We start from the raw sequence: 72089 nt of genomic DNA, 5'->3' as shown, positions 1-72089 counted from the left end.
ACGTCAATCTCGAAACCTTAATGACTGAAGATCTGCAAAGAGGAGTGGGACAAAATCCCTCTTGAGATGTGTGCAAACCTGGAGGCCAACTACAAGAAATGTCTGACCTCTGTGATTGCCAACAAGGTTTTGCCACCAAGTACTAAGTTATGTTTTGCAGAGGGGTTGAATATTTATTTCACTAATTAAAATGCAAATCAATTTATAATATGCGTTTTTCTGGATTTTTTTGTTGTTATTCTGTCTCTCACTGTTCAAATAAACCTACCATTAAAATTGTAGACTGATAATTTCTTTGTCAGTGGGCAAACGTACAAAATCAGCAGTGGATCAAATATTTTTTTCCCTCACTGTACATGTTTAACTAACCCCAAACATAAACAGTGGAGAGAACAAGTATTTGATACACTGCTGATTTTGCAGGTTTTCCCAATTTTTATCATAGGTACTCTTCAACTGTGAGAGGCGGAATAAAAAAAATCCAGAAAATCACATTGTATGATTTTTAAGTAATTAATTTGCATTTTTTTGCAATTACAGAGATCATACGTTTCCTGTAGTTTTTGACCAGGTTTGCACACACTGCAGCAGGGATTTTGGCCCACTCCTCCATACAGACCTTCTCCAGATCCTTCAGGTTTCGGGGCTGTCGCTGGGCAATATGGACTTTCAGCTCCCTCCAAAGATTTTCTATTGGGTTCAGGTCTCATTAGACTGGCTAGGCCACTCCAGGGCCTTGAGATGCTTCTTACGGAGCCACTCCTTAGTTGCCCTGGCTGTGTGTTTCAGGTCGTTGTCATGCTGGAAGACCCGGCCACGACCCATCTTCAATGCTCTTACTGAGGGAAGGAGGTTGTTGGCCAAGATCTTGCGATACTTTCATCCTCCCCTCAATACGGTGCAGACGTCCTGTCCCCTTTGCAGAAAAGCATCCCAAGAATGATGTTTCCACCTCCATGCTTCACGGTTGGGATGGTGTTCTTGGGGTTGTACTCATCCTTCTTCTTCCTCCAAACACGTCGTGAGTGGAGTTTAGACCAAAAAGCTCTATTTTTGGTCAGACCACATGACCTTCTCCCATTCCTCCTCTGGATCATCCAGATGGTCATTGGCAAACTTCAGACGAGCCTGGACATGCGCTGGCTTGAGCAGGGGGACCTTGCATGCGCTGCAGGATTTTAATCCATGACGGCGTAGTGTGTTACTAATAGTTTTCTTTGAGACTGTGGTCCCAGCTCTCTTCATGTCATTGACCAGGTCCTGCCATGTAGTTCTGGGCAGATCGCTCCCCTTCCTCATGATCATTGATGCCCCACGAGGTGAGATCTTGCATGGAGCCCCAGGCCGAGGGAGATTGACCGTCGTCTTGAAATTCTTCCATTTTCTAATAATTGCGCCAACAGTTGTTGCCTTCTCACCAAGTTGCTTGCCTATTGTCCTGTAGCCCATCCCAGCCTTGTGCAGGTCTACAATTTTATCCCTGATGTCCCTACACAGCTCTCTCGTCTTGGCCATTATGGAGAGGTTGGAGTCTGTTTGACTGAGTGTGTGGAAAGGTGTCTTGGAGAATTGATAATTTATGTACCATTTCTAAAGAAAACATGAATGTGCAGGCAAAACACGTCTTATGAGAATCACATTCAACTGTAGGTCATAACAGAATGGCACAATCATAATACAAAAAATGCAACAAAGAAAAAGATTAACTGACCCCTGTTCAAAAGTCTGCACACCCTTAGTTCTTAATGCTGTGTAATTGCCCCCTGCATCAATGATGCAGTCTTTTGCAATAGTTGTCTATGAGGCCCCGAATTCTTGCAGGTGGTATAGCTGCCCATTCATCTTGTCAAAATGCCTCCAGGTCATGCAAAGTCTTTGTAGTGGAGATGCTTGCATGAACCGCATGTTTGAGATCTCCCCAGAATGGCGTGATGATATTAAGGTCATGAGACTGTGATGGCCACTCCAGAAACTTCACATTTTTCTGCTGTAACCACTGGCCTTGTGCTTAGTGTCATTGTCGTGCTGGAAAGTCCAAGAGCATCCCATGTACAGATTTCATGCAGAAGAAAGCCAATTGTCTTCCAGTATTTTCTGATCACATGCTGCATTCAGTTTTGGCTACCTGATTTTGTCTTGGTATCAAGAGATCCCCGAATTCCCACTTCTTAATAAGTGATTGAACAGTACTTCCTGGCATTTGCAAGGCTTTTGATATCTTTTTATATCCTTTTCCATCTTTATAAAGTTCCATTACCTTGTCACGCAGGTCTTTTGACAGTTATTTTCTACTCCCCATGGCTCAGTAGTTAGCGTGCTCAGTCCATCCAGGTGAGAGCAAACAAACTCATTGAAAAGCACGTGGGAAAATGTGTTATGGTCTGATGAAACTAAGGTTGAACTTTTTGGCCATAATTCCAAAAGGTCTGTTTGGCACAAAAACAACACTGCACATCACTCAAAGAACACCATACCCATAGTGAAGCATGGGGGTGGCAGCATCATGCTTTGGGGCTGTTGTTCTTCAGCTGGAACCGGGGCCTTAGTCAGGGTGGAGGGAATTATGAACAGTTCCAAATACCAGGCAATTTTGGCACAAAACCTTCAGGGGTCCGTTAGAAAGCTGAAGATTAAGAGGAATTTCTCATTTGAGCATGACAACGACCCAAAGCACACATCCAAATCCACAAAAGCATGGCTTCACCAGAAGCAGATTAACATTTTGGAATGGCCCAGCCAGAGCCCAGACCTGAATCCAATTGAACATCTGTGGGGTGATCTGAAGTGGGCTGTGCACAGGAGATGTCCTCACAATCTGACAGATTTGGAGTGTTTTTGCAAAGAAGAGTGGGCAAATATTGCCACGTCAAGATGTGCCATGCTAATAGACTCCTAACCAAAAAGACTGAGTGCTGTAATAAAATCAAAAGGTGCTTCAACAAAGTATTAGTTTAAGGGTGTGCACATTTATGCAACTAGGTTATTGTGAGTTTTTTATTTTTCCCCCTCAAAGATTTCAGTTTGTTTTTCAATTGAATTGTTCACGTTATAGGTCACATTAAAGGTGGAAAAAGTTCTTACATGATTTATCTTTGTCTCATTCTTTTACATCACAAGAACCTGGCATTTTAACAGGGGTGTGTAGACTTTTTATATCAACTGTATGTATATGTATGTACATACAGTACATATATATATATATATATATATGCATTGTAACATATTTAGAAGGAAGGCATTATGAAGCATTTAATAAGCCAAACATATTGTGAAGCGGGACCAGTTGGGTTCAGACACCTATTAAATACACCCCTTTCAGTTACTTAAATAGATATTTCATTTGATCAGTTGTCTCATTGAGATCTTTGTTCATCCAGCACTTCACAGAGGTCTGCTAGTATCTCAACCATATAGAAATAATCCTTCCCTAGGTAAATAAAATATGTATGTAAAAAGGCTGTTATGGTTATGGCAGAAGTTCCCATTTATACCACAGAGTATTCCTGTTCAGTGATACGGTCTTCTTTCTAAACTAGGCATAACTAATGCAAATTTAATTGTTTTCTAGCCTCAGTATTCCAACAGTCACTTGTAGCCTGTAGTCCTGGAGGAATTTGTTCCACGTATGAGATTACATGTTTTGGTGAAGATGTCCCCAATTCCCTAGAGACTTAGTTTTAGAAAAATTGTGGTATTGGAGGATGGCCCAAGATCGTTTTTCCGCATCATTTCACTCTACTCTCAGGCTGCGTTCTGCTCTGAGGCTAAGCAGCATGCTAGTGGAGGAAGAAGGGACATTACTGGAGTGGCCCTGCTCCATAAACAGAGAGAACCCCCCCTTCTCTCCCTTTCAAACAAATACAAAAAACCTGGTCATAAATAAAAGATGCAGACCTAGAACACGAAAGACCAGAAACAGCTGTAAAAACCGGGTTATGCCCCCCAGCCTAAGGCCATTGCTGTAGTTCATGCTGTAGGTGTGTATTCTTGTGCTGTAGGTGTGTATTCTTGTTTTCACAATGAGCTGTGAGTGAACAACAACTTATGATGTAATTCTTCAGAATATATTAATTCAAATTATAAGTATGCTTCTTTATTTTTTGCATGCATCGTTACGGTTAGAATCAAGAGGCTGTCATTTTGCATTGTTGCTGAAAGGGCATTTTACCAAGTACTTTGTAGAGGAATATATAGTGTACATAGAAGGTAAAACATGCAGTGGATACATGCTCATGGTGTTTGACCTACAGTGTCAAGGCTGCCATCTTATAAAACATCAGCAGCAGTACTGCTGCCCACTGCGAGTCTTTGTGAAAGTAGCTTTATTTTCTTTCAGCCACAGTATTGTTTTCACTCTGCATGCTAATGTGCTGGAGCAGATATTATTGATCACTTTAAAAGCTTTTAAAAAAACGTATTTTCCTCAGCTCTTCCAAATCTTGTTAGCGGATCATTTGTGCAAGCACTATACATCATAAACCGATTCTCATATCTCCAAACTGCTTGAAATACATCAGCATTTTTCAAAAAATTCTATATACAGTACAGTTAAGAAACATCAATGGACCTCCAACACACACCATATGACACTATTATCCCTAAGCAAATCACCACTACCATACTATATAGCAACATACAACTCACTATGAACAATGCAATGAACTATTATCATACTAAAACAACTGTTATGCAAACCCTGCACAAAATCTTCTATATTTACAGTACTAAACGTACAGGTATGGGTAGCCCTTGAGTTTTAGCTGAGTGAATATCATGCTCATGTGTACAGGGGGAATGCAATAAGTGGAGATAGATTTACTCCCTTCACAGCTTGTTCCTCCCAGAAAGGTTTTTACCCTAATGCCCAGCCATCCACACAATGGCCCCTCTGTTTAATACAATTAATAGCCATTAGTGTTATTCCAGTTTTGTTTTCACCTGAGAAACTTTGTACAAATAAAACTGCTCACGGGTAACTAACAGCCTTGAGTGGATATTGTTTTATGTTTCTAGCTGTAAGAATAGTACCTCAGCACACAATTATATAACAGGCAGTAGCACCCAAATTAATGATCTGTTTGATGATCTGCCACATTGTTATTTTCTAAAGAGAAAAAGAATGCCTCAGATTTGTGGAAGACATCGAAACATGACCACATATCATAGCCTATTATCATATTTATTTGTGGTTGAGATAAACTATACAGTGTGAAATGCAGATTTGAAGCATGCACAGCTATTTCATTTATGGGGGTGTGCTGTATTCATTAAAATAACATTGAAATATGACAGATACGAGTGCTATGGCCAGGTGATGAAGACAGAACAATAGTTATAGCACACATAAAAGATACAGCCTTAGCAACCTACCTCCCCAGAGACAGATTAGTGTTGACCGATGATCACACATCACTACTGTTTCATCTTCTTGATTAAAAATGTATTGAACTCACCTGTTTTGTGAGCTTGACATGCTGTTTGAGAAACTGAGCATAGCTATAAAATCCACATGAAAAGATATCAGAAACATCATCTATGTAATCCTATGGAAAAGAACCAATAGTCCATAAAAACAGTATTCAAATTTGCAGGCTATTTTTAAAGGTTGTTTTTAATAAGCATTCATGCATCTTAAACTTACTCATTAATAGCTATGTCAATGCCAAATTCACCAAAGACTAATCTCCCCAAAAAATTCGTATTAAATCTTATCGTATAGCAATTATTACACAGTTAAATGTAGAACAAACCAACATTTGGTGAGTCTTTGCCAAAATCAAACTTATATTCTGGTAATTATAAAACAGTATGTCCAGAAGTAGACATAAACCTATACTTCTTAGTGAAACTTCCTTTTGCTCTCTGAAAAGACTAAGGAACCAACCACTGATGAATTTTACAACATTAAATCCAATTGACATGTATTGAAATACACACCCTGCAATAACATGAGTCCCTTTATCAAATTGTATTTTAAGTGATAACATAGTTCTGGTCAATTTCACAGTTTTATATTTCTGACAATAACATAGACAGGCATCTGTGGAGAGCATGGGCTTTGTGATGTGGCTCTGAGCCTTGCATTTGATATAACGGGTAAAAGAAATAAGAACACAGACATTTGTAGGTTTCAAACCCCTGATCTAAAGGAACTGTCTAAACATGATTATGATGGCATAGTTATTTCCTAATAAATATTTTGTGCCTATAGCAATGTCATTACATTGTAGTGACATATATTGACATATAGAAATGTCTAAATAAAATGTTCAATCAATCAAATGTATTTATAAAGCCATTTTTTCATCAGCAGATGTCACAAAGTGCTTTTACAAAACACCTGGCCTTAAACCACAAGGAGCAAACAACAGTAGTTTTGAATTTCAGTGGCTAGGAAAAACTCCCTAAGAATGCCAATATGTAGGAAGAAACCTAGAGAGGACCCAAGGTCAGAGGGGTGACCAGTCCTCTTCTGGCTGTGCCAGGTGAACATATTAAGATTACAGTTGTAATAATTGTAAGACCTTAGGACTGAGACACTGTGGCCCTATCTGGGGGAGGCTATTTAAGCCTCTACACTGACATTTGAACAAACCATGATAAGGCAGTGTCACAGTCAAGTAGGCTTTTTAGTAACGAAAGCAATCTAAAATAATATGTCAAAGTCTGAACATGAGACTCCTGCATTAAACTTTCTTCTTGATTCTGAGTGGTTGGTCAACCCTCAAGAACACATTGTGAAATGTGCGGCTTTAGGGAATTATAGTTTCATTAGGCAAATACATAATTTAGTGTGGAAATAGAATGACACATTCCTTTTGTTGAGCAGAAGTTTAATGAAATAAAGACAATTAAAATCAAACTAATAAAATATATAACTCCAAAATATTTGATTACTGTAAAGTAAAAAAATAATTATTATTATGTGATATGCCCTGCAGTAAATTGCAGTCACATAAATTGTCAATGTCAGGCAAAAGGAAGGTAATGCCTGAGGGAGGAAAGGTGTGTGATAAGGAAGGAGTTGAAAAGACAGTAGACAAAATGTCCCTCCTTGCCTCACAATGTGTGAAAAACAGAAATCACTGGAGGCAACATAACTAACCCCACAAGTAATTGTATGCCTTTTCTTGATGATGCATTTAATGTAGGGGTGTGCCGAGTACTCGGACAAAGTAAGTAGTGTTACGGATATGATTTGCCTGCTATGATTATGATTTGATTACTTAATATCATTATCATTAAGGATAGTTCCTGAAATCCAGACAATCTCATGTCACGCACGTTGCTGTATGCTGACCCCTCAATTGTCTGATTCTGTTATCAGAAGACTCGGGCGGGGTGTTCGTTGAACAGAGGGTGGGACGAGCATACTAAATGTTATAATTTTTTTTATATTAACAATGTGTGAGTAAGTGAAAGAACATCAGATATACACTAATTAGTGGCTTCACTAGCAGTTAAAACATTTAAAGCGAACTTCCGGATTTTCCAATCGTAGGTACATCCGATTATGAGTATCAACCATCAACAGACTCGGTTATGGAGTAGGATGAGATTGGCGCACCGTTAATTTTAATGTACGACAAATATATGAATTTCTAAAAAACATAATATAAAAAATCCTCAAAGAGCAATAGGCGCATAAAATGCATAATATTTTTTGAAATATGTTCAAAATTGCAATATAAAGTAGGCAAAATTCCATGTAAGTTTGTTTTGTTGGAAAGAAAGATGAAAAGAGTACATGGAGTTTAGTACACTACAGTCAGCCAGACGAACGGCCTTCAGGCAAATAATGTTTATTTTTTAGGCAAAAGAGTCACCTGAGATGCTGTACTGTACCAGAATTTCTAATTAAACTATTTAGCAGATCAGCAGCACAACATGCCTATATGAAAAATAATGTCTGAGGCATAATAAAAATTAGGGCTGTGAAAGTAAACGTGTTAACATGTGCGATTAGTTAAAACTACTTAACGCCGTTATTTTTTTGTTGTTGTTGCCATTAACAAATTTTTCTTGTTAGAGACTCAGAATAATCCATATTTATCCTTTGACTGGGGTGGAATCTGTCACTTGCTGATTTGTGGCAATGTACGGCTAACTTCACTGACACTTGCGTTGGAGTTGTCAGGAACGCTTCCCATGAACTTTCTTTAATACAACGATGGAGAGTAGCATAGGCATTCCTGTTGTGGATGGTGTTTACTCGCCACCTTCCTAACAGCACGTTAGTACTCGTATATTAGAACACACTCTGCGCTGTTCCATGTTATTGGAAAATACATTATACAGTAAAAGAACAGCCATGCCTCCCCTCTCACCCTTTTCTGAAACTTGTCCGGAGACAATATGTGTGCGCGAATCCATCTGTTGACCTTACTGTAGCATATGGTAAGTTATGCTTATTTTATGTTGTTGCTAGCTTAAGCTAAGCATTACAAGTTGTTGTCAGTTGCATTTCTAACTAAAATATATTAACCTATAAAAGCGGAATCAAAAACTTTCTTGCTATGCACAAATAAATTACAGATCTCTCCTGTTCAATATTTGTTGATAAACATCTCTAGCTACCTTGCCTCCCTTATACATTTGCCTGTTTAAGTAACCTACCTTATTGCATTTGTTTGAATTGGGAAATCCATTTAATAAACATATACATATTTTTGTGTTTGTATAGGACAAACTTATTTAACTGAAAGCCTCACGAACATCATATGTTATGCGGAGCATAACACGTCTACAGCAAATAACGACACACAAGGAACACTTAAATAGGGACTAAAGAAGGGGTTAACAAGACACAGCTGAAAGCAATACACTAAGGAGACTGAACATAGAAACAGGAAAACTAGAACCAAAATACACAGAACATAGACATTTTATGACTGGGTGCAGGAGGCAGAGGAGGATTGGGAGCTGGTGGCAAAAGATGAGGAGGGGGATCAGGAGGAGTGGGACCAGGAGGAGCGGGAGGAGAGGCAGTGGCCCAGCCACAGGATCAGCAGGAAGATGCGGTGGCCCCACCTCGAAAGCAGGAAGAGGGGACAGACCCGCCTCAAGAGCAGGAAGAGGCAACATCCCTGCCTCAAGAGCAGGAAGAGGTAACAGTCCCGCCTCAAGAGCAGGAAGAGGCAACATCCCTGCCTCAAGAGCAGGAAGAGGCAACAGTCCCGCCTCAAGAGCAGGAAGAGGCGACAGCCCTGCCTCAAGAGCAGGAAGAGGCAACAGTCCCGCCTCAAGAGCATGAAGAGACAACATCCCTGCCTCAAGAGGCAACATCCCCGCCTTGAGAGCAGGAAGAAGAGGTGGCAGTGGGAAGGGGTCGTCATCCCACCCCTCTGGGTACCATCACTGGGTGATGGTAGGGGCCCTCCTCCTCGAAACCGGAATCCGGCCATCCAAGGAGTTCCCATACCATCCACCTATGTTGCATCCTTGTTTGGTTTGTCATTCTGTCACACTTGTAGAAGGCAGGACACAGGCACAGTGGTATCAAGCAAACGTAATTTAATTGAAAGCCTCACAAACATCAGACATCACGCAGAACATCAAATGTCTACAGCAAACAATGACAGACAATAAACACTAGGACAGGAGGAAATTAAATAGGGACTAAACAAGGAGTTATGAAAGACACAGGTGTAAGCAATACACGAACGAAACAGAACATAGAAACTGGAAAAGTAGAACCAAAACACACAGAACCTAAGAATGCAACGACTGGCACGACACAGTGACTGGCCGTTACACAGACAGCATTTTGTTGTGGCCAAACATCTATGAGAAAAGCTAATTGTTTCTAGGCCCTCATTTATACCCTGTTCTGACTACATTTTAGCCTAAAAAATTGCCAAAACCATGAAAAGAATAGGTGTGATTCAGCGTTGGGTAACATGCCTGTAGCTTTCCAGATAGGGGAGCAGATATGTTTCATAAAGAATCCTAAAATAGCTGTTATTGTACATGGTGCCCTGATCAAGAGCACAGTGGTAGGAGATGGTAGAACTGTTAGATCAGAGACAAGCAATTTACTCTTTCAATTTACAAATAGGTTATGCCAGTCATTGTAGTGATTTCAGGGGAGAAATTTGAGGACCAAAAGATGGCTCCTGCACTTATTTAATTTAAAATCAAGCACCGACTCCAGTCATTCCAGGACTCTGATGATATCTTCTTGCAAGCGCTTGTTCTCATCACAACGTGTGTAAATACGCCAGATCATACGCGCCGATACCGTGGGTGCTCCGGGGCTCGAGCACCCACGGAAAATAGCGAGCACCCATGAAAATATATATATATATAAATGGCGTGCGCCTATGAGCACCCACGGAGGAAAACATAAATCGGCGCCTATGCGCCAGATGATATTTTTACGCAGTGTCGTTCCACTACTGGATGCAGAAAAGTAGTCATCGCAACAGGCACTGGCAGCTTATTCATAGTATAAAAAGCGCAAAAATATGAGCGACATCTGTCACAACGTAACAGAGTGCAAAATGTTTTTGTGAACAACGCTTTTAACTTTTGCTCAGAGTTGTGTTTTCACAAATGTCATCAATTTCAGTGAAGACAGTCACAACAGAGTGGAATCAGAAGGCCCCCTACTGGGATGAGTATACTTTGTGAAATGGACGTGTCATACTGAATAATTGCTAAAATACAGTCCAATGCTGCTCAAATCTGAATGGTTGTTCATTTCACAAAGGTACCCATGTTACTTAGGTTTTGCCATTTTCCAAATAACTCATAGACCCACAAATATGTTGATTATTTATCGGAATGGAATATTGAGTATTATACAGTTCCACATGATTATGGAGTGCTTATTATCTATTAATCTATCAGTTGGCAAAAAGCCACTTTATTACAGACACTTAAGTTTGTATCGCACAACAAGATAATTCTTTCACAAAAGTAAATGGTCACATCTCAGCAGGCCCACACTGGAAAACTTTCTGGGTTGGACACAAGTCCCTGGGAAACAGCTCAGATGCGTCTTGGTGGCTGGATGAGCCGGAAAATAAATGCCAGCAAAACAAACAGTGTTAATATCTTTCCTAAAGTTAGTGTCAGTGACCAGATGGGGAAAAAAGCCTCAACCTCCCCTCATTTCTCTGTCTGCGCGTGCCTGATCAATCTCATGTTGATTTTAGAACATAATTAACATAAAGTGTCCTTTGATGTAAAGTGTTTATGACTGGGTGGGTTGCTCCACATGGCCCTCTAACAACGCCACAGAACCGCAGCCCCCCTTAATCCATGGGTCCTGCCTATCGCCACAGGTTGAGAAAACGTTGTTAGATAGTTCCAACAATATTTTACATGGCAATATGAGATTGTTTTGCTTGACTGTGAGAACTAGTCCTCCCAGGGTGTGCAGCGGTCTAAGGCGCAGTTTCGTAGCCACAAGCTGACCACCACAGTGTAGTGTAGGGCTGTCCTGCAAATTGGCTGGCATCACGTGGGGTAGGGGAACCCATGTTCAGCAGGGACTTCCCAGTCTCAATGTGCTTTTGCAACTCCCTCTGGTGGCTTGGGCCCCTTCACATGCACTGACCCACGTGACTTCCTGGTTAAAATAGCAGCATGGGAGAAAGCAGGATGTCTTGACACAGATGCCTGGAAGAAGGCTTGCCATGGTCTACAACTGTCCTGAATTAGTTGACCCCTGTTGTGATGAGACAGAGTTTACAATTGGATACATAACGAAATTGGGAAAGCAAGAAAAAGGGGTAAAAAATAAAGAAAAGTTAAGCAATTTCTGGTGATAGTTCAAATGCAAACCATGGGATTATATGATTATGGGCATGAAATTAATTAAACTACTGACACAATGCATAGTAGTGAGATGTAACATCTGGTTCCTATTATGGCTCCCGTACATCTTGTGTATGAGTGGAAACTATACAACACCATACAAGGGTAGAATGTACAATGAAGATATACACTATATACACCAAAAATATGTGGATACCCCTACTAATTATTGAGTTCAGGTGTTTCAGCCACACCCATTGCTCACATGTGCATAATATCCAGCACAAAGCCATGAAATCTCCATAGACAAACACTGGCAGTACAATGTGTCGCACTGAAGTGCTCAGTGACTTTAAACGTTTCACTGTCATATGCCACCTTTCCCACAAGTTCATGAAATGTCTGCCCTACTGCCCCAGTCAAAAGTGCTCTACCTGTGAAGTGGAAAAGTGTAGGAGACCACATAAACTCAGAGCGGGGCTGCCAAGTGCTGTAACACATACAAATCGCCTACCATCTGTTGCATCACTCACCACAGAGTTCCAAACTGCCTCTGGAAGCAACATCAGCACAAGAACTTTGTGACAGGAGCTTCATGAAATGGGTTTCCATGGCCAAGCAGCTGTACACAAGCCTCACATGTGCAAAGCCACTGGTCTATGGAGCAGTGGAAACATGTTCTCTGGAGTGATGAATACTGCTTTTCTATCTGGCATTCTGATGGACGAATCTGGGTGTGGTGGATGTCAGGAGAATGTTACCTACCGGAATGCATTGTGCCTATTGGTGGAAGAGGGATAATGGTCTGGGGCCATGTTTCAGGGTTTGGGCTAGGCCCCTTAGTTCCAGTGAAGGGTCATCATAATGCTACAGGATACAAAGACATTTTAGACAATTGGGAAAGGCCCTTTCCTGTTCCGGAATGACTGTTCCTGTGCACAAAGTGGGATCCATAAAGACATAGTTTGACAAGGTTGATGTGGAGGAACTCGAATCGCCTGCAGAGGACCCTGACCTCAAACACACTGAACACCTTTGGGATGAATTGGAAAGGCGATTGAGAGCCTGGCCTTCTTGTCCAAAAGTTTTCCTACTTACAAAGCATGTAGAGGTCTGTTTTTTATCATAGGTACACTTCAACTGTGAGAGACGGAATCTAAAACAAAAATCCCGAAAATCACATTGTATGATTTTTAAATAATTAATTTGCATTTTATTGCATGACATAAGTATTTGATCACCTGTCAGTTTTTCTTTAAGAAGCCCTCCTGTTCTCCACTCATGACCTGTATTAACCTCACATGTTTGAACTTGTTACCTGTATAAAAGACAACTGTCCACACACTCAATCAAACAGACTCCAACCTCTCCACAATGGCCAAGACCAGAGAGCTGTGTAAGGACATCAGGGATAACATTGTATACCTGCACAAGGCTGGGATGGGCTACAGGATAATAGGCAAGCAGTTTGGTGAGAAGGCAACAACTGTTGGCGAAATTATTAGAAAATGGAAGAAGTTCAAGATGACGTCAATCTCCCTCGGTCTGGGTCTCCATGCAAGATCTCACCTCGTGGGGCATCAATGATCATGAGGAAGGTAAAGGGATCAGCCCAGAACTACACGGCAGGACCTGGTCAATGACCTGAAGAGAGCTGGGACCACAGTCTCAAAGGTCCCCCTGCTCAAGCCAGCGCATGTCCAGGCCCGTCTGAAGTTTGCAAATGACCATCTGGATGATCCAGAGGAGGAATGGGAGAAGGTCATGTGGTCTGATGAGACAAAAATTGAGCTTTTTTGGTCTAAACTCCATTCGCTGTGTTTGGAGGAAGAAGAAGGATTAGTACAACCCCAAGAACACCATCCCAACCGTGAAGCATGAAGGTACAAACATCATTATTTGGGGATGCTTTTCTGCAAAGGGGACATGTCGACTGCACCGTATTGAGGGGAGGATGGATGGGGCCATGTATCGCGAGATCCCTTCCCTCAGTAAGAGAATTGAAGATGGGTCGTGGGTGGGTCTTCCAGCATGACAACGACCCGATACACACAACCAGGGCAACTAAGGAGTAGCTCCGTAAGAAGCATCTCAAGGGCCTGGAATGGCCTAGCCAGTTCTGATGTATCAAATACTTATGTCATGCAATAAAATGCAAATGATTACTTAAAAATCATACAATGTGATTTTCTGAATTTTTGTTTTAGATTCCGTCACTCACAATTGAAGAGTACCTATGATAAAAAATTACAGACTTCTACATGCTTTGTAAGTGGGAAAACCTGCAAAATCGGCAGTGTATCAAATACTTGTTCTCCCCACTTTATATTTTAAAATTGTAAGGAAGCAGTTTTACTGATGTAAAGAGAGAAACGTGACATAATAACCTAAAAATATAGTTGCATAGCAACAATGGGCAGGGTCCTCCAATATTGTAAGTATAGGAAAATGGTCTGGTAGGGTACACTCACACTGTATATCTTTGAATAGTCATATAGACCTCTGACTCAACAGTCCACTGTCTTAAATGTGTGTGCGTGTGTATGTGTCAAAGAGAAAGACAGCATTGAAATATATTGAGTATATACAAAGTACTGCCATAGAGTGTCAATATGGAAGATATAAGAAAATATTCAGGTAAGGGACTTTTGTGTCCACATGTGTGTGATCCTATAGACCTCTGAGCCAACAGACATACAAATATTGATCATGAAAGAGGCAGCGGTAAGGCAGTGCTATGTCTATGGGTTATTGTTGCAATGGGATGTATGCGAGGGAATGGTATTTTGAGCAAAAGGTAATCGAATAAGACTCAGATATACACTGAGTGCAAAGAGTTTATGTGAAGCATCGTATTATTGACAACGACAATGAAATAATAAAAACAACAGGAAGTAGATCACCATAGAAATTGTACAAAAAATAGTAAAAATGTGTATGAAATAGTGACAACACAGGAAAACTGCCATGACTCCAACTCCAACGCGACACACACGGGAACAACAATATCGTACACCTGATACCGAGAAAAGACAGCATTTGCCAACTAACGTAAACACTGAAGTGAACAGAAAAATCTATTGAATGAACTCCATCAATTTTCTTTTAAATTGACAAGCTTCGAACGTAAAGTGGCAAATCAAAAGTAAACTAAATCTGGATAGCATATGGTCACAGACCCTGTTTGAAAAACTGAAAAGGTAGAATAGAATTATCACACTGCACCATATAAGATGTTGTAACTGCAATTTTCTGTTAGATTTAAATGTATACACCTAACAACTCAACACCGACACATATAAAACAACCTACATAACCCCTCCATCTCTATTAAAATGTATATATAATTGCCTTATTAATTGCCGGCTACCATACCACACCGACGACTCAAGAGTAGCCTACTGTACACAAGGCAGCATTTATACTGGTAGTAGCGAGGAAGCAGGCGTGAGCAACCTTTAATACATTGCAGACTGAAAAAATTGTTAGAAAGCTTGGTAGGTTGCTTCTGTTTGGCTTGACATTACTACTTTCACCAGCGCAATGTAAGCCAGTTAGCCTATAGAAAAACCCAGAGGAGGAAAAAACTAGGTCCTTTTGTAGATTACAAAAACAGTGCGTCTTTGTGGGTCTCTCACGGGGATAACAAGTTGATTTCAAAGCCAGTGCAAACCGAGAGGAGTTTTGGGAAAATATGCTCACATACTTTCCTATGCACTGGCACTGAAATTAACCCATTTCAATGCAAGGACTCCTGGGACAGACCCGCAAAGAGGCGCCCTTCTCGTCTCATAAAACCATTCTCTGACACTGACAGCAGAACAGCTTGTTTTGCTTTGCTGCACGCTTTGTGTTTTCACGTCACCTTTTGGTCTTCCGTGTTTTCACGCCACCTTTTGGTATCGCCTCAGCTCGCTTGGAACCTCGACGAAGCAGGTACTAAAAAAAGTATCTGGTACCAGGTACTATCCCAACTTTTGGTCAGTGGAAAAGCAAAAAAGGCGAGCCGAGTCGAGCTGGTACCATGCAGTGGAAAAGCGCCAAAAGTGGTTTTGTGTCTGTAGCTCGAACATTTCAAAAGACATAGCCTAGTAGTTAATAAACACAAATTATGGAAATTGGCATTTGTAAAATCAATAACCATTTCAAAATGTTAAGTGGGGATAGCATAAACGTGTGGAGGAATCGGGGCGGGGGTCTGTAGGGTTGTTACACGTGGACTATTTTAACAGTATGCCAGTTCATATAATTTTTACCATGGACTTTTTGAGTTATTAAGCATTTTAGGCACCAATAATAATAACACAGACAATTTAGTAGGGTCCCTCCTACTGGAGAACCCCTAATAAAGTAGCAATGGGATGTGGGTGGAAAGTGTAATAGTTTAGACACTTGCTTAGGTGATGTGTATGGCGCAAAAACAAAGGGCTGTGTGTGGCACAAATATCCTGTAAAAGCGGCACTGCTCTTTTTCATCAGGTGGATGGCCGGGTGCGTGTGCATCGCTTACCTGGAGAACACATGACACCAGGATGCACTATGGGAAGGAGGCAAGCCGGCGGAGGCAGTGTGATGCTTTAGGCAATGTTCTGCTGGGAAACCTTGGGTCCTGCCATTCATGGGGATGCTACTTTGACAAGTACCACCTACCTAAGCATTGTTGCAGACTATGTGTACCCTTTCATGGCAACAGTATTCCCTGATGGCATTGGCCTCTTTCAGCAGGATAAAGCACCCTGCAACAAAGCAAAAATGGTTCAGGAATGGTTTGAGGAACACAACAACGAGTTCAATGTGTTAACCTGGCCTCCAAATTCCACAGATCTCAATCCAATCGAGCATCTGTGGGTTGGGCTAGACAAACAGGTCCGATCCTGCTGCTAACGTCTTGGTGCGAGATGCCACAGCACATCTTCAGAGGTCTAGTGGAGTCCATCCCTCGACGGGTCAGGGGTGTTTAGGCAGCAAAAAGGGGACCTACATAATATTAGGCAGGTGGTAATAATGTTATAGCTGATCGGTGTATATTTGTAGGCCTCTATATCAATAAATAAATACCCAAATGGTGTACCCCACAATTATAACAAGCAACAGGAAAGCAAGCACACAAACACAATATTTTCAGTTGCTATCATTAGTTAGCACGCATGTGTAGCCTGTAGATATTTGTACGTTAGTTGAGTATTTAACCAGTTAATCCAATGTAAGCAACAGCACATTCTCAAGCAGCATTTTTCACTTGAAAATCCCAGTAGTAATCCACGCTTTGGTCAAAAGGAGCGGCGAACTCTGAAAAAGCGAAAATCTGCTTCTCGTCACATATTGCCTGTGCCTTGCGAAGGATGTACTTTTAGGTCCGGAAATAATTGGACACTGACACAGGTTTTGGTATATTGGCTGTTAAAACCAAAATATATTCAAGTTACAGTTACATAATTGAATATGTGCTTATAGTGTAGTCTCTCAGCTTTAATCTGAGGTATTCACATCCAAATCTAAGGAATGGTTTAGGAATGACATCTTTTTAATATGTAGCCCCCTCTTTTCCAAGGGATCAAATGTAATTGGACAGTCGACTCAAAAGCTGTTTCATGGTCAGGTGTGGGCTACTCCTTCATTATTTCTTCATCAATTTAGCAGGTAAAAGGCCTGGAGTTGATTCCAGGTGTGGCATTCGCATTTGGAAGCTGTTGCTGGGAACCCACAACATGCGGTCAAAGGAGCTCTCAATGCAAATGAAACAGGCCATCCTTAGGCTGCAAAAAAGCCATCCTTAGGCTGTCCTTCAGAGAGACTGAATGAATATTAGGAGTGGCCAAATCTACATCCTGAAAAAAAAAGAAATCACTGGTGAGTTCTGCAACACAAAAAGGCCTGGAAATCCACAGAAGACAACTGTGATAGATGATTGTAGGATCCTTTCCATGGTAAAGAAAAACCACTTCACAACATCCAGCCAAGTGAAGAACACTCTCCAGGAGGTAGGCATATCCTTATCCAAGTCTACCATAAAGAGAATTCTTCACAAGAGCAAATTCAGAGGGTTCACCACAAGGTGCAAACCATTCATAAGCCTTAAGAATAGAAAGGCCATATTAGTCTATGGCAAAAAACATCTAAATAAGCCAGCCCAGTTCTGGAACAACATTCCTTGGACAGATGAAACTAAGATCAACCTGTTCCAGAATGATGGGAAGAAAAGTGTCGGGAAGGCTTGGAAGGGCTCATGATCCGAGTGTGGTCTTCAAACAATTACAATCAGGAAATAAAGTTATAAACACCATACCATACCATCTTCTTCCGCTTATCCGGGGCCGGGTCGCGGGGACAGCAGTCTAAGCAGGGATGCCCAGACTTCCCTCTCCCCAGACACTTCCTCTAGCTCTTCCGGGGGGACACCGAGGCGTTCCCAGGCCAGCCGGGAGACATAGTCCCTCCAGCGTGTCCTAGGTCTTCCCCGGGGTCTCCTCCCGGTGGGACGGGACCGGAACACCTTCCCAGGAAGGCGTTCCGGAGGCATCCGAAAAAGATGCCCAAGCCACCTCAGCTGACCCCTCTCGATGTGGAGGAGCAGCGGCTCTACTCTGAGCTCCTCCCGGGTGACCGAGCTTCTCACCCTATCTCTAAGGGATCGCCCGGCCACCCTGCGGAGAAAGCTGTATCCGGGATCTTGTCCTTTCGGTCATGACCCAAAGCTCATGACCATAGGTGAGAGTAGGAACGTAGATTGACTGGTAAATCGAGAGCTTCGCCTTGCGGCTCAGCTCTTTCTTCACCACGACAGACCGATACATCGACTGCATTACTGCAGAAGCTGCACCGATCCGTCTGTCAATCTCCCGTTCCATCCTTCCCTCACTTGTGAACAAGACCCCTAGTGGGCAAGCCACCCTTTTCCGACTGAGGACCATGGCCTCGGATTTGGAGGTACTGATTTTCATCCCCACCGCTTCACACTCGGCTGCAAACCGTCCCAGCGCATGCTGAAGGTCCTGGTTAGAAGGGGCCAACACGACAACATCATCTGCAAAGAGCAGAGACGAAATTGTGTGGTCCCCAAACCTGACACCCTCCGGCCCCTGGCTGCGCCTAGAAATTCTGTCCATAAAATTTACGAAACACTTACGTTATAAACACTGTTTGAGCTAAATGTGAGTAAATAACAGCACAGTCTGACCAGCCATTGTTACGTTACTTGTAGCTAGGCATGCTAATGGTGCGTTCTAAATAAGATGTTCTAATCACACCGGTCAATAAAACAGCAGTTGTCATAAAGTGCTTTACAGAGACACCCGGCCTTAAACCCCAAGGAGCAAACAACAGTAGTGTTGGATTTTAGTGGCAAGGAAAAACTCCCCCATACGGAAATGTAATATATGTAGATATATGATATTTACATATATTAAATATATCCACATAGAAAGTGAAAACATATATGTACATATATGTCTGCCCATATATAAAACCTAATCAAAAATGGAACAATTTCATATACTGACATATAAAACTAGCCCATGTATTTTATATATGTATAATAGTGATTTTTTTTAATATGTCACATATATGATTATCAATATACCTGACATATATTACTTTGTGTATATACACATCATATATATGTGCAATATACAAACTACACATATATGCATAACATATTGCCTACATATATGTGACATATGTTTTTATATAGTATATGTATTTTATATTTAAATTAAATATATAAAATATATTTTTGATAAATGTATGAAAAAATGTTGTGTAGACATATTTTGAATACATGTTATGTTCTTATATTAACAGCTAAATATTTGGAATTAATGTATGATGTAAACTAACGTAAAAAAAAAAGCTTTAATTCCATACATATTTTTAAATATAGGTTATGGACATGAACTTAAACACTTGCAATGCAATGAACATGACATGCCTAAGCCTTAAATGTTAAATGGTGCAGTTAGCAAAAAAACAACAACAGTAAAACAGATAAAATATTTATTAAAACAGTTTAAGAAATTAAGCTTGGCAAAATTAGAAAACTACTAAACACGCAACTTTATTATACAAATACAACAAAAACAAGAAAATCCACCAACAGGTACAATACAGCCAGTTCATTTAAGTGCAAGTCTTTTGGGACTTTCGCAGTTCAGTCACCTTTTGATTAATAGCCACTCCTAGTTGGCCCCTGGTGGTTCCAGGAAACTTCTGGATCACTGCATCTGTATAAAAGACAAAGAAAAGCATTTAGTTTTATAACATTTATCTAAGAACAGCCAAATTATAATAACCTAAAACACTAAATTAACTTAAATTGTTGGTAGATAAACTTGTGTTACTGAAATTTAAGAATTATTGAGAACCCAGTGCAAGTGTCATCACACTGAAACTGATCAATTCTGATGGTTTGACGGTCACATTTGGTTTTACACAATTCAGGCCCAATTAACCAAGTAATATACATACTCATTATTGCATCAATCTTTATCCTGTCCAATGGCTCTTTGGTTTCCCCAGGGCTCACATTTTTGGACTTGCCACCTAAGAAAGAGCAACATAATAGAGATTAGAACGAAATCAGAATTAACTCCACTCCTATCTAACTACTCAACCATACAGTACATTACATTATTCATTCTGCTTTAGTAAAATGGGGATAATGTAAATAGACCAACTCAAATTATTTATAAAGCTTCATATTTCAATGTAAATGTGAATGAGTATACATATCTATAAATATGCAAGAATTACTATAATGGAGCAGTTTTATTTGTTGACTTTGACCCCTTACCCAAAGACTTCAGATAAGATGTTTAATCTACATAATTACCAAAAAAAGTTAATTATAGGCTACAGACACTTGCACATGGTATGACCAATTACGTACCTCTAAGATTGCTCTTTAAAAGGGTTTCGATATCAAACACTCCCAGTAAGAGCATCCGTGCCATAGTAGTGGGGGTGTTTGCATGGCTAGCTGACCACAACACGTTTTTGGGAACATAAACTCCTGAGCCCGGGTGAATTTCAAGCTGTGGGGAGAGGACAAACATGCATTAATATTAGTTATATTACAAAATAAAACATTGTGTCACAGTGTGGTTTAGATTAAAGAAGAGTGAGTCAAAGAACTCCAATATAAACATTTACTCACAATGTTACATAAAAGATGCAAAAGGATAACACACCAATAAACAACAAGAACGAATAAAGACTGACTGAACTCAAGGAACTAAATACAAACACTGATGAACTGAAAACAGGTGATGATAATTAACTGAACACAGGTGGAAGAAGGTAAACTATTCAAGGATAATGAGAACAGGTGCAAACACGACAGATCAGAATGTGACACCTAGGGTGCTTCTCAATATCCCTTCTCGCTCCTCTGTCCTCCATCCTATGACCAGAAAACCGATCGAGCTCAGCCATATTGAAGGACATCTCAGTTCTCTAATTGCACTGCGAAGAGTCAAGGATCGAGGAGTGAGGAGGCTTTCTGAGGAGTCATAAGCGAGGAAACACAGGTGTATCCTATGCGGAAGCTTTTTATTGCCTAAACGTGACGCACATATAAATTCTCCTCCCTCTTCACATCAATTACAATATTTTTTATTTATACTCTACCTTTGCAATTTATATAAACCACACATCTCACATTTTTCAACATGGTATCTTGCTGTATTATTATTTATGATTAATTTCTTAAATAACGAAACTTCAACAACATAAGGGCAGATCCTTTGACCGCTGAACATGACGCTATGAAGTGACACTCGAGTGATCAAGTATTCTAATGTATAAAAAAGTTTTCCTCTGTCCTCGCGTCTTTTCCTTGCAGCCTTTCCTCGCATCCTACAGGGGGTGGAGCTGAGACGCAAGGAAAGGAAGCTAGGAAAGGAAACGAGGATGCACAAATAAGAAATGAGAAGCACGCTCTGAACCGCTCTGAACCTGTGTTCGCTTCGAACGTTGGCTTTATACCTGTGCTTTATACGCGCGTCCAATTCGCATTGGACTAGCGTCGAATTTGACGCTCTATTTTCAGCTGGAGTGCGTGTGCGCGCGCGATCAAACTGTGTGTGTGTGTGTGTGTGTGTGTGTGAGAGAGTGAGTGAGAGAGAGAGAGAGGGAGTGATAACTACAGTTACAAACACTTGTTTTTAATGTTAGTAATATTTTATACAGAAATCAATTAGCCTATAATTCAGATGAAAATAAAGTTAGAGTTAATTGGAATTAAGGAAAACAAATATATTGATCTGAAATATAGCAAATACATTTTTAATTCATTAAGGTAATATTACCAAACATATTGCAAGGTCTTTTTGTTAATTAATTTAATCAATAAACTAATTATATAAAACTATTGTCAGTGCACTAAAAATAAACTGGTTCTATGCCCTTATTAATAAAACTTTTTTTTTAGTACAAGGCTTAAGAAATTGATAAAAATACCTTCTGCATTTTTGTTTTGCTTTTCCTTCCATTGTACCGAAATCGTACCGAACCATGAAGTCTAAACCGAGGTACGAACCGAACCGTGTCTTCTGTGTTCCGTTCCACCCCTAGAGGATACACAGGTGTATCCTATGCAGAAGTTTTTTCTTGCCTAAACGTGACGCACGTATCAATTCTCCTCCCCCTTCATAAGTCTTTACTGTCGTACCTTGCTGTTATAGCTGTTACTACAGTAGTGGTTTGGAAAACAGCATACTCACAGTTTCCTGTATGCTGGAAGGTGATAGCAGTTCCTGTGGGGTCTGCTCTTTCTCGTCAAGCCATTTTTCCAGCTTGCCCATCGTCATAAGAAGTTTTGGCATTTCTAGGAAGCAAAACAGTAAAGAAAAATTTGATTTTCAGTAGGGCAAACTTGTATGGGTTTCTAAATGATAATATTTGGGTTATCATTTAGAAATATTTGGGATAATATTTGGAGTTTTCTTAACACTTACGACTGACAACATTTGTTTTAATGTTTTCTAATTCAATTTTGAGGGCTTCATTCTCTGCCTTTAATTGTGCAACGATGGATCGAGGATCAGGAGAAGGTGAGGTAAGTGAAAGTGAACCAGGTGATGATGAGGCAGGTGGAGCTGAGGGTGATGCTGGTGGACAGTTAGAAACCGGTGGTGGAGAATGCGGCAAGGCAGAAGATGGTGAGGTAGGTGAAGCAACTGAATTTGTGGCAGAAGATAATCGAGGTCCATGGTGTAATTTAATTTTTTCCAAAATCTCCCTGTCCAAATTTCCATCAGTTTGCCGCTAAATAAAACATGACAAAAATATTAGTACAAAACATTAAAAACAAAGAGCTGAATTTTTTTTATGATATCAAACTCTCTCTTAAAGGGATACTTCAGGATTTAGCAATAAGCTTTGTATCAGTAGAAAACCTGTAGCATTTTCAAATTACCCTGCTTTCCCCCTCATATCCCCCTGAGATGAGAGATTTATGTATTTTTTTGTCTGGAAAAACAAATCTACTTTTTTAATTCGTTTTATTCTTTCAATTTTCAACACGCCCATAGAGGATGCGATCACACTCACAGAATGTACAAATAGTGTCAGCTATCTTTTTTTGGAAGCTAAGCTAACTGGTTCTTATTCTGTGGAGAAATCTGAGTATTAGGGGTTACCATCCTATTTTTCCCGGACATGTCCGGCCATCGAGATTGTCCAAAATTTCCAGGATAACTACAGTTACTCTTTATTGTCAGAACATATCATGACAAACACTTGCCAAACAGGTGAACAATTCACAGAGTAAACGCATTGGTTGTAGTGAGCTCGCGCTGCGCTGCCGTCATTGACAGTATATAGAAGTGGACAGAGTCTTCTCATTGGATCTCAATTGAGACAAGTGAAGCACACTTTTAGCGATTTGCTTTGCACTTCCATTCCTGACGCGCAGACTCAAACTAAGCTTGATGACGTGAGCATCCTGACTGACAGATGTAAATATTCTAGTAGCGGTGCAGGCCAACTGCCAAGACTAACGTAAATCTTGCAGATACGGCGAGCGTGAGCAAAGAGTATAGAAGACAGTCAATATAAGTAAGTTATTTGGCATGAGTGAGCAGGAATAAGTATTTTGATTAATTATTTTGTAATGCCTGTGAGCTTCTCCTCCTGTCTCTACGGTAATCTCTCTACTGTGCGACTGAGAGTCACGTGGTTATGACGCAATAGTTAGCCTATCTTTACAAAAACGGTTTCTACGGGGTCATAATGTAACATAGGTAATGCGCCTTTTATACATTGTCGTGTTTCTTTAGAAATAAATAATGGACAATTGGAGTCTTTAAACGCCTCAGATGTAAAGTTATTCGCTGTCAAAGTGACGCCAAAATGAATGGGAGTCAATGGGAATACTAACGCAGGTGAAGTTCTGCTACAAGATGGCGGCACTGGGCCGGCTTCAACTTCCGGTTGATGTATTTGGGGCTTGGCTGCCGTTTGGCTGCCCGTTTCAAATGAGCGTTCCGCTTTTGGCGCATTTAACCTGTGCATTTAACATTATTCCGCCAGTGCATGGCAATGGCAGAACCAATGAATGAACGAGCATATCAATTTAAGACGTGGCTGAATGAAATTTATGACCTTTTATGGAAAATCTGGACGTTTTTATGACTTTTTATGGCGTAAAATTCTTAGTAGTAAATTTAAGACATTTAATGACTTTTTATGACTCCGCATAAACCCTGCTAATATAAGCTTGTTCAGAAATGGTGAAAAATAAAAAATAATAACTTAAAAAAAGGATCCTGTCAAGATCTAGTGAATTTTTTTTGATTATTAGGTACTCCTAATTTTGGATGATTCATTTTAAGTATTTAATTCAAATTACTATTTAAATGTAGTCATTTATTTGCAAAGTTATGAATAATAATGATTTTGTTTAATTTTATTCTTAAGCAAAAACTATATTATAGCCATTTCTTTCGCAATGCAGATGCGAGTTTTGGGTCTCAGTAAATATATATATATTGTTACCTTTTTAGGGCTAGATGGTCCATGATCACTGGTCTCCTCTTCAACAAACTTAGGATTTGTCTTGCATTTTCGTTTGGTAAGAGGTTTTGAACTGGACTGGTGTTGTGTCCTCTCGTGTTGTAGTTTTTCTAGGGTGGACTGTCTCTCTGTGGGGGAAAAAGGGAATACAAATTGTAGAATCTAAAACAAAAGAGACAACTAACAACAATGAGGCTATAACAACATAGCCTGACCACATATATGCACCCACAATAAGTATTGATGTCATAATGGGATACAGTGTTCAATATATTAGCACATATTCTGACAAGGATTTAATATCCTGCAAGTTTACTGGCATACATTTGAAATATTTTTAACTTGATTTTTATTGTGTTCGTTCTAGACTCTTTTTATTTTATTTTTTTCACTAAATGTGTCTGACAGCTGAAATCGTATTTTTTTTTAAATATATTTCTCACATAACAAACAAAGATATTCAAATGATGCACTGTAATATTCTGGGCCTACTGGTAGTTAGCTCTTAAAAATGAACATTAAAATGCAACGCACACAAGCAGTATTAATAGTAACGTTACATGTCGTAGTAAAAAAAATATATTACTAATAAAAAACCTACAGTTAAACACGGTGAATATCTGCTCAATTATATGTACTAGCTTCGAAGTTCGATCTGATCAGTAGCTTATAAATAGATCATGCAGTTCAGCCATTATTTAAATTATGTATTATCTGTGCAATAAAAATGTGTGAATTATAATAAAAGGTCAGAAATTAACTTACCTGCAACTTTGTGCACCGTTGCCTCGTACAAAGGCCATCCGCCTTTAGGTTTTTTTTTCAGTCCACCTCTCCACTCAATTATATGAACAGAACTTTCATCAAGTCCGTCTAAAAAATCATTACAAGTGAAATTTTTTATATGTGACGTTGGAACAATGCTCCAGCTTTCCTTTTCAGTCTCATCTTTCCACTCAACAAGGGCGAACATTCTTGATCCGTTGGTCTATCTATACTGAATGAGCGTACCGGTATTTGGCGGTCTTTTGACTGTTTGAATTTTGGCGCGCCTAAAGATAGGCTACAGTCTAAAGTATCACGAGATTCAGTCTGCAATCGCGGTACTTTGATTCTCGCAATGCTTCAGCGCTAGTTGTTCTGTCCTGATTGCTCGATGAATTTGAACATTTTGAGTTTCCAAAGATCATATATGTCGGTTCGCGCCCGTTCACCTTTTGCTACGTGATATGAGATGAAGTACAAGAAGTATCTCTTGGAGAACAAAGACATTCCACGAACAACACAGCATCGCTGGAGAAGGTATGTAATGTTAAATTGTATCAATATTATTACTCAATGCGGATAGCAGAGGGACTTGATGGGTCTGTGGCAAATGGCAATAGCCAAAAAAAATGTTAATTTGAAATCTACAGAATTTTTGAGATGGAATCATATTGCAAAGTAATATTAACACCATCAGTTTGAGTAATTTGAACAGTGTTAGGCTAAAGCTACGTTTTTTTCCTCTGTATGCTAATTGCATGGTCGATGTCATCAGATCAGGAATTTGGGAAAATCACCCCTTATTAATTTAAGTTAATTTAATTGTATTCGTTTTCGAATTTTTTTTATTTTAGTGTCAATTATTACAAACATTTTTGTTATATAACTCTTGATTTATGCTTTGCAGACGAACCCACCATGTTGGAGTCCGTGGACCTCAAAATGCTGTCGTTGATATGTTACAGGTAAGGATTAAAGACCACGGGCCTGTACCTTGATGGTAGTTGAACAAACTCAGGGCTGCAGGATTAGATTACAAAAGAGTTTTATTCTAAATTAGCATTACTAAAAGCCAGACTATTTTGTCTTTTAAAAAAATCATCAGTTGAATTCCCTATTGCCACAATAAGCTTTTTAACATTTAAACTTCAATCACTCCATGGTTGTCAAAATTTAGTTTTTTCTCTTTGGAATTTATGGTAAATAATTTCCGTTGTATGTCTTGGGTATTACTTTAGTTACCATGTTATTTTTATTTGCCTTTTAGCAAGACCCAGCTTTTTTTGACATGCGTATCAAGCACATGAGCGATACTTTGCAGGTATGAATAATTTTATTACAAATTACTCTCTAATGTGTTGTAGGTTATACATCTGTTCTTAGTCATAAGTGTTACAAAGTATTGCTTGAAAATGATTATTAAAATGATTATTTATCCCCCTAAAACATTGCAATACATTTTCAATAAAACAAAATATGTATCATATTGCAACACAGCAGAATCAGACTTCAGAAGACCAGAATCCAGTTTTGACCATCAGCCCTGTACAGACATCCAGTCAGGTGAGGAACAACAATGAACACAATGTCCAAACAAATTATGTCCGATGAGCTTAATCCTGGATTAAGTGCTTCCTACTGTTGGCTGTAGGGGGAGAGTGGGGCACAACCTAATGCTTTTGGGTTAGGCTTAATTACACAAAAAATATTTGAGTTTGATTAATAAAGCAGTCGTGGTTTTTTACAGTGATAATATAACAGCTAAGAAGTGTTAGGCATGACGCAAAAAAAGAAATAGTCAAACACTTACAAGTACTAGACATATTTTCCAGCACTTCAAAACTTTAATATTACCATATTTAAATGTATGACCAAAACATTATTTGTTCATCCTTTAAAGATAGTTCCTATTTATAAAACGAAAAGTTTCAAGATGTAGGAAAACTCACTTATTTAAAAATAAAAACACAGTAAATTACTGTTGTAACACTGGCTACAGAGGAGCGGTTATTAGTTATTTCCACTCCCTAATTACAATTTTTAATCGTTTTGATTTGAATTAATATTAAGACATTATGAATGATGATAAAGTTAATTGTATCTACAACTCAAGCACAGTACTTTAGCGTCAGCCCCCAGTGCTACCAAATGCTTTCTGTAAAACTGAGTTGTTAGTGTTTGTCTGGAGCCCTGGGAACTTCATATAAAACTGCACATTGTAATGTCTTTAATTTTTTTAATATGAAAAACTGTGTTGCAGGTTGATTTAAGGTGTGGCCATAAATGTTCTGCTTGTGCTCCTAAAATGGAGCCCTGCCTTATGTGTAGGGCTTCTTGTATTTTGTTTGAGAATTGATTTGTTAAATTGTTGACTTTAACTTTCAGCAAGAAGTTGCAAAGGATTCAACTACACCTCATGGTTCAAGCATCCTACACAATAAAGTGGAAGTCAATGTGCAGGTAAGGATACGGTGCCATACAAACATTCCATTTTCTGTTATGCTTTCAGGTTTTAACTGATGTTTTTAAATAAATTCCTTTTGTATAGGTACTCTTTCATGAGAAACAGAAAACGGCTGACTACCAAGAAGAATCAAGTGAGGGCAATGATGACATTCAACATGGCACTACAGAGAATGAAATTATGGAGAAAACGCCCAGCAATGAAAGCCATGTATCTCCTTTATGGACAGTGTCAGAATACAGTGAGAAAGCACTACATGAACAAAAAAGAAAAGAGCATGAGTTGCTCCTCCTAGCTCTAAAATTAAAACATGGTTTGACCGATGAAGCACTAGAAGACATGCTTCAAGTCATAAATGCTATCACCGGTAAACACTCAGTGTCAGCTACTAAACATCACTTCTACAAAAACATGACTGATTATAGGGACTATATTATTATCAAGCATTTCTGTTCAGATTGTATGGTCTTAATGGAAACAAAAGATGAAAAAGTAGGTTGCAGAATTTGCGGCAAACAAGTTGATGCAAAGGAGCACGTGAAATCGGGCAACTTTTTTATTGTTCTCCCTCTAGAAGCACAACTACGAAATATTATTGAACAACACAAGTTTTTGCAGTTGACCGTCAATAACAAGGATGACGTAAATGGACACTTGGGTGATGTATGTGATGGTGTGCTCTATAAAAAGACCTTGCAAATCTTCACAACTTTAAATGATTGCCCCAATTTTTCAATCACCTTTAGTTGTGATGGTGTACCTTTATTCAAATCCTCTTCACAGTCCATATGGCCCGTGTTGTGCACTTTAAATGAACTACCTCCCGATCTGAGATCTGACCATATTATGTTAACAGCATTGTGGTTTGGAGCTAAAAAGCCCCCAATGAACATGTATCTTGAACCATTTGTGAATGAGTGCACGGATCTACATGAGCGTGGCTTTGATTGGGTTACATCTGATGGTGTACATGGTACCAGCAAAGTATATGCTTTAATACTTGTAAGTGATTCCGTTGCCCGTCCACTCCTACAGAACTTTAAGCAGTTCAATGGGGAGTTTGGATGTTCTTTTTGTCTTCAGAAGGGAACAGTTGTCGAACGTGGTCGGGGAAAGGCCAGGGTTTACCCATTTGAGGAAAATATAGAACTTAGATGTCAAAGTCAGACTTTGGAGCTAGTTATGAGAGCTGTTGAGACGGGCACACCTTCAGCAGGTGTGAAAGGACCATCGGTGTTGTCCCTTTTACCTGGATTTGATATAATTGAGGGATGTGTCCCTGATTACATGCACAGTGTCCTCCTTGGAGTTACAAGATCTATCACTTCGCTATGGTGTGACTCTGAAAACCACCAATCTCCTTGGTACTTAGGCAGGTCCATACAACAAATTGACAAACTACTGTTAAAAATAAAGCCCCCAAGTAATGTCTCCAGAACACCTCGATCCATAAAAGAAAGACGTTACTGGAAAGCCCATGAATGGCTGGTGTGGCTACTTTACTACAGTATCCCCATTCTTAAGGGGATTCTACCTGAGAGATACCTTAATCATTGGCTGAAACTTGCAAGTGGCATAGCTTTGCTGCTAACCACATCGATTTCATCTCGGCAGCTTTTTGAAGCACAGGACCTTCTTCATCAGTTTGTGTCTGAGATGGAGCCCCTTTATGGTATAGGCAATGTCAGCTTTAATGTTCACCTCTGCCTTCATCTCTCTAGAAGTGTCCAGAATTGGGGGCCATTATGGGCCCATTCTGCCTTTCAATTTGAGGCCTATAACATGGACTTGATCGAAATGGTGAAAAGCACCCAGTCTGTGCCCATCCAAATATGTAAAGTTTTCTGGATGAAAAAAGCACTTCCACTGTATGCCAGTCAAACACTGAAAAATCCCTCCTCAGAGTGTAGTGCTGTTCTTGGGCAGTTATTGAGTGGAAAACGAGAGCGAAAGCATGCAGTGAGGTGTTTGGGAATTACAGCTTTTGGACCACCCAAGAAAAAAATGATGGCACATGATGACTACATTGCTTTGCATAGTGTTGGTGATAGGGTGGAGAAGCAGGTTGTAGAATATTATGATCGAGTGTTTGTCAATGGTGCGATCGTTCACTCCCAGGCATACCACCGTTCAAAGAAGAGAAATTCAACTGTAGTTCGTTTAAAAACTGACAACACATACTTCTCAGTTAAAACATTCATGGTGACAGATGTAGGAAACGGCAGTACTTGTTATGCTATTGGTCGCTTTTTTGAGGAGGGGAAGCACAGCTTTTCTGCTTGTGTTCAAAATCCTTTACACTTTCATTCAGTTGAGAAGGTGCTGTCTCACCTAACTGCTGTACATGCCTCAGCAATTGAACACAAATGTGTGTACATGCCTTTAGAACAGCACAGATGTGATTACATTTTGAATTTTCTTAACTATTACGAAGTAACCGTTTAATTTTGGTATTTTTTTGGTCTGGCATCAGTGTCATCAGTTTTTGCAGCTCTGACAAGCTTTGTTGAAAGCACCAAAAGTTTGTTTTCTTTGAATGCTAGTGGAGAACCCAGGGTTTGCATAGCTGCTTAAGTTAAGAGAAATGCGTTTAAATTAAGGACCCTGGATTTTTTAAGACAAACAAAACTGTATATTATTCTGTAATCTGTATGCATCTGCATATGTAGTGCATGTATGTACTTTCTTACATATATTGATGTATGTCTATTCATGAAAAAAATTAAATTTGTTTTCAAATAGAATTTGTGCATTTTTTTTTTTTAGATGAGCCAGTTAAAAAGTGGTAAAATAATAATAAATAATACATTTTATTTATAAAAGATTTGAAAATGGGATAGAAATTGAAATGAATTGTGTAGCCTTGAAGTGTGTAGACTAGGAGTGTGTAGACTTGATAAAAGTTCAAACTGTTCAAAAAAGGAAAACAAGGAATAAGGAAAACATAGGCATGTAAAATGTATGTTTAAATAGTTTTGCATATATAAATTAAACATATCGGTGACATATATGGTCAAAACATACATTATTATATAAATAATAAACATATACATATGCATGTGTCAATTTATAAATTGTCCATATTAAATAAGTATATTGATATATATTAATATGATGTATATGATTATTATTTATATGCTAAATATAAGACAATATATTGCTATCACATATATACTCATATCTCTAGATTTATGTTGATATAGGTTTATAACATATATACATTTGCCATATTAAATGAGTATATGTTATAAACCTATCAACATCTATCTAGAGATATGTATATATATATATGTGATAGCAATATATTGTCTTATATATAGCATATAAATAATAATCATATACATCATATTAATATATATCAATATACTTATTTAATATGGAAAATGTATATAGGTTATAAACCTATATCAACATATATCTAGAGATATGTATATATGTGATAGCAATATATTGTCTTATATGTAGCATATATGACTGTGTCACTAGCGATATAGGGACATATATGTCATATATTACATTTCCGTATGGGCCCTAAGAAGGCAGAATTTTAGGAAGAAACCTAGAGAGGACCTAGGCTCAGAGGGTTGACCAGTCCTCTTCTGGCTGTGCCGGGTGAGATATTAAGAGTCCAGTTAGAATAATAAATACATTTCTCTGCGCTAAATCCAGAGTCTATTTGATTCTAGACTAGGTCAAAAGTATGACCAGGTGGACAAGGACAGGGACAGCAATGGGCCCCCTAAACCAGGTACACCGCAGGTGTGGACCAGGACCTCATCTCCTCCAAAAATGTTAAACTGGAGGAGACTGAGAAAAGTTAGAAAGGGCATTCCTCATATCCCCCAGCACCATAATATAGCAGCGTAACACTTTGGAACTGAGACGGGGGGGTCCGGCGACACTGTGGCCCTACCCCGGGGAGGCCCGGACAGGGCCCAACAGGCAGGAAATCAATTCACCCACTTTGCCAGGCATCAACCAAAGGGACACCCACCAACCGAGTATTGCCAACAGTGTACAGCCCAATTGCCAGGGGCGCAACAGAGAGACAACAACAAGCCAGTGACTCTTCCCCCGAAAGGCATTGGAGGGAGGGCATCCCAGTGGCGACGAGAGCCCACCTGGCAAGACAGCAAGGGTGGACAGTATCAAGCCTACTGGTCACCTTCACGCCCCTGTGCTGTAGAGATGAGTTTTTAGTAGACACTTGAAAGTTTGCACTGAGTTTGCATTTCTAACCTTAATTGGCAGATCATTCCACAGGAGTGGAGCTCTATGAGAAAAGGCCCTGCCACCAGCTGTTTGTTTAGAAATTCTAGGTACAATTAAAAGGCCTGCATCTTGCGATCTAAGGTTATGTGTAGGTATGTATGGCTGGATCATTTCAGCAAGGTAAGTAGGAGCAAGTCCATGTATTGATTTATAGGTTAAGAGTAAAACCTTAAAATCAGCCCTAACCCTAACAGGCAGCCAGTGAAAGGATGCCAGGACAGGAGTAATGTGTTCACATTTTTTTGTTCTAGTTAGGATTCTAGCAGCCGTGTGCATCACTAATTGAAATTAATTTATTAGTTTGTCTGGATAACCAGAGAGAAGAGCATTGCAGTAATCTAGTCTAGAAGTAACGAAAGCATGGATACATTTTTCTGCATCAGTTTTTGCAATGTTTCGAAGATGAAAATAAGCAACTCTTGAGACATATTTTATATGTTCTTCAAAGGAGAGGTCAGGGTCAAGGGTAACACCTAGGTTTTTTACAGTTTTTTGGGATACGACCATGCAGCCGTCGAGGTTCACAGTGAGATCTGCTAACAACGCTATTTGTTTCATGGGTCCTAAAACGAGCATTTCTGTTTTCCTTGAGTTTAAGAGCAAGAAATTCTCTGTCATCCACTTCCTAATATCTGAATCGCATGCGTCCAAAGTAGCTAACCTAGGGGCTTCTCCATGCTTCATTGAAATATATAACTGTGTGTCATCAGCGTAACAGTGAAAGTTTACATTGTGATTTCGGATTACATCGCCCAGAGGGAGCATATATATTGAGAACAATAATGGGCCCATTAACCGGTGTGATCGTACGCTTCAGGGACCACTCTAGCTTGATCACACTGGTGTGATTGTACGCGTCAAACGGTTAATGATGTGACAGAAGACAGAAGCAGACGGATTAATTCTGAAGTGTATAGGGATATATTGTCTGCGCAGATTCAGCCAAATTCAGCAAAGTGGATTGGATGGCGCTTTACTTTTCTGATGGACAATGACCCAGAACATACTGCGAAAGCAACCCAGGAGTTTTTTCAAAGAATTTGAATATTCTGCAATGGTCAAGTCAGCAAGCTGATCTCAACTCGATCGAGCATGCATTTCACTTGCTGAAGACAAAACCTAAGGCAGAAAGACCCACGAACAAACAACAACTGAAGACAGCTGCAGTAAAGGCCTGGCAAAGCATCACAAAGGAGGAAACCCAGTGTTTGGTGATGTCCATAATAATAATAATAATGTCTTAAATGGTTAATGAATTTGAAAAATATAATTTATTCATAGAATGCATATTTCTAACAACACAGGCATTTGATTATTATGTAAATTATTATTACAAATTTACAAAATGACAATTACACAACATACACATGAGCATAGGCTTGTGTATATGGCAGCCCAGCCTTCTCTTCAAGTAAAAACAGGACAGTGTATTATGCAATACATTTTATTTGTACATTTGATTAGCAGAATAAAAGGGTGGTCAAAGTATGATTTACAGTAGCTTACATGAATAACGAAATTGACTATTTGATCAAATATAGAAAAGTCTTTGTGCTTTTGGACAATGTGGTCTTCAAATACATTGCATTTATGCATCTCGTTTGTTTTTTACATTTCGTCCCCAGTCAGCACACAGCTTCAGGGCTTTGTAATGAAGGTTTTATCATACAAAAAAATACGACCAAAAAAATAATACACAAAATATTATTATTAAACAGAGGCTATAGGATTATCATTTGATTATTAGGCCCCTACATTTGTACAAAATGAAAATAACACTACAATAAAATTATTCAAATTCAAATTGGTTTTAATTTGTATCTAGTTTTGATGATGTACTAGGTAAAATAAGAGACATTATCAACCAATTTGCGATGATCAAAGGCTTTATGCATGAATAGCCATATATAGGCCTAAAGCACGGTTGCTTGATGAACATGAACACTTCAAAGAATGAATAACACATAGGCTACAGCCTATTCATAGAAATAAAACTGATAGATGCAAGGATATGTAGCCTCTTGCATTGTTCTACAAAGGCATATGCTCGGGTGTATGGCAACCCAGCCTTCTCTTCAAGTAAAAACATTACAGTGTATTATTCAATGAATTTTATTTGTAAATTCCATCAGAAGAGTAAAAGGATGATCAAAGGATGATTTCCAGTAGCCTACATGAATAAGGAAATTGACTACTTGATCAAATAAAGAAAATACATTTGTCTATTGTTTTGGATGACGTGGGCTATGATGACCCATGGATTTTTGCATCTCGTTCGATCAACATTTATGTTCTCTCCGGGTTTGTAACAAACAATGCGATTCTCAAAAAGTTTCCAGGTATCTGAGATTGTAGCAAAATTGTCCCTTTCCATCATATCTACATTTTGTCAAAATGCAGGTATTGCATAATCACTCTAAAGCGGTTGTCATGGTCTCTCAGAAAAAGTTCTCCCTATATCAATCAGACCAAAATTACTCCACATCCATGCTCTTGCCACCATATTATGGTCAAACATGGCAGCGCCCACAAACATTAGCTACATTTGAGTTAAGAAACGTATGGAAAGTTTTTACTCAGTGATGTTGAAACTTCGTCAGCTCTCCTGGGATATGGGAAGTTGTTCTCGTTGCCCATATCATTTATTTTCGTGTCAGACGTATTAGGTTTATTTGTTGTTAGCTGTGTGTTGCCATGTAAGTAACCTTTAATGTCCTTTAATCTGACATTGAGTGAATAAAATTAGCAACACAGTTTGAGCTAGATAAAAGCGTGTGATCGTATGCTTCAGGGACCACTGAGGGACTATCCTGATCACACCAGTGTGATCGTATGCTTCAGGGACCACTGAGGGACTATCCTGATCACACCGGTGTGATCGTATGCTTCAGGGACCACTGAGGGACTATCCTGATCACACCGGTGTGATCGTATGCTTCAGGGACCACTGAGGGACTATCCTGATCACACCGGTGTGATCGTATGCTTCAGGGACCACTTAGGGACTATCCTGATCACACCGGTGTGATCGTATGCTTCAGGGACCACTGAGGGACTATCCTGATCACACCGGTGTGATCGTATGCTTCAGGGACCACTGAGGGACTATCCTGATCACACCGGTGTGATCGTATGCTTCAGGGACCACTGAGGGACTATCCTGATCACACCGGTGTGATCGTATGCTTCAGGGACCACTGAGGGACTATCCTGATCACACCGGTGTGATCGTATGCTTCAGGGACCACTGAGGGACTATCCTGATCACACCGGTGTGATCGTATGCTTCAGGGACCACTGAGGGACTATCCTGATCACACCGGTGTGATCGTATGCTTCAGGGACCACTGAGGGACTATCCTGATCACACCAGTGTGATCGTATGCTTCAGGGACCACTCAGGGACTAACCTGATCACACTGGTGTGATCGCATGCGTCAAAGGGCTAAAACATACTTTCAAAATAACAGCACATAATTATTTGTATCAACACAGTGTTAGGTAATAAGTATGATTTATGTTTACACATTTTACAGTTCAGCATAATTCAAGCTTCTACAAACCCAATTCCAAAAAAGTTGGGACAGTGTACAATTGTGAATAAAAACAGAATGCAATGATGTGGAAGTTTCAAGTTTCAATATTTTATTCAGAATACAACATAGATGACATATCAGATGTTTAAACTGAGAAAATGTATCACTTTAAGGGAAAAATAAGTTGATAAAAAATTTCATGCCATCAACACATCTCAAGAAAGTTGGGACAAGGCCATGTTTACCACTGTGTGGCATCCCCTCTTCTTTTTATAACAGACTGCAAATGTCTGGGGACTGAGGAGACAAGTTGCTCAAGTTTATGAATAGGAATGTTGTCCCATTCTTGTCTAATACAGGCTTCTAGTTACTCAACTGTCTTAGGTCTTCTTAGTCGTACCTTCCTCTTTATGATGCGCCAAATGTTTTCTATGGGTGAAAGATCTGGACTGCAGGCTGGCCATTTCAGTACCCGGATCCTTCTTCTATGCAGCCATGACATTGTAATTGATGCAGTATGTAGTCTGGCATTGTCATGTTGGAAAATGCAAGGTCTTCCCTGAAAGAGACGATGTCTGGATGGGAGCATATGTTGTTCTAGAACTTGGATATATATATATATATATATATATATATATATACTGTCAGCATTGATGGTACCTTTCCAGATGTGTCGGCTGCCCATGCCACACGCACTCATGCAACCCCATACCATCAGAGATGCAGGCTTCTGAACTGAGCACTGATAACAACTTGGGTTGTCCTTGTCCTCTTTAGTCCGGATGACGTGGCGTCCCAGTTTTCTAAAATGAACTTCAAATTTTGATTCGTCTGACCACAGAACACTTTTCCAATTTGCCACAGTCCATTTTAAATGATCCTTGGCCCAGAGAAAATACCTGCACTTCTGGATCCTGTTTAGATACGGCTTCTTTTTTGACCAATACAGTTTTAGCCGGCAACAGCGAATGGCACGGTGGATTGTGTTCACCAACAATGATTTCTGGAAGTATTCCTGAGCCCATGTTGTGATTTCCATTACAGTATCATTCCTGTATGTGATGCAGTGCCATCTGAGGGTCCGAAGATCACGGGCATCCAGTAAGGTTTTCTGGCCTTGACCCTTACGCACAGAGATTGTCCCAGATTCTCGGAATCTTTGGATGATATTATGCACTGTAGATGATGTTAACTTCAAACTCTTTGCAATTTTTCTCTGAGAAACTCCTTTCTGATATTGCTCCACAATTTTTCGCCGTAGCATTGGGGGAATTGGTGATCCTCTGCCCATCTTAACTTCTGAGAGACACTGTCACTCTGAGAGGCTCTTTTTATACTCAATCATGTTGCCAATTGACATAATAAGTTGCAAATTGGTCCTCCAGCTGTTCCTTATCTGTACATTTAACTTTTCCGGCCTCTTATTGCTACCTGTCCCAACTTTTTTGGAATGTGTAGCTCTCATGAAATCCAAAATGAGCCTATATTTGGCATGACATTACAAAATGTCTCACTTTCAACATTTGATATTTTATCTATATTCTATTGTGAATTAAATATACGTTTATGAGATTTGTAAATTATTCCATTCCTTTTTTACTCACAATCTGTACAGTGTCCCAACCTTTTTGGAACTGGGTTTGTATTTTGTTGATTTCTACAGCTTACAGCATTGTGTGGACTTTTTGGCATGATCAAGATTAACTTTGAACATGGCAGAGGTGACTTTTTGGGATTATAACATTATGCATCAAATATTTTTATCCTAACACATTAATATGCAGTCTAACTGCATAAAACCAATCTGAAAATCTTTTTCCTTCCTTATTACCAGAGGCTTTTATACATTGTTTTTCCAAACATAGAAATAATAACAATCAGGCAGGTGAAACAAAGGAGAAATATCTGTGGAATTATGTTTGTTTCAATGGAAGTTAAATGTGCCTAGATAATAAGAATAACAGATTCTCTCTCTGCAGGTCACACTCTGCCAACCTCAGGAATGTGGAATGTTTACATTGACCATTTGGCATGAGGGATCTTGTGAAAATGTGACCTGCGCTAGGTAGACACGCACTTCAATGTACATAACCGCTAGCAACCATCTTTACAGTGAGACTGTTTGAACATGTAACAACTCTGCTTTGAACAATCAGACATCTCTGCTATGGTGATTTTCAACCTAGAATGTTCTTACTAAAGTAACAACTATATTGTCCTTTCAATAGACAATGTGCAACCAGACATTGTCCAGTTGGTGTTGCAGCTGCAATCTTATGCCTCCATGCCTCTATATTCAAACTCTCCCCTGACCCAGTCAGCTGTCCCCACTTGCTTCAAACAGACTAACATTGTTCCCGTACCGAAGAAACCTTCCATCACCTGCCTGAATGACTACCTCTCTGTAGCACTGACCTCCACCATCATGAAGTGTTTGAGTGCTCCACCTTTCCTAACACCTTGGACCCCTTTCAATGTGCATGCTGCCCCAACAGATCTACGGATGATGCCATCACCCTGACGACACATACCGCCCTCTCCCACCTGGAATGAGGCAACAGATACGTGAGGATGCTGTTCGTGGACCACAGCTCATCATTCAACACTATTTAGCATCTAGCTTGTTCCTAAGCTCAGGACCCTTGGTCTTAACACCTCCCTTTGCAACTGGATCCTGTACTTCCTTACGGGCTGACCCCAGGTGGTGAGAATGGGCAACCTCACCTCCTCTGCACTGTACTTAACCATCGGAGCCCCCCAGGGCTGCGTACTCAGTGCCCTCCTGTACTCTCTGTTCACGCATGACTGCGTGGCCATACACAGCTCCAACGTCATACTTAAGTTTGCAGATGACACCACCATCATGGGTCTCATCTCCAACAATGATGAGATCGCTTACAGAGAGGAGGTAGGGGACCTGGCTACATGATGCCAGGAAAACAACTTCTCTCTCAATGTCTGCAAGACTAAGGAGATGATCATGGACTTCAGGAAGTGGCACAGGGTGGGGTCATGACCCCATACACATCAATGGAGCTGTGTCTTCATCAAATATTTCCTTGCCTGGTCCAGTCAAGCAGACTTTGCAGTAGAAACAGCCCAAAAGTGACTCGAGATGTTTGGCATGTCTGCAAAAATTCTCACCAACTTTTACAGGTGCACCATTAAGACCATCCTCTCAGGCTGCATTACTGCCTGGTACTGCAGCAGCTCCACTGCTGAATGCAAGGCCATCCAGAGGGTGGTGAAGTCTGCGGAGTACGTCTTCGGCTGCCATCTTCCCTCCGTGCAAGGCATCTACCATACACAATGCCTTAGGAAAGCATAGAACATTATAAAAGACTACAGCCAACCAGGCTAGTCTGTTCTCACAGCTGCCATCTGGTAGATGCTACCGGAGCATTAGGGCATGCACTTCCAGACACTGAAAATGTTAAAAAAAAAAATCAGGCCATAAGGCTTCCAAACTAGTAACACTGATCTATGATCACATTGATCACATGATCATTGATCACCACCCTCTGCATTTTTCAAATGTTCTAATGACTTTCTATGTACATTCAATGTACAGTAGCATATTTTTATATACCATTTATGGGTATATTACACTTATATTTGTATGTAAATTTTTTTATATTTATATCCATATTGTTTAATACCCCATTCTACACGATTTGGAATTGATGCTAGTTTATATTGTTATGTATATTTTTTCTTTCTATATTTTTTTATGTTTACTGCGTTGATGTCGTGTGCCATGTCAAAAGGATTTCATTGTTCAGAATGATGCTGTGTTATTTGGTGCAATTGATAAATAAAAATACTTTGACTTTTGCCCCCTTCCTGATATCCTCTATTATTATTTGTCACACTGAATTGTTTCAGATCTTAATACAAAATGTAATATAAGACGAAGAAAACTGAAGTAAACATAATATTCTGTTTTTTAATTCTTTATTAGGAAAAAAGTTTCTAACTCCAACTGGCCCAGTGTGAAACATACATTATTACCCAACACTTTATTTAGAAAAGTACTGTAATTATGTGCTTTGTTATTTTGAAAGTATGTTTGAAACTTATTTGTGTGCTGGAGACTAAGCATAACCCAAAGTAAGAGGTCCTAATCTGGATTCTGTGTGCAACTGATCTGTAAAATGGGGAAAAATATGTACCGGCACTCACTAATATGTCAGGCTCACCAATGTAATGAAAGTCACAAATCTATAAAGTGCAGATGACAGATTTTTTTTATATATCATCATTATGTTTTGTTGTCCTTCAGAAGATTTAATTAGGCATAGATGGTTTTAATAAGTATCTTTTTTAATAAGGCATAGCTGATCTTGATGAGGTATTTTTGGTGGCCCCAGCACCCATTGTCTCCTGCCCACCATTATCATCATCATCTGTATGAGGGAGTTGTTGAGAAAGTGTGGTGTCAACAATACAAATTTAAAGTACAATAGATTTGCCAATTCTGATTAAACTTAAGGTTCCTAATCCAAAGTTTTTACTGGTCAAGTAAGCTGCATTGGAGCAAGCCAAATAAAACCATGCTGCATGAACTCAACCTCTGACACTTCAGTGCAAATGCTGAATTTATTAAGCAAATCTTTATTAACATGCAAAGACCCAAACAGTCTTGCATTATTTTGTTGTGTCGTCTTCCGTTAACAGGGCACCAGTGCATATGGGTCAGTCTAGCTGATTCCATTACTTAAAGTAATATTATTGCAGAAGCAGTCCTGATTCTGCAGATAATGAATGATAATATTCTGAAAACAATGTGGAAACCTAAACATTTCTCTTACTATCTCCCATACCAGCTCCAATCAGAAAAAAATTGTTATATCATTAATTATTGGTTAGTGTACTTGATGGTGTAGCTGATTCCGTGAGGTGCATGCTTCATTCTCTCAAAGCAATGTTTGTGATCACAAAAAGTGTTTATATTTTCTGGTGAGCGTGGATAATTTTTTGTGGAGCATGAGAACGGATGTTGAATATCTGGAGTAGTGCACAAGGACCACTCCTATAATAAAAGGGGTACAGTTAAAAAAGGGCTTTCATTATAAGCCATCCTTAAGGCATTGTTGTGTACTACTGTGGCACAGATTTATTAGTCTCATTAAATACAATTCTGTGTGATCTTTACATTGCCAAAAACTATACCTTTTTCAAAACATCTTCAAGAATGCAAGAGTCTCCACTTTGAATGACGTTAATGAAAGGGGAAAGGAGCCTTGGCAATGGAGCACAATGTGATGCAAGAAAAGGCATTTTGCAGTTTTCAATTCTATCCAGCTGTATTTTCATAACCCTTGGGAGAGTGCAGCATGCATTTAAGATGGATCTGACCAAAGCACATGTAGAGGCATTGACCTTACTCTGAAGCAGTGAAAGACTGAAAGACTAACACCAGTGGTAGTGTGAATTGTATCACCAGTAGTGTTAATGCTATTCCTCTGAGGCAGTGTGAGTCTGAAAGTAACCACTAGTAGTGCATGTTAAAACACAGGTTTTAGATTTCCCCAATATGAGAAAAAAACAAGACAGTTTTCTTACACATAGTAAACTCCAAAGGTACTCCAAAGTTGTTGCAATAAATGCAATAATTGTCTACAACCTAACCCTTTTTGTGTTAGTAAACAGTAATGACGTATTTTGTGGGCAGACCCGAACTGGTGGCAGAAAGTGACAGTAACCTCTTTACAACATATAGGAATATGAGCCATCTGAGAATGCCAGCTTTGTGGTTGCTGCTGTTACTAATTTATCATTATTATTATTAACTACATCATTGATTTTGCCTGTGTGCAATAAACAGTGGACAAAACCTTGCCTGATGAGCACCGCAGAGTCCAGTCTATCTATTCAATGGCTTGCAACCATGAACGTCTGCATTTAGCTTCAAAGGGTGGCTCTAACGGTTTTCTATAAAATGAAGACAATCTTTTCTTTGAATTCCTATTCTTACATCCAACGGCACAAGAAGAAATGTTTTCACTTTAGTCCGAAGATCTTGCCTGTTTCCCTACACTTGTTCCTGCAGTTTTCTGCCACCACCAAACCTGAGTGATGTAACTGTGACGGCCACTCCAAATTAGTCTATAGACATTATACCAAGATTTTATTGTAGCCATCTTCAATTGCTCCTTGTTTTAGGTGCATTTTACTTTTAGTCTTGTCTTCAGCATATGGCATTTATTTTAAAATTAGATACCAAATACTGTAATAAAAACAAAATGCAGAAGCCATACCATGTATCAAAATAAACTACAGTATTTTTGTATTTTAAAAATACTCAAAATACTGTTACAAGGGAGCATGATATCACTACGTAAACCTTCCATCTATCAACCTATTTGATCTAGACCTTCACCAGTACACTGACTCAGTTGATTATGTACAGTAGACAATGTTTGATAGCAAGAGCTTTTCTCTGCCAATCGAGTCATGCGATAAATCTGACATGCAACCAGTCAATAGATCAAATATTCACATATATTTCTGATCACCCAGATGAAGGTTAGTAACCAACAGTTAAATGTTTAAATAACAGTTTGCTAATGACTCATAATTGTATCCTAATTTAGTTACTTGGTGTTTGGTAATGAAAGGCCTTCTTTGAATCAACAACACTGACTCCATGACAAACAAGTCATTCATAAAAAAACAACTGAACACCTTTATTCACAGCAACTAGTTTCTAAGTAATACATCATTTGATTGTTAATCATAAATACAGCTCCGGACAAAATTAAGAGACCACTGCACCTTTTTATTTCCTTTCCAAAACAGTTGAAAAGGAAGGTTTTGTGTGAAGAACAGAAGGGTTAAAATTGAGAGACCACTGCAAATTTAACACTTCTGTTCCTCATTCAAAACTTCAAGGAAAAGGTGCAATGGTCTCTTAACTTTTTCCAGAGCTGTATGATAATAAATTATATGTTGGGCAGTAATTCAGGCAATGGTCCTACTAAACAGCTACTTTAATTAGGGTACAATCATTTAGCAAACAATTATTTATTTTTCAATCATTGGACACCTATTTGGAAGTTGAAAACAAACATTTTAGCAATTTGTCAACAATTATTAAAAGATCAATATGCTTTGATTTAAAATGTAGCCATAAATAAAAGAAAAACTCCAGTAGAGATTTTCTGTTCTGATCTCAACAAGTCTGGGCAAATTATTGAGTAGGCACCAATCCTAGGCCGCATTTTTATGATGTCACCATGTAAACATCATATAGACAAAGTATTTTACAGTATTTTAAACTACAAAATACAAAACACTAAAGTATTTTGATACAAAACCCCTTGTAATGGACACTGACATTCTGTTGGTGTACTCTGCTAATGGTAATCAATCACACATATGCCTCCCAATCTGTGCAACCATCTTTTCCCTAACGGCTGAAAGGTTTCTTGGGTCTATAATGTTTTTTTTGGTCTACCAACTTGTTTTCTATTGCTGAGCTCACCAGTGCCTTTTCTTCGTCTTATTATTATTATTATACCAAATATCTGATGCTGTCATGCCAAATGTTTTTCGTATGTCTAATCAATGTTTTTCTGATTAAGCTGCCTTATTATGGCTAGTTTGACTTAACTACCACTTTTGTCCGCATGTTGTCAGAAATCCAGCAACATACTCCAAATGCATTGCCAATAATGAATTGTAGAAAATGGAAGCTATCATGTTTATGCACACAAAAAGTCAAGCCTAATAAGACAATTATCAAGACATTCATCTTTTACTTTTTTTGGTACCCTATGCAGAAAACATGCTGTAATTTCTACAGTAAATGGGTCATGCAATGGATAAATATTCCGCCAAATGAAAGCAGAGTCAGGAACATTAACTCAATAGTATTCTATAGTTTTCTATATAAGTTTATTTTTAAATCGAAAGTGCTATAATACAGAGCCTAAAAATAAATTGTGTCACTGTCCAAAGACTTTTAGAGATCGATGTCTATCTATCAATATGTCACATTTATCAACTCATACTTGAGGGAACATTTTTAAAATAGATGACCTGTAGCAAGTATAGGAAATAGGAATAGGGATAATTTTCATAATTTCTCCACAAGCAATTCTGGCAGGCAGATGGAATGTCAAATTGATGTATTTGCTGCTGCCCAGGAACTTTTGTGCCTTAATAACAAAACAGATTATTTAGTAGCCATTTCAAGAACAGAGCTGCCATTGACCATCACACTATACAGAAATGCTGCACAAAAAACGTATAAAAACAAAAACCCAAGATGTACATCTAGGAAAAGCTATAGGTAATTAATTATTGTAGATATTGAAAGTATTTGTTATTAGAAATGATTTCCCTTACATGACATGGTATTTTTGATATTTTATTAAACCATTTGTAATAGGCAAACAATTTTCCTGGACTGTATTTAATTTTTTTTTATCATATGTGAATATCCTACAACAGGTAGTCATACTCCTATTTTAGATTTTTTTTCATGTTAATTGGTGCTTAATTAATACCCACAACGCAAGCAAGTGTCCGAGAATACAGTGTTCTCTCCATTCATATTTTTCTAGTGCTTCATTCATTATAACCCACATATGCAACAGAGATTCCTTTCAGAGCAAGAACCTGACCTCCAATTATTGAGATTAGACCATATACCACAGCTATCAGCCAATCATCATTACTAATCATCAATTATTACAAATTTTTGCAGTCAGCCAGGCATTGTTGACTGTCCATGGTCATACATTTATCACATCATCTGGCTAATCAAGTAAGCAGATTGACACAATAAACAGTAACATTGGTGTCCAGAACATTTTAAACAAAAAGGGAATTATGGTAATCATAACACTGATGATTTGCTTCTTCAATCACTTATGACTAGATGATGCTATGCAAGCTCTTCATCCATGGATTTCTAACTCTACCCAAATTCAAAACTAATCCCAATCACTTAGAAGTTCAGACTGAAATAACAGAGACAGTATATCTGCTGCATTTAATTTGGCCTGTTATTGGTACAATATCCATAAACGTTATGCTGATTTCTCATAGAAATCTATCTGGTCTTGACACCATAGAGATTGCAATTCAAAATTGAAATACTTTCCAGAAAGGCAATTGGCAAGGTTTGTACAAACACTGATTGTTTAAACCCAATTGATACGCTAGAAGCAAGGGGAAAATACCTTTTTACAGAGGAGATCAAGTTTATTAATTGCCGTGGAAAAGCAGATGGTGCAGTGATATTTTAGAAGAGAAAAGTTGTAAATGTCCCTGTGATAAACAACTTTTTTTATGCAACCTAGAACGCGTTTCAACTAACAACAATGTTTAATTTGCAAACTTGGTGTGGAAAAGCATATTAATAGACAGTTTTTTTTTGTTTTTGCATTGTTTTTGCATTTACTTCTGAAAAAGCTGTAATAGAGGTAAATTCAGTAGATGCTGTAGTCATGTGGAAGAAGTAGGAGTTTAGGAATTATAAACCAGTTTACCACTAGTACAGGTTTAGGGAACCATGTTGATATTTTCCTGAAGAGCCAAGTGGAAGCTTTTAACTTTAACTGACCTGGAAGATTTGGTCTGTTTGGTCTAGTCGATCATTGAACAAGCCAACAAACTATTTCAGTTTAGTTCTAATATTGAATAAATCAAGATATCAATCTACCAGTTTGGATAAATGAAATTCCTGTATATTGTAGCCTTAGACATATTGAATATCACAATATGATCCTTGTCTTCCTGCTGACAATAGGATTTGTTGTCTGGAGCAAAACAGGATTTCAAGTACAGTTTAAAGCCACAAAGTTAATCTCCCACATTTTTCTGTCTTTGTATGGTGGATAGATATTATTGCATCTTATTTGAATAATTGTTTTGAATATTCATTGAGGGCATTTGACATCAACCACCTGCATTCAATGGAGAGTGAGATGCTATGCCAACTTCATGAATATGCATGTACCATCTTGAATTTCAACAGACACTCAACTCAAATCAAGTTATTATAGTTTTGTGATTTTATATTATTTATTATTTTCATTAATTATTGATGTTTTATATGAGTTAAGTTTCAGTTACTTTTCATACTAAACTTTCTCTTTAGGCTTATTATTTATTCAAATGTTAGAATTTACAACCTGGGATATTGTGACATCTGCCTCGCCTCCCTTTCCGCTCCGGTGTTCAGTGTCGCTGATCCACTTGCTGCCACCAACCCAACACCCCATAATTACACACACCTGGACTTTGTCATCGTTATTCCCATTATGCACACCTGGTTCAGTAATCAACCCATGTATATGTACCCCTCAGTTCCCCTGGTTCATTGTCGAATATTGACTTTATGTCACTTTTATGTTTTGTCTATTGGTATATGCATATTCATATACTTATTGCACTTGTTACTGTGCCTTCCTATATTACCTCCAATTATTCAAAGTCACCATCGACATTAATTGGTACAGGTTCATTCAATGACAAACTCTCCTGGGAAGTACAGTGAATATAAAAACTCTACACACCCCTGTTAAAATGACAGGTTCTTGTGATGTAAAAGAATGAGACAAAGATAAATCATATCACATATAACATGAACAATTCAATTGAAAAACAAACTGAAATCTTTGAGGGGGAAGAATAAAAAAAAAACTCACAATAACCTGGTTGCATAAGTGTACACACCCTTAAACTAATACTTTGTTGAAGCACCTTTTGATTTTATTACAGCACTCAGTCTTTTTGGGTAGTAGTCTATTAGCAAGGCATCTTCAGATCACCCCACAGATGTTCAATTGAATTCAGGTCTGGGCTCTGGCTGGGCCATTCCAAAACATTAATCTTCTTCTGGTGAAGCCATGCTTTTGTGGATTTGGATGTGTGTTTTGGGTCGTTGCCGTGCTGAAATGTGAACTTCCTCTTAATCTTCAGCTTTCTAACGGACGCCTGAAGGTTTTGTGCCAAATTGCCTGGTATTTGGAACTGTTCATAATTCCCTCCACCCTGACTAAGGCCCTGGTTCCAGCTGAAGAAAAACAGCCCCAAAGCATGATGCTGCCACCACCATGCTTCACTGTGGGTATGGTGTTCTTTTGGTGATGTGCAGTGTTGTTTTTGCACCAAACAGATCTTCTGGAATTATGGCCAAAAAGTTCAACCTTGGTTTCATCAGACCATAACACATTTTCCCATGTACTTTTGGGGGACTTGATGTTTGTTTTTGCAAACTTCAGCCTGGCTTGGATGTTTTTCTTTGTAAGAAAAGGCTTCCGTCTTGCCACCCTACCCCACAGCCCATTCATATGAAGAATACGGGAGATTTTTGTCACATGTAGCACACAGCCAGTACTTTCCAGAAATTCCTGCTGTTCCTTTAATGTTGCTGTAGACGTCATGGAAGCCTCCCTGACCTGTTTTCTTCTCGTCTTTTCATAAATTCTGGAGGGACGTCCAGTTCTTGGTAATGTCTCAGTTGTGCCATATTTTCTCCATTTGTTGATGACTGTCTTCACTGTGTTCCCTGGTATATCTAATGCTTTGGAAATGTTGTACCCTTCTCCTGACTGATATCTTTCAACAATGAGATGCCTCTGATGTTTTGGAAGCTCTCTGCAGACCATGGCTTTTGCTCTGAGATGCAACTAAGAAAATGTCATGAAATTCCTACTAGAACAGGTGAACTATATTTGTGATTAATCAGAATCACTTTAAATGTTGGCAGGTGTGTAATGTCTTCTATTTAACATGAGTTTGAATGTGATTGGTTATTTCTGAACAAAGCCATATCCCCAGTTATAAGAGGTTGTGCATACTTTTATTTATTTTTTGCTCCTCAAAGATTTCAGTTTGTTTTTCAGTTGAATTGTTCACAATAAAGGTCACATTAAAAGTGGAAAAAGTTATGACATGATTTATCTTTGTCTCATTCTTTAACATCATAAGAACCTGGCATTTTAACAGGGGTGTGTAGACTTTTTATATCCACTGTATATTACAATACAGATGGAATACAGTGCATAGTATGGAGTGATCAGACTGTTCAGACAATTGTTTTTAAGCAGTATTCAGTATTGACAGTGAAATATTTACCAAACAGGGACTTCTTAAAATAGCTGGTACCAGTGAGTCTGGACTCACGTGTGCAGTGATTGCCAGTTAATGGGTCAAGATCACAAAGATGACTATTGTGTTGTGAACTGGAAGCAAGCGAATAGCAATGTGGAAAACAACTTCCAATTTCTTAATGTGACTATTTAAATCTTCAATTCCTCCTAAATGTTTATCATATTACTGGCATACTGTCAATACTATGATACCATACTTTTTTTATCATAATATGTTCATTCTTCATTTTGATCAAGTAGCACATCTAATGCAAACATTTTCCTCTTGATTCATGAGTTAAGTAAATGTTAAGTCGTTTCTTTGCAATTACCAAACATCACCACAACACTGTAAGGTGAAATGTGAAAACAAGTTTCAGTAAACCGCAAGGTGACATTCGAAGAGAATGATTTGAATCTCTGTTTCTAATTAGCAGGTCTTTTGTTTTGAAATAATGTCTTGGCATTCATCAGAGTTGCTCAAATAAGATAGCATGCTGATTTACGCCTCTGTGTACAATGGCATTCTGTCCCTATTCATTTCAGTTGAATTACTAGTCACATTATTCCTTTCCCTAGATTTAAATTATATTACCTGTTGTTGTTCATATATTTTAATGCCAAAAGAGGATCTTAAAGGGACACTGTGAGGAATCCTGCCTCTAAAGTTTACCATACTGAATTTTAAACAATGATACAACTGGTCTCCTCCTCCCCTTCCTGAACAAGACCAGAATAGTGTTGTCTAGTCCACATGGAAAATGAACACATAATGTGCAAGTGTCTCAAGCAGGTATGATTATTTAATGCAAGCTAACAGACAGACCACAAGTGAACAGACCACCAGTGAAAATCACAAGAACTTGAACAATCTTGTAAAAATAAAATATGTAAAACATTTACAGCTCAAATTTGCATTTACAGTTAAAATATTCCCTGCAGATGTCTTTTGGTAATTTTTTCTTAGAGTACAGTAAATTTGCATGCTAGTGTTCATGAATTCAGTGACATGGTTAACGTCAGTAACAAAATGTCAAACAGTTTGAAAGCTACACTATTCCAAGAACTGCAAAATCCACTCCTTGCTAAGATGGATTAAAAAAACAGTATATTCCTCAGAGAAAGAGGCTTGTTGAACACTGAGCACAGATAATTTGCTGTAGAAATACTAGAAGATTTCCAAGCCAAGAAAGTTCACTTAGAGAGGTCACCACTGCCGCAGGATCTGAATCCAAGTGAGTTTATAATGTGTTCATGCTAGCATGCAGTTATTTGCTGGTAGATGGACAGTTGTAGATATATACCCATCAATGGGTTTCCACTGACACATATAAATATATATATACAGTGGGGAGAACAAGTATTTGATAAACTGCCGATTTTGCAGGTTTTCCCACTTACAAAGCACGTAGTCTGTAAGTCTGTAATTTTTATCATTGGTACTCTTCAACAGTGAGTGATGGAATCTAAAACAAAAATCTAGAAAATCACATTGTATGATTTTTAGTTCTTGACCAGGTTTGCACACACTGCAGCAGGGATTTTGGCCCACTCCTCCATACAGACCTTCTCCAGATCCTTCAGGTCGCTGGGCAATACGGACTTTCAGCTACCTCCAAAGATTTTCTATTGGGTTCAGGTCTGGAGACTGGCTAGGCCACTCCAGGACCTTAAAATGCTTCTTACGGAGCCATACATTGCAGTTGTCCTGTCCCCTTTGCAGAAAAAGCATCCCCAAAGAATGATGTTTCCACCTCCATGCTTCACGGTTGGGATGGTGTTCTTGGGGTTGTACTCATCCTTCTTCTTCCTCCAAACACGGCGAGTGGAGTTTAGACCAAAAAAGCTCTATTTTTGTCTCATCAGACCACATGACCTTCTTCTATTCCTCCTCTGAATCATCCAGATGGTCATTGGCAAACTTCAGACGGGCCTGGACATGCACTGGCTTGAGCATGGGACCTTGCGTGTGCTGCAGGATTTTAATCCATGACGGCGTTGTGTGTTACTAATGGTTTTCTTTGAGACTGTGGTCCCAGCTCTCTTCAGGTCATTGACCAGGTCCTGCCGTGTAGTTCCGGGCTGATCCCTCACCTTCCTCATGATCATTGATGCCCCATGAGGTGAGATCTTGCATGGAGCCCCAGACCGAGGGAGACTGGCCGTCATCTTGAACTTCTTCCATTTTCTAATAATTGCGCCAACAGTTGTTGCCTTCTCACCAAGCTGCTTGCCTAGATTCCGTCTCTCACAGTTGAAGTGTACATATGATAAAAATACAGACCTCTACATGCTTTGTAAGTAGGAAAACCTGCAAAATCAGCAGTGTATCAAATACTTATTCTCCCCACTGTACATACATCGATCAGCCATACCATAATGACCACATGCCAAATATTGTGTGGATCCCCCTTTTGCCGCCAAAACAGCCCTGACCCATCGAGGCATGGACTCCACTAGACCTCTGAAGGTGTGCTGTGGTATCTCGCACCAAGACGTTAGCAGCAGATCCTTTAAGTCCTGTAAGTTGCGAAGTGGGGCCTCCATGGATCGGACTTGTTTGTCCAGCACATTCCACAGATGCTTGATTGGATTGAGATCTTTGTGTCAGGGCGCATTATCCTGCTGAAAGAGGTCAATGAATTCAGGGAATCCCATTGCAATGAAAGCATGCACAATGGTCTGCAACAGTTAAAATAACATCCAAATGAACGGCAGGACCCAAGGTTTCCCAGCAGAACTTTGCCCAAAGCATCACACCGCCTCGGCTGGCTTGCCTTCTTCCCATAGTGCATCCTGGTGCTGTCTGTTCTCCAGGAAAGCAACGCAAACACATGATTTAAAAGAAAACATGATTCATCAGACCAGGCCACCTTCTTCCAATGCTCCGTGGTCCAGTTCTGATGCTCATGTGCCCATTGTAGATGCTGTTGGCAGTGAACAGGTGTGAGCATGGGCACCCTGACTGGTCTGCAGCTATGCACTGTGTGTTCTGGCACTTTTCTATCAGTACCAGCATTAACTTTTTCAGCAATTTGAGCTACAGTAGCTCGTTTGTTGGATCGAATCACACGGGCCAGCCTTCGCTCCCCATGTGCATCAATGAGCCCATGACCCTGCCGCTCAGCGCTTTTCCTTCATTGGACCACTTTTGATAGGTACTGACCACTGCTGACCAGGAACACCCCACTGTAGTTTTGGAGATGCCTTTGTCAATCTTGCTCAGATCCTTACGCTTGCCCATTTTTCCTGCTTCTAACACATCAACTTTGAGGATGGAATGTTCACGAAATGTTCATCCCACCCACTGACAGGTGCCATGATATCAAGATTATCAGTGTTGTGCACTTTACCTGTCAGTGCTAATGATGTTATGGTTGATCGGTGTATATAATATAAGGTGATATAGGTTGCCTAATCAAGCCTTTGAGGAATATCCAACTTAAAATAATTCCTTTAATATTTCAAAATTTTCAAATATTCAGTTTTATGCAGGGGTTTAAAAGAGGGCATCTCAAAAAATGTGAATATTGTGGAAATGTTCTTTTTTTTCGCAATTCAAATAAAAAAGTGACACTTTAATATATTCTAGATTCATTTCACATAAAGTGAAAAATGTCAAGCCTTTTATGTTTCAATATTGATGATTACGGCATACAGCTAACGGAAATAAATATTAGAAATATTTACAATACAGATATTTCGACCTGATAAGAGCTCTAATCAGCTAATTAACTCCCTGAGCCCACACAACCACAATCATGGGGAAGACTGCTGACTTTACAGTTGTCCAGAGGACACTCATTGACACCCTCCACGAGGAGGGTAAGCCACAGAAGGTCATTGCTGAAAAGGCTTGCTGTTCGCAGAGTGCTGTATCAAAGCCTATTCATGGAAAGTTGACTGGAAGGGAAAAGCTTGCTAGGAAAAGGTGCACAAGCAACAGGGATGACTGCAGCCTTGAGAGGATTGTCAAGCAAAGACGATTCAAGTACTTGGGGGAGCTTCACAAGGAGTGGACTGAGGATGGAGTCATCAAAAGCCACTTTGCACTGACATGGTCATAATGTTATGGCTGATCGGTGTATATATATACAGTTCCGGAAAAAATTAAGAGACCACTGCAACTTTTTCTTTCCTTTCCAAAAAAGTTGAAAAGGAAAGTTTTGAGCAAGGAACAGAATCGTTCATTTTGCAGTGGTCTCTTAATTTTAACCCTTCTGTTCCTCACGCAAAACCTTCTTTATTGTCACGGCTTAGGTTGAGAAAGCAAAGGAGGAACCGGAGAAGGCGTGGCGGATGAAGGTTTTTATATATGAATAGCACAAAATAAACAGAACGAGCGTCTTACACAAGCGCATATAGCTCTGACTGTGGCAGAGAAACAATCACACACAAAGACAGGGGGAGCAGAGGGAACATATATACCGGGGGAAACAGCGATGATGAACAGGTGCACTAAACGAGACACAGGTGAAATGCATGATGAGACGGTGGTGTCAGAAAACCGGTGACGTCGACCGCCGGGGCCCGCCCGCTGCAGGGGGAGGTGAACCAGCAGAGGTCGTAGTCGTCACAGTACCCCCCCCCGACGCGCGGCCCCAGCCGCGCGACGGCACCGGCCTCGGGGCCAACCCGGGGGGCGCGGAGCAGGGCGATCCGGCCGACGCTGGTGGAATTCGCGGACAAGGACGGGAGCCAGGACGTCCTTCACCGGAACCCAGCTCCGCTCCTCCGGGCCGTACCCCTCCCACTCCACGAGGTACTGGAGGCCCCCCGCCCGGCGCCTCGAGTCGATGATGGAGCGGACAGAGTACGCCGGGGCCCCCTCGATGTCCAGAGGGGGAGGGGGTACCTCCCGCACCTCACACCCCTGAAGGGGACCATCCACCACCGGCCTGAGGAGAGACACATGGAACGAGGGGTTAATATGGTAGTCGGGGGGAAGGCGTAACCGATATGTTACCTCGTTGACTCTCCTCAGGACTTTAAAGGGCCCCACAAACCGCGGGGCCAGCTTCCGGCAGGGCAGGCGGAGGGGCAGGTCCCTGGACGAGAGCCAGACCCGGTCGCCCGGCCGATACACCGGGGCCTCCCCGCGGTGGCGGTCCGCAGAGGTCTTCTGGCGGCGGACAGCGAGCCGGAGGCGGGATTGTACTGCCTCCCATGTGCCCGCTGCCCGCCGGAACCAGTCGTCCACCGCAGGGGTACCGGTCTGGCTCGGCGTCCAGGGCGCCAGGACCGGCTGGTAGCCCAGGACGCACTGGAAAGGCGTCACGCCCGTGGAGGAGTGGTGCAGAGAGTTCAGTGCATATTCTGCCCACGGCAGAAACTCTGCCCACTCCCCCGGCCGGTCCTGGCAGTAGGACCGGAGGAACCTACCCACTTCTTGGTTTACCCGTTCCACCTGCCCGTTGGACTGGGGATGGTAGCCCGAGGTCAGGCTGACCGAGATCCCCAGGTGCTGCATAAATGCTTTCCACACCCTAGACGTGAATTGGGGACCCCGGTCAGACACGATGTCCTCGGGCACCCCATAGTGCCGGAAGACGTGTGTAAACAGGGCCTCCGCGGTCTGTAGGGCAGTAGGAAGGCCGGGCAGAGGCAAGAGGCGGCAGGACTTCGAGAACCGATCCACAACGACCAGGATGGTGGTATGGCCCTGGGAAGGGGGGAGATCCGTCAAAAAATCAACAGAAATGTGGGACCATGGTCGTTGTGGAATGGGCAAGGGGTGCAACTTGCCCACAGGTAGGTGCCGGGGTGCCTTACTCTGGGCGCACACCGAGCAGGAAGAGACGTATACCCTCACGTCCTTGGCTAAAGTGGGCCACCAGTACTTACCGGCCAGGGCGCGCACTGTTGGCCCGATGCCAGGATGACCGGAGGAGGGAGATGTATGCGCCCAGTAGATGAGGCGGTCGCGGACAGACGCCGGCACATACGTACGGCCCTCAGGGCATGTGGGCGGAGAGGGCTCGTCGCGCTGCGCTCCGGCGATGTCCGTGTCCAGTTCCCATACCACCGGTGCCACGATGCATGACTCCGGGAGCACGGGAGCATCATCCACTGGCCTCTCCTCCATGTCATGCTGGCGGGACAGCGCGTCAGCCCCGACGTTCTTACTCCCCGGCCTGTAGGTGAGAGTAAACACAAACCGGGTGAAGAACATAGCCCACCTTGCCTGGCGAGGGGTCAGCCTCCTCGCTGCCCGCATGTACTCCAGGTTCCGGTGGTCAGTCCAGACGAGGAAAGGGTGTTTAGCCCCCTCTAACCAGTGCCTCCATGCCGACAGAGCTCGAACCACGGCCAGCAGCTCACGATCACCTATGTCGTAGTTCCGCTCCGCCGCACTGAGCTTCTGGGAGAAGAAGGCACAGGGACGGAGCGTGTTACGACACCCCGTCCGTTGGGAGAGGATGGCACCGAGCCCACAATCGGACGCGTCCACCTCCACAATGAACTGGAGCGACGGGTCGGGATGGGCCAGGACCGGAGCGGTGGTGAAACGGTGTTTCAGTTCCACAAACGCCCGCTCCGCGTCCACGGTCCACCGCAACCGGGTCGCCCCCCCCTTCAGAAGGGAGGTGATCGGAGCCGCGACCTGGCTAAAGCCCCGGATAAACCTCCTGTAATAATTAGAGAAGCCTAAGAAACGTTGCACGTCCTTAACCGTGGTCGGGGTCGGCCAATTACGCACGGCATCAATGTGAGGCTCCTCCATAGCCACACCTGCGCTGGAAAAGTGATATCCCAGGAAGGACACAGACGACTGGAAAAACAGACACTTCTCGGCTTTCACGTACAGGTCATGCTCCAGCAGTCGAACCAGCACTCTGCGCACTAACGAGACATGTTTAGCGCGGGTGGCAGTGAATATCAAGATGTCATCAATATACACTACCACTCCTTCGCACAACAAGTCCCGGAATACGTCGTTCACGAAGGACTGGAAGACTGAAGGAGCATTCATCAACCCGTACGGCATCACTAAATACTCGTAATGGCCAGACGTGGTACTAAAAGCAGTTTTCCACTCGTCTCCTTCCCGGATACGCACCAGGTTGTAGGCACTCCTGAGGTCTAATTTAGTGAAAAAGTGGGCCCCGTGCATCCTCTCCACCTCCGCAGAGATCAAAGGGAGAGGGTAGCGGAACGGAATGGTGATTTTGTTCAGCGCCCGGTAATCGATGCACGGGCGCAAACCACCGTCCTTCTTTTTCACAAAAAAGAAACTCGAGGAGACCTGTGACTTGGAGGGCCTAATGTAGCCCTGTTCCAACGCTTCCGTAACGTAGGCGTTCATAGTCTCCGTTTCGGTGCGGGACAGTGGATACACGTGACCCTTCGGGAGTGCGGCTCCATCAATGAGGTCTATCGCACAATCCCCCAGCCGGTGTGGTGGCAACACAGCAGCCTTGGCCTTGGAGAAAACCGTAGCCAAGTCCCTGTATTCGGGGGGAATGGGCACGGCAGGCGCACTGTCTGGACTCTCCACCGAGGTCGAGCCAACGGAAACACCCAAACACCTACGCTGACACTTCCGCGACCACCCCGACAGACGTCGACTAGACCAAGAGATGACAGGGTCATGTAGGGACAACCAGGGGAAACCTAAAACGACTGGGAACGTGGGTGAGTCGATCACGTGAAATGAAATGGTTTCACTGTGTCGGTTGTCGGTAACCAGGAGGAGAGGAACAGTGCACCTAGTGACCAGCCCTGACCCTAGTGGCCGGCTGTCTAGAGCTCTCACGGGCAGGGGGGTGGCGAGGGCCTGGAGGGGTATGTGTGACCGTAGGGCAAAAGACCTATCCATGAAATTCCCGGCTGCGCCTGAGTCTACCAGCGCCTTACACCGGGCAAGCAGCGGAAATCCGGGGAACCTAACAGGGACAGTGCACATAGAGAGGGAAGAGGTTAGTGGCGAATGTGCATGTGCTACCTGGGGTGATGCGGAAGTGCCCTGCCTGTCGCCTCTTGACTCAGGGAGGGAGGTGCGGTGTGGTGCAGTAAGACGGCCTCGTTGCCCCCTGGAGGCACTCCGCACCTGTCCTCCCCGACGTCTGCCCGGCAGTGCAGCCGCTCCCAATTCCATGGGGACGGCGGTGTCGGGTTGGTATGGTTGGTAGGGTGGAACGGACGGGCCTCTTCCGGGACGTCCTCGGGCAGCCAGCAGGTTGTCGAGACGGATGGACATGTCAACCAGCTGGTCGAGGGAGAGGGACACGTCTCGACAAGCTAGCTCCCTCCGGACGTCCTCGCGAAGGCTACAGCGGTAGTGGTCGATCAGAGCCCGTTCGTTCCACCCCGATCCCGCTGCCAGGGTCCGGAACTCCAGTGCGAACTCCTGCGCCGACCTCGTCCCCTGCCGAAGGTGGAACAGCCGTTCACCCGCCTCTCTTCCTTCGTGCGGGTGGTCAAACACGGCTCGGAAGCGGCGGGTGAACTCGGCGTAGCTGCCCTGGGTGGGCTGCTCGGTGTTCCAGACGGCGGTGGCCCACTCCAGGGCTTTTCCGGAAAGGCAGGAGACGAGCGAGGTGATCTTCTGTGCCTCGGTCGGCGCAGGGTGCATCGCCTGGAGCGCGATGTCCAGTTGCAATAGGAATCCCTGGCAGCGGTCCGCCGCCCCGTTGTAATCCCTAGGCAAGGGGAGATGCAACGGCCCCATGGCTGGTGGCGAGGCTGGGGCAGGCGGAGAGACGGCCGGTGCTGCGGGGTGCTGCTGACTCAGCTCTAGGCGCTGCACCGCTTTCAGAACATTGTCCATCGCGGCGCCTAGGCTGGCCAGCATGGTTGAATGCACCTGGACCGCCTCCGCAACACCGACCTCGCCTGTGGCTCCTTCGGGCTCCATATCCTTGCTGTTTTCTTGAAGGTGTGTGATTCTGTCACGGCTTAGGTTGAGAAAGCAAAGGAGGAACCGGAGAAGGCGTGGCAGATGAAGGTTTTTATATATGAATAGCACAAAATAAACAGAACGAGCGTCTTACACAAGCGCATATAGCTCTGACTGTGGCAGAGAAACAATCACACACAAAGACAGGGGGAGCAGAGGGAACATATATACCGGGGGAAACAGCGATGATGAACAGGTGCACTAAACGAGACACAGGTGAAATGCATGATGAGACGGTGGTGTCAGAAAACCGGTGACGTCGACCGCCGGGGCCCGCCCGCTGCAGGGGGAGGTGAACCAGCAGAGGTCGTAGTCGTCACATTTATCAACTTTTTTGGAAAGGAAAGAAAAGGTGCAGTGGTCTCTTGTTTTTTTCCGGAGCTGTATTTACTGTATATATATATATATATTTACTGGAAGCAATGAAGCTGTTGACTTGTTGAGGTCCACGTTGATACCAGGGCAAGGGAATAGGTTGTATATTCTAGCTTATTTGTTCTTGGATCAATCAGCTTGTATCTTGTAGACCATGGATGGAAAGCCTGCACATATCAACATGAGCAAAATTGAAGCATATCTGAAATCACATATCACAGTGAAACTGTTGTAAATTGAGATGTTATTTTATATTTATTGATCACACTGCTCCATTTCGTGCATGGAATCACTGCCAACAAGCCTCAGGCAGTTGATTGCATAAAACAAAATATGCAGCAAGTATATTTGATCTTAGACTGGTAGGTAGGAGGAGGAACGGGGCTGGGGGGGGGGTGTTGCTTGTACTACTTTCAGGAAGATGATACAAATGCAATAGAAAGAAAAATAGCTTGGAACAGTATTTTATGGGGGAAACAAATAATAATATGTTTGCAAATCTGATAAAGGATGAAGTTGAAATGCAATATTATAGAGGTTTTATGTTGGTACTTAAGGTTTTATCTTGTTGAAGGTAAGCTTATGATATGTTGTGCTTTAAGATAAACCCTTGGACATGTATCAATATATCTGTAGAGGATATTATATCCAGTGATATCCCAATCAATTTGTATGCATCTTTCCAATTTGGTAAAACAAACCACTTCTCGTTTTCCTCCAATTAGCATTTTCTATGTTGTATTTCTAGGATGTGGCACTGGACCAATTTGTGCAATGGTCCTTAGAGGACAAAAAAGATTAGATGAAATTGCTGTTACTCTGTATCCCTCTTTCTGTCTTTCTTCTGGGCTACTGTCTCTATCTGCTTTTGTCTCTCTGCCTCTGAATCTCCCTTCAATTCTTACTCATCCGAATACATATACAGTATTTCAAAATAAGATAGCAAACAATAATAAAAAAAAGTAAACAATTGCTAGTCTAAGTGATATTAACGTAAGGTACGTAAATGTTTTAAGGTATAAGGTACATACAGCTAAATAGGCTGTGCCAGATTGTTCATAATGGTGTGGATCCAGTAGGTTATTCAGCATTGGTTGAATGATATATTGGTGTAGAGATCATTTTGTCAGCAGGCCTGTATCTACCTTTGAGGACAAGGTCCTCAGAATGTTTTCTGATGTTTTTATAATAAAAGCAGTGAAGAGATGAAAAATTAATTCTAAAGTAAAGATTTTGTTTTTTAATTCAAGATCACTGCCTGCTTGCAATATTGCCATCATGATGACTGTCTGTTGTGAAGTGAACCAACCCAGACAGCCAGTCAGTGATCTTGATTTCATAAAACCTTTCCTTTAGCAAATATGTTTGCGCACAGGTCCTTCTTTTCCAAGGTCGCTCCGGATGGTGAAGAGACACAGCTGCAGAGCTGGAGAAGTTGTGTAACATGAAAGAATGCCAACATAGAAGACAAGTATGATAGGTAGTTAATATCATCTAAAATATTGTGATATTTTTTGTATTGTCTAAGCAAGCAGGCTGATTTGCTGGGTAACGCTTTGAACCCAGATGTGTTAAAAGAAAAAGCATTAACTAATGTGTTGATGTTTAGTTTCCTCATATCAGTGATTAGGACCCTGGCTAATATCTTATAACTGACTGTTGACTATGTGCAGATTGTAGTAGTGAGTGTAATATTGGGGGGACACATTATATATATACAGCTCTGAATAAAAATTAAGAGACCATTGCACCTTTTTCTTTCTTTTCCAAAAAAGTATAAAAAAGGAACAGAAGCATTCAATTTGCAGTGGTCTCTTAATTTTAAACCTTCTTTTCCTCACTCAAAAACTTCCTTTTCAACCTTTTTGGAAAGGAAAGAACACAGTGAAGTGGTCTCTTAATTCTTTCCGGAGATTTATATATTTATTTTTACTAATTGTTATTATTTTGGAGGGACCAATATACCTGCTTGTAACATTTGGTGGACATGCCCCCTCCACCTGCTTCTCCCTGCTTCTATTCCCTTGAATCTATGCCAGTAAATCACAAGGGTAGACTGATTTCCCTTTTATGTGAGTACAGCAATTGACCCTGAGTTTCCTTTCGTGACATACACAGAAAAAAAGAGAAAGATACACACAAACTTTGGGAAGGCAAGAGTCACAGTAGAGATGTAGGAAAAGAATGCAAGAAGACGATGTGATGGAAGAGAGATTGCATATTGTCAATGAAGATAAGTTGAAAGTGAAGGGACCACTAGGTTAAGACAATATAATGATCATTTTATATGTTAATATTGAGGTTAGATAGTGTTGTAATTTGTTGAAAAGGGCTTTATAGACTATAGTTGTGGCATAGGTGTGAAATATCAGTACACTTGTATTCACAACATTTAGGCATTTTGAGAATGTTTATATGTTTATGTAAAAGAATATATAAATTACATAGCTACTCATTCTCCTCCTGACACATTTCAAAGTTTGTAAGTTCGAAAGTATGTAATAAAACCTGATTATATTTCAGACAGTCGTGTCTAGACCAGAGACACAGAAAGGAACAGGCAGTTGGCACAGAGGGTATGGTGTATCTTTTTGACTTGCCTGATAAATCAAGATAAATCCCAAATAGATAGTCTCTTGTAATATAGCTCTCTATTGTGAGGAACCTTTCCATGTTTATCTTGGGAGTTATTTTGAATTAATTCAAGTGAGCAAAGAGCAGAAGCTTTTTTTCTAGTTTTAACATTTAACATTTAAATAAAGGGCAATAAATCGCCTTAAAGATAACTTTTCGTCAGGAGCTCATGTGGTCAACTTACACACTTTTAAACTGATTGTAATACTCATGATATCAGTATTTCTGGTGTGCTAGATGTGGCCTTGATTGTCACAGGTTTCTACAGGTTGTGTAGTCATTTAATATGTCAGTGATGGTATATGCCTCTCTAGAGGCAACATCAGGTATCCTGTTGAGCAAAATTACAAATCTCAATTAAATCATTTAGAACAAGACATGTACGAATACTTGCAATTTCATTAAGAAGTTTTTAATTAATTGTATGAACCATATATAATGAAATTCTGAAAAAACATAGATGATTCTCACCTTAGGATTCTACCAAAATGACATGGCTTCCACAGCTCTGTATGTTAACAAACACTTTGTTAGGGTAAACAGGAAACACAGTCAATTAAATAATTAAGATTCTTTGAGCTCATCCGAGCTGTACAAAATCAAATAACCCACAATATGCCTGTCATTGTCTGCATAAAATAATTCTGACCTTCAATTTGACTCTTTAAGCTGCAGTAGAGGAGATGTCTGGTCACGCTTGAAACTAGAGTGGAGAGATCTTGAATAATTACAAGGTGCACTTTTTCTTTTGCAAAGAAATCTAATTCCAATGGTGATGGGACAGCAGTAAAAATGTCACTCGGGATTCAAAGGTCTCTTAAGGTGATAATTTCTCCCTTGAATAGATGTCTTTATACACACACACGCACTCACTCACTTACATAAAGACTTGTTATTATTTGAGGAATGATTTTTATGAGCCCCTTTTGTGGTACACAAATAAAAAACATAATTACTTTAAGAGTGGAATGAGAGAGCCGTGAGTATATGGCATACTGTACATGCTTGTGTGTAATTATGTGTATATACATGTGTGTGTACACTTTAAGTATGTTTGTGTGTGAACTAGATGACTGCGTTTGGCTAATGACCATTTTTTATGTTTTAGCACCTTATTATGATAAATCAGTGATTAAAAGATAACAGAAAGCCCTTGGCTTGGTCTCAGAACTATGACTTACTGTACTTAGTGCAGAATGCCGTTGGTACCTGCATAACAGAAGCTTTAGTTTTTACCTTTGTAACATATCTCTGATGGTAGTGTTACAAAACGTTATGTTACAAAATAATTTATTCGCTGTCAAAATCCAGGTATCTGCAGAAAATGTTACTATTCCTGACATAATTAATTTAACACTGACTAGATCTTTTGCTTGTTGTAATAATTTTATTTCTAATCCAAAATTAGCAACTGAAACATATCAGGAAAATCTTTGGCTTTACATTTTTTGTTTGCGAACTTAACTGTTGATTCGAACACATCCAATACAAAATAGCACGTATTATGAATTAATCAAGATAGTGAACTGAGTCTTTTTCCGACCTGGTTGCACATGATTCAAATGAATACAGTCAATCCAACCAAACCAATCACTTCTTTATGCAAATCACAGACACAGTGGCTTCTAAATCAAGAGATGAGGACCAAATCATCATATCATTGAGGTTCTCCAAGTCCACCTATCACTTTTAAGCCCAGTAGAATGGGGCTGTGCACATGGGAAGCTATTTTCACAGGGAAGATATTTTCTTAGTGATGGTGCCCGTGGTCCCTCATTCATCATTGACAGCCTAAGCGGAAACAACGGCTACCGTAGCCACCATGGTATTACCAGTAACAGTCATGTCTTATAATTTATTTCAGTCTTCCTAAAATGGAGGTTCATCAGCAAAGAGCAAAACTAGAGCAGAGGTCATCCATCATTTTGTCAGTGTGTGTGTGTGTCAGAGATCATATGTCCCCACAGAAATTATAAATTGGACAAACAGTTCCCACAAGGTGTTTTGGCATGGCCCCACTAGGAAAAATTTGATTTCCTGCATACAAGTTAGGTTTAAAATCAAAGGAATTATTGGACATCATTTTAGAATGGTTAGGTTGTTGAGGTTAAGAGTGTAGGGGTAGAGTTAGGGTTATGTTTATGCCTATGGGAGAGTAAACTTTCTTTCTGGTTTCTGATTTCTGGTTTTCCAGTCCCCACAAAGATAGCAAAAAGAAAGATGTGCATGTATTATAGCCAAAAACTGGTTGACTGATTTCTAGATTGTGTTTTGGTTCTGGTCTGAATCATGATTAGATCAGTACTAGTAAGTCATCATGGGTCAGTACTTTTGCTAAAACCTCTTGAGTTGACAACACATTTTCACTATTGTTAATTGTTTTGCAATGACTGCATTTATCAGGGTAGCACAGTGTTTCTTAATCCTGGTCCTGGGGACCCAAACCACTTACACACCTGATTGACATAATCAACCTATTATCAAGTCTTTCATTTGAATCAGGTGTGTTGACCACAAGAATTTATTTCTTTGATCTGTTCTTTAGCCAGTCCATGCACCACCTGAGTAACATTAGGTGAATTATGTCTGTTATTCTCTCTAGTGATCTTGCCTTGTATGTCCAGAGTTTTAGTGCTTCTGTGTCTTTTCATTTACATTTCAGACAATGAAGGACCGCATGATGAAAACCTTTGCATGGAGATGTTGAAAAATAGCGGAAGCAATGTCTACAGGAGGATTTCTTAAGGAGATATCCATTCCAAAGAACATCCTCAGGGGTAAGTTGTAGCAGTTAAGCTGATGCGAACTTGCGCTACGTATGGGGGACAAAGAAAAGCGCTTAAATTTTAACTTGTGTTAAGTTTGTTTTAAATACTGCAAATAAAATGTCTTTCTTTCCCCTATTTTTCTTTTTAAATCTGTTGTGTGCTGAGGTTGATGCTATGCACCACGTTGCAGTCAATCTATGCAGCTGCTTCAGTGAGAACGTCACATCTGTTCTCCCAAATATGCTTCAACTTGTCAAGGATTTGTCACTGAAAAAACTCTACATGGAGGCAAGAAAAGATGCCTTGGCTGAGAATATTACAGCTACTGATTTTAACACATACAAATAGTCAATTTTGCGACATCATTGTGTCATTTGTATGCTGTCCCTTCTAATGAGAATGGGTACAGTTGCACTGAACTAGTATTGCACTTGCATGATACATGCTTGAATACATGGTTTTCAATTTGTTTTTGCGATGTTACCTTTTAAGTGTAAGTTTCAATTACATTTTACTACTGGTGTCATGTACAATATAGCCACTAGCCAAAAGTTAATGTTCTTTTGGATTACTGTTCATGCGTTATCAGATCCATTTTGTTATGTATTCTAAAAAGAAATGATCTTATGTAGAAAAGTCCTCCATATCCAACCGTTCTCTGCCCTCTCCAGACAGTGTCAGGGGAATTAGTTTGACAAAATCAAAGGAATTAGTTTGTTCCTGCACTTCAGTGGATGAAGACTTTATTGCAGCATTCTGCATGTACGTTGTCTTCATCATGACACATCCTGCATACATTCAAAAGACACTGACGTTTCTCCAGAAACGTCAGTGCGCATCACAAACATCCTGTATTATGCCTTGAGTGCATCCTGCACCTGATACTAAGAACACATGCCAATACGAACTATGTTCAGAAATCGTGGCTATCATAATGGCAAAACATTTGAGAAATGAGCATGCTCATTGATAAGACTTCTGTTTTAGCCCCTAAGTGCCACTACTTAATTCACTGTCTTACACTTATGTTGATGTATGGTCCTCTTCGGCCTTTGTGGTGTATGATGTATGAAAGCAAGCACCAATATTTCAAAAATATTTCCAGCAAATGTAAGAACTTTGTAAACATAACTGTGGCTCTCAGCAACCGTCATCAAATGAAGCAGTGCTGGAACTTTTTTTCAGATAGGTTCTTAAGTGACTTTGAAAATGCGCTCAGCAAAACCATTAGTATGCCATTTTCATCCCTGTCTGGTGATTTACAGAATGCTCTGAAATAAAAAAAAAGTTTTGAAGATGTGCAGTTTCAGGATAAAGTGCTTCAACGTGTGTCATCTTTATCCGTTAATGGTGTCAATATGCCCTTGAGGATGTTTTTGTAGTAGGTCGTGTAAACACTGAAGCCATCCGTTTATTCTTGAAAATAAAGTATGTTCTAAACGTTGAGACGTTTTAGGTGTTGTGTGGGAAACTTATTTCATTTCCATACTTACTGTGTCACAGTTGACGACTGGATTCTCCTACTGTAAATCCAGGAAATGAGTTAGACCATCATGCTCTAGACACCTATTTAGCTGATTGACTGTTTCCTTGAAGTATTCTGTCTAAATATGTTTATGACTGTTTCTTGATGCATTAAGGCGTTTCCCTTAATTTGACCCCCATTTCTGTATTGTTATACAAGCTTTGTCATTTAAATATATATCTGCAATGAATTAAATTATTATTACACCAACATAAATGCTGTTACGTTCATCTGAATAATTATCTTTTCATTGATGTCAATAAATAGTCAATATTCTGAGGACAATTCTGGTTCATTTTGATCTCTTAAAAGTCCAGAACAGCTTGTCGCTGTGGTACCCTTCATTGGACATAGGACCCTTTCAATGAGTACTTTGCATTACTATGGTTTACAGGTACTTTTGTTTTGCAGAGTACACAATTGTACTTTAACTGGTACAATTTGATAAGGTGCAAAAATAGATTGGCACTAAAGGGTACACAATTGTCTCTCAAAAAGGTACCCCCCAGCGACAAGCATTTGTACCCTTTTAAGTACACACCAGTACTTCTATTTCTGAGTGTGTGGACAGTACTTGATTGGAGCCAAGCACAGCTCCAAACTATGCAAGAACAATTTAGGGAAGAAGCAGTCAGCTGGTATTCTGTCTATAATGGCACAGTCACCCGATCTCAACCCTGTTTTGGGAGCAGCTTGACCGTATGGTATGTAAGAAGTGCCCATTAAGGCAATCCAATTTGTGGGAGGTACTTTAGGAAGCATGGGGTGAAATGTCTTCAGATTACCTCAACAAATTTACAAGTAGAATGCCAAAGGTCTGCAAGGCTTTAATTCCTGCAAATGGAGGACACTTATTTAAATAAAAAAATCATTATTTCTAACCTTGTCAATGACTATAATTCCTATTCATTTTGCTATATGCATGTTTGCATGGTAAACTAGGACATTTCTAACTGACCCCAAACTTTTGAACAGTAAGTGTATGTGCAATATAAAGCATATACTGTGTATATATACTGTCTTATTTTTTTTCAAAGGGGGTGTCATGAGTTATTGTTAATGAGTGGACGTTAGCTGAATTACGCCAGTTTGCACTGTGATCTGCATTATATCCCTTCCTAGTAAACTCACTACCTCTACCCCTCTGTGTCCAAGTCCTACAAAGACAGAATAGCCCAAAGACCTTCCAAAGCATTCGGATCAAGTAAATCACAACGAGTATAGTGCTGCTCAAGTGCCAATTGTGGTTGTTGGCATGTGTTCCTCTGGCAGGAATGTAGTCTGGCATGCACTTCCTGATTGAGCAGGGAGTTTTTTGAGAAAAATAAATGTGAATGTTCTGTACATGCATTCATGTCTATCAGACACATCACACAGGCTTCAGCTGAAATATACACTCAGTTGCACGTTTATTTTATAAGAACACCATCCTGTATCACTATCTATTGCTTGTGGCTGTGCCTTACTACATAAACAAAGCAGACATACATTGAAGCATTCAGTTTCTGTTTAATTGAATGTTAGAATGGTCTTGAATAAATTGATCAGACCAAACGTGGTCTGATAATCTTGCAAGGCATGGTGGTTCCAGTATTTAAAAAATGTCTGCCCTAATGGTTTACTTTGATGCTGAAAAAAAAATTGCAAACAGGCAGACCAGAGACAGGCAGTACAGGCAGTAATGGTGCAGTACAAACAATTGTTTACAGAATGGAATCTCACAGAGGGGCTAAGGTATCACGGCTTCATTGCGCATGCGATCACCAGGACAGGACAATTGAGGAGTGGAAAAACCTTGTCTGGTCAGACAGTTTCCAGTTCTGTTTACTTAACTGCCATTTGCAGTCTGTAGACCTAAACCCAATAGAGCATCTTCTGGTTTAGACAAAACAGGCTGTTTGCAGCATGAATGTACCACTGTGCAATCTGCAGTAACTGGGTTAATTCATCGTGTCAACACGAACAATTCCATGAGAAATGTTTCATGGCAACGGACATACAAACTAAGTCCACGCATCAGAATCAGTCGAACTGTAAAAGAGCATTTTGCAATCTCGTCATGGAGTGCTGAGGCTGTGGCGTGGGGGCTGCAGCACCCTCAACATGCCTACATCCCATTGCTATGGGAGGCATATATCTTTTTAGGGGGCCCAGGATTCCTAGCAATAGCCTGGCCATGAGCGATGTTTTAGATCTAGGCCAAAGCAATGCACCAATGGTACACAAAATGTTTGATTGACACACCCCATTATCGTATTGGACGAGGAAAGAAATATTAAAATACCATGACTTAGAGCTGTCCTAAAATAAATCGGAACACTATTTTGAGAATTCAGTGAACGTTTATGGGTGGTTAAGTGGCTAAGTGGTTTGGGCATGTTCCCTGAGCAAGAGAGTTAAGAACCTTATTGCTCCTCTTCCCCCAGGTAACATTCCCCCAGGTCGTTGCTGAAAATAAGAATTGGTTCATAATCTCATAATGTTAACTTGCCCAGTTAAATAATGAAAAATTAAAACAAAACAGCCTTCACCCTAAATAAAAATAAGAAATTCTCTAAAATGCCAGTGGTTTTGCTGAGCTTATATTACATTTAAAAAGGTTTTTATTTAATTTAAACTTTATGGGAATTCCATATACATATTACACATTCTTAAGGCAACTGTACTCCATTTACTCTAAGACGGTAGGTAAGTGGAAGTAATAAAAAAAGAATCCTTCTCTTCTCTTTAGAGTCCAATCAGTTGGTTGTGGTGTTTGTTTTGGTGAAAATACTTTTTTTAAACAGCAACAGACCCTAGGGTGGTTTAATTAGCTGCCTCTGTTGCAGATGTACTTCTGGTCATTACGCTATTGATCAACAAATGACAGAAAATGTATCAAAATTCATGAATAACATTTGCATTGTTTTTAAATTAACTGATTAATGGTTGAACATTATTACACAAAAAAGCAACTTGCAATGTGAGCAGTACACCATGGGACCTGAAATTTCCAAGGTTCAATCAAAGTAGAAAACTAAAGGGGGCAACACACCTGAACTATCTTGTCCAGAGGAGTGATGTCTCATGGGGCTGCCTGACAAAGGGTAATTGGAATCATTCCTTAGAGGTTGGTGTACTTGTTCCTTACTCTCTTCACAGCAGACACTTTTAGGGACATTTTCAAAGCATTGTCTGCTTAGTCTTTGAATCTTTGTCAATTACACAATTAAATGATGACTCCTGTTGTATTTATTCCATGTAAATGCATTTTTTCCATGTTGATAACTTGTAGTTTGAGTAAGTCAAACTACGAAGACTTTAGAACATGTTCAGAAATGTTTAGGTTCTTTAATGTAGATCTGAAAACAATAACTGAAAACAATTGTTGAGAAATAAATATGGAATAATTAAAAAAATGAACTCATTATGATGGTATTTTATCATATTTAAAATGCACCCACAATTGCTGAATAATTGCCTTTCCAGCAGTTGTGAAAAAAATATTGTGACACTGCATGTTGATGCGTGCAAATATGTTCCATGCATTTTAGATAGGCAGTCCTGTCTGCACATTGACCTTCATGTCATGGAAAGCTTGATCACAGCTGCAAAAGCAGTGGTAGCAGAGCTTACCAAACTCCTGTAAAGGGGACAACCTACAAAGAGTTGCTGGATGGAGTTCGTGCTGCAGGTAATTTAATTCTATCCATATCTCAAAGGGCAGTTGTGTGCACTTGGAAAACTTTGAATGAAACCAGCAGCAGCATTAATCCCTTTAACTCTGATTAATTTTACATAGGGTCTCCCTTCTGGCAGAGTTTTGATAAGCTCAGTCAACTGTCATAGTCAACAATACAATAAGGTGAACTGTGTGGGAACTGGATGGTCTGGCACTTGAACGTGTCTTGGAGGCCTTTAGATTCGCTCCCAATCGCTATCTCTCAGTTAGCCAAGTGAAAAAGGATGGGTAGCTAATGGAGCCAAACAGATGCAAACTTCCATCTGTTCACCCAGCTATTAATCAATAAGGATATACATCACCATGAGAACAGTTGATGTCCATAGTAGGCTCGCAAACATGAAGAGATCTTGTTTCGTTGAGCACCTGCTTTTAACATAAGTAAATTGCAGGCAGGTTTCTAATATTGGGATCTCATGTGCATATGTACAGCTCTGGAAAAAATTAAGAGACCACTGCACCTTTTTCTTTCCTTTTCATTTAAGTTGAAAAGGAAAGGTTTGAGTATGGAACAGAAGCATTACATTTGCAGTGGTCTCTTAATTTTAACCCTTCTGTTCCTCACTCAAAACCTTCCCTTTTGACTTTTTTGGAAAAGGTGCAGTGGTCTACATTATTGTGGTTATTGTGGTAACAACAAAGACATTTATTCTTGTCATTTTAATAATTACAAATCTCCCACATGCTAAAGATAGAGCATCTTCATGCCAGATCCACTCACACTGTAATATAATTTCTTTACTAAGTAGTTGGAAACAGAACAGACAAATTGATCATCGGCTAGTGATGGGATGCATGAAGCCAAGGCTCCAAGGCTTGCTTCTAAATTTCAACCCAGTGAACGGGCTGAGCCTTGTATCCGAGCAACAATATCACATGATTGTGTCACGGTTCTGGGTAGACAGGACACGAGAAGCAGAGCTAAAGTATATCCTTTTAAAAGCTTTCTTCCAACAACAAAATAAGTAAAAGGAGAGCCACTGACCTAAACTATAGCAGCACACATAAGGCAGACCCAAACAATGATCCAGAACACAAGTTCCAAAAGGGATAGATTGATGGCGTTTGAAAAATCGGACTTCACTTCACTATTAGGGTTTTTAAAGACATGGCACTTTCCATGCCATGCATTAAAACATATTATTGCCGAACTGCCGAACATATTGCCGAACTATAACAAAATGCTTATAAAAAATAACTTTACCTGCCAGAATGGGGGGACCCTGCCTTCTGATTCTTGCACAAGCCCTTTCGTACCGCCTCCCCATGTGGAATTGATGGGCAGTCATCTGGCCATCTGGCGCACCCCAGCCGCTGCTCCGCGGCCTGCTGCCGCCCCAATTGTTGCTCCATGGCCTGCTCTACGTCCAGTGCCAGCTCCAAGCGCCGAGCACCCCCTGCCCTTGAGCCGCAGCCTTGAGCCGCAGCCACCACCCCCTTGCCAACTGGCCGCTGCCTCCTGACCCCATCGCCGCCCGTCCCTGCCCCCTTGGCTGGTTTAGGCCGGTGGGGGTTCTACTCTGCCCCGCCTCCCCTCCCTGGGTTTGGTGTTTGGTTTGGCCCGTTGGGCAGCCGTGCCTTTGTGGGGGGTACTGTCACGGTACGGTGATGAACAGTGCCATTGTGCCGTGCACTCCCGGTTCCCGTCACTCCATGAACTCACCCCAGACTCATTCATTGTCTTGTCTCCCATAATCATGCACACCAGGTCCCAATCTTCCCATCACTATGTGTTTAAATGTTTCTCCTCTGCTCCCCTCACTTGTCGGTTATTGTTGCTATGTCGCATGTATGTGGTGAGTTTTCGTTTTGCTGTGTAACTTCAGCCCTTTGCTTTCATTCAGTTTGTTTTTGTATTCGGTGTTTGTTTCAATTAAAATTCCACTTACGGATGCAAAACCGACCGGCGCCTAGTTCCTCCTCTCCACCACTATAACGTTACAACTATCCACTTGCATTGGACCAGCTGGATGGCAAAAACAGTGCAAGTAGTACCTCAAAGGTAATTTGAATTAAAAAATTAAGAAAAGCTCTGAGTGAAGAAAAGAATGGTTCAATTCTGGCTTTACTGGCAGAGGGATATGGTGAGTGTCAAGTTGCTTGAGAACAAGGTCTCGCAACAAACATTGGGGACAACAAAGCTACAGACTGGCAGAGGATGAAAATGACTGTTCACTGACCGAGATGACTGTCAACTCATTCGAATGTCACTCAACAACCATCAAGAATGGCAAACTGAAGCTGGGGTGAAGTGCATGGCGAGGACGGTTCATGGCTGAAGTCAGGCAAAGCATGAAAAAAATTACTTCATCAGTGAGAAGCAAGGAAGAGCCAGGCTGAAGTTTGCAAAAGACCATAAGGATTGGACTGTAGAGGAATGATGTAAGGTCATCTTCTCTGACGAGTGAAATGTTCCACTTTGCCCCAGACCTTTTTGGACGGAGACCTAAAGAGGCCTGCAAGCCACAGTGTCTCGCACCCACTGTGCATTATTCCACATTTTAGAGTGGCCTTTTATTGTGGCCAGCTTAAGGCACACCTGTGCAATAATCATGCTGTCTAATCAGCATCTTGATATGCCATACCTGTGAGGTGGATAGATTATCTCGGCAAAGGAGAAGTCCTCATAAACACAGATTTAGACAGATTTGTGATCAATATTTGAGAGAAATAGGACTTTTATGTACATAGAGAAAGTCTTAGATCTTTCAGTTCAGCTCATGATAAATGGGGGATAAAACAAAAGTGTTGTGTTTATAATTTTTTCAGTGTATGTTTTAAATAGACATAAAATAGCCTAAATTAAATAGCAATAAAACACAAACTCTATGATCCAATATTTATTTTAAATTAACAGAAAGAACTTTCCAAATAGGCTATTCCTAAGGCTGTTGCAATTATTACATATGAGATGGATCGCAATAATCTTTATAGCCAAGGATCTTTTTGCACATAATTTTGATTCCAAAATCATGTTTCCATTGGATCATGTTTCCATGAGATACCATGCAAATTATGCCCATTTTCATAGGATGTCAGAGCGTTTGATTGCTCCGCAGAAAGTTATAGGCTCAGATCATTTACACTGAAAGATCATTTACACTGACATGTCTAAATTTCAGTAGGCTATGTTTAAATCTATTTAGAATTGTTTTGCAATGCATAATGTAGCCTAATTTCGCCACATTATTATTTAATAGACAAACGCGTTTCAGTCGCTTATTTGTCGCATCAACTCTGATTGACCAAAGGAAGAAACACTCAAGCATGTGTAAAATATATGGAGTAATATTGTAATTCGAATGTTGTCATTTCCAACCATATTTCCTAATTAGATAATGTACATTCCACTGTATGGAATGTACATTTTTCCCTAAACATATTAAACATTGAAATGCATTTTGTAAGGAAGGCTATTTCTAGCTGTTTCAAATAACTACACTTTTCTGTGTTCTTGCTGGCCTCAGAGGCACCATCACTTGTCTTTTTTTCAAATCACCTTCAACATTTCGGACTCATATGCAGGAGCTGCTGCTGGAGTGTGCGGCTTTTGAATCTGGCGCCACACTTAGTCACGTAAGTCAGTTTTCTTACATATTGCATTATTAACTGCTGGCTATAATATCAGGCGGACTGACTCGAGTAGCCTACTGTACACAAGGCAGCATTGACCGGTAGTAGAAAGGAAGCACTTGAGCAACTTTTGTATTACATTAAAGACTGCAAAAATGGTTAGAAAGCTTGTTAGCCTGCTGATGCTTGATGTGACATTAAAAATAACACATTTTTAATCTTGGTACTGAGCTAGTGTCTAACAGCTTACTTAGAAGGCATGACTAAAGTTCAAAACTATGAAGAGACCTCAGCCAAACTGCAAAAAAACAAAAGGTTAAATCACTGAGCTATGAGACATAAAGTTAGGGCAAACCCCGGATATGTAGATCTATATTTTTTGGAACATCCAAATCACACCATAAAAAACCATGGACCACTCTTTTATGTCTCCCCTTCAGAATAAGACCATTCCTAAGGTTGTGTAAGAACATGGATGGTTGATATTTGAGAGTGGATACTACTTTGACCAGTGCAAATGTATGCCACTTAGCCTACAGAAAAACTCAGAGGAGTAAAAAGATGAGGTGCTTTTTTCCAAGTGAATGGGCTACAAAAACGGTGTGTCTTCATGGGACACTCATGGGGGTTCTGATGGGGATAACAAGTTGATTTCAATGCATAGGACCAAACCGAG

The 72089-nt window shown here is 40.4% G+C and overlaps 2 protein-coding genes across 3 annotated transcripts; one reads left to right on the top strand and one right to left on the bottom strand.

The window, feature by feature from the left end:
- Positions 1 to 19848: 19848 nt before the first annotated feature.
- Positions 19849 to 25899, bottom strand: LOC117594702. 2 transcript variants are annotated; one of them, XM_034293067.1, is made up of 7 exons: positions 25540 to 25899; positions 24757 to 24902; positions 22716 to 23025; positions 22482 to 22585; positions 20648 to 20792; positions 20227 to 20301; positions 19849 to 19982 (listed from the first exon to the last, which is right to left on the bottom strand). In XM_034293067.1, exons 1-7 carry the CDS (start codon positions 25745 to 25747, stop codon positions 19879 to 19881), a joined length of 1092 nt encoding a protein of 363 aa, XP_034148958.1. In that variant the 5' UTR covers positions 25748 to 25899; the 3' UTR covers positions 19849 to 19878. The 2 variants fall into 2 exon arrangements, with proteins under 2 accessions (XP_034148958.1, XP_034148957.1); XM_034293066.1 differs by lacking the exon at positions 19849 to 19982 and having other exon boundaries at positions 20005 to 20301.
- Positions 25900 to 25987: 88 nt separating this feature from the next.
- On the top strand, positions 25988 to 35703 carry LOC117594752. Its single transcript, XM_034293469.1, has 7 exons — positions 25988 to 26076; positions 26447 to 26504; positions 26807 to 26860; positions 27037 to 27102; positions 27925 to 27999; positions 28088 to 28759; positions 35617 to 35703. The coding sequence occupies exons 1-7, from the start codon at positions 26009 to 26011 to the stop codon at positions 35701 to 35703; spliced, it is 1080 nt and encodes a 359-aa protein (XP_034149360.1). The 5' UTR covers positions 25988 to 26008.
- Positions 35704 to 72089: the final 36386 nt, after the last annotated feature.

Source organism: Esox lucius, chromosome 7, assembly GCF_011004845.1.
Source record: "Esox lucius isolate fEsoLuc1 chromosome 7, fEsoLuc1.pri, whole genome shotgun sequence".
NCBI lineage: Eukaryota > Metazoa > Chordata > Actinopteri > Esociformes > Esocidae > Esox > Esox lucius.
The sequence above is the reverse complement of the archived record's forward strand: the minus strand, read 5'-3'. Positions and strand labels throughout refer to the sequence as shown.

Bases quoted from the DNA above. Each gene is read 5' to 3' on its own strand.
- LOC117594702 (XM_034293066.1), bottom strand. From the start codon at position 25,747: ATGTTCGCCCTTGTTGAGTGGAAAGATGAGACTGAAAAGGAAAGCTGG. The intron at 20,793-22,481 runs GTGAGTATGCTG...CTCTCCCCACAG, and splicing joins CTTCCAGCATACAGGAAACT to CTTGAAATTCACCCGGGCTC. The intron at 20,302-20,647 runs GTACGTAATTGG...GCTCTTTCTTAG, and splicing joins TTTAAAGAGCAATCTTAGAG to GTGGCAAGTCCAAAAATGTG.
- LOC117594752 (XM_034293469.1), top strand. From the start codon at position 26,009: ATGAAGTACAAGAAGTATCTCTTGGAGAACAAAGACATTCCACGAACA. The intron at 26,077-26,446 runs GTATGTAATGTT...TATGCTTTGCAG, and splicing joins ACACAGCATCGCTGGAGAAG to ACGAACCCACCATGTTGGAG. The intron at 28,000-28,087 runs GTAAGGATACGG...CCTTTTGTATAG, and splicing joins AAGTGGAAGTCAATGTGCAG to GTACTCTTTCATGAGAAACA.